Genomic DNA, 71,620 nt, shown 5'->3' with positions numbered 1-71,620 from the left:
TTAAGAGGCATGGCTGCAACCCATTGTATTAATATAGTGATGGGACAAATATTACCAGCATCAGCCATTGACACCTTGCTTCCAGACTGAACAATCCCTCTATCAGTTACTAGTTTTAATACACAACAAAGCTTAATATGAACAAACAAAACCACTCAGAACATGAGTGCTGATACAATCCCAGGTGTCTGCGTCGGATACAACCATGTTTTTGATTACACTGTTCTCAGGCCAGTCCCACTGTCTGTCTCTCAACATCCTAGAAAGCAGTGTCACAAGCAGTGGCCCACATCAACAGCTTCCTCAGCTCAAGTGCTGACTGAATAGCACAATTTTCTGACTGAAAATGGGAAAACATTTCTGGTCCCCAGCTGGTTAATGGAGAAGAGAAGCTTGCCTTGCCACTGCCTGCGTGGTGGCTGCTAAAAAAGGTAAAAGGACTTTCAGCTGAATACCAGGCCAGCTCTGTGTTCATTGTAACTATCTTCTAAAAACAACACTGATGAAAAGGTCAGCTAAAAAAGCTAAATTCCCAACCAAGGTAATTCAGGAACTCTGAGGATAAGAACAAAGCACATTAACACCTTTTTGTGTTAGCAAAGGTCTGTGTTGTGTGCCATTTCCTAACAGCAGCAGTGCCACACTGTTTGGCGGGGAAGGGGGGGGGGACGACTGATATCTCCTCAGGAGGGTATCTAACCAACATTTTTAGAAACAATTTGCATGGTGGGTCTCATGTGGCACCGAGTGCTGGCACTTCAAAGCACTGAGTGCTTCAGCTTTTGCCAGAGCTGACTCACAGGTCAGTCGCTTCTGTCACACACAGAGGCAAGTGGCTTTAATCACTTTAATCACTCTGGCTGTCATTTGGAGGCAGAGAGCTGGCCAAGCTCTACACGCTGCGAGGCTGCACAGCCCGCAAGTGTTATCTGGACACAGACAGGTTTCTGTTCACGGACAGACTGCATGACCGAGACAGGAAGCCCGGACCAGTGCACAGCCAGACTGCGCATCTGAGGAGAAACCTTGCCCAGCCCATCCCACAGCCAAACCCTGCCCAGCCCAGCCCACAGCCAAACCTTGCCCAGCCCAGCCCACAGCCAGGCCGTCTAAAGAAAGAGCTGGCTCGGGGCAATCCAGCTGTGAAGAGGGCAGACAAAGCATGATGGTACACTAGCCCACTCTCTGGCTAAAATACATCTTCTCCAGAGACACAGCCTGAAGCCTATCACATGTAAAACACAGTGAAATAAAGACTGATCCATGAGCTGGCCAACTCCTGCAGGAAGGAGTAAACTGGCTCCATCTTTGGTGAGATATTAACTGTCTATTTACTGTTTTTTTAATGCAATAAAGCACATGAGTTGAAAATGAGAAGTACTGGCTGGCAATACTTTCTTGGCCTTGTTATGCAAGGGTGCTGAGAGCCCCTAGACATATTGCACCACAGCAGAGAGAATCCTTCTCCTTTCTCTGAAATCCAGTTGAGCAAGTGAGAGAGCCTGAAGATTGACTTGAGATAATTCATCCTTTCAGAGTAAGCTGAAAGACTTAAAGACCTTATCCCTCACCCTACAGGTTCACTCCACACAGCCCATCCAAGAAATAGGGCCCCAAAACAAGCCCTCTTTTTTCACTGCAATGTTCAAGACAGTCTAAACATCGCTGTGCACTGTCCACTGCAGAGACCACTCAGATTAATAAATTCTATTCTCTGCAGAGGAAAGCCAATGCTATTTGCTTCCATAAATCCTGCCAAGCACTGAATTCCCACCAGACTCATCAGCCCAAATCCACTGGGGTCAGGTAGCAGCAGCCCTTTGCACTTGGGGACAGGGAAGGCTGCAGCTGTGCCACAAGGCTGTAAAAGGGCAGGGGGAGGCAAGGAAAACTTGGCAGACCTTGTTTGGATGTTTTTTTTCTCTTGGCACCTGAGATACCGCCATGTGTTCCCAGTGGTGGCAGGGGGACTGAGGAACGATCTCCCACTCTCTCTACCAGGTTCACTTTGACTCTCCTGCCACAGGGGCTGTCTGGCTCCAGTAACATGCACCCTTCCTATCATGGCCACATTCAGCAAATACATATATCTAAAGCCAGAACACGAATTTTTTGTTTTCTGAGCAAAATAATAACAATAATAAAGAATTGCTAGCCCTGCTTGCCACATCCTATCTTCTTTCCTTTCTATCCTTTTTTTTCCTCCCCCTGTGGCACTTATTGTTTGTTACTTCCACATGCTCTCTGTGGTATCCCTTCTTTCCTGTGCTAATCCCACCAACCACCTCCTGCCTGTTCCCTGTCATGCCCTGCAGTTCCCCAGTAACACCATTCACACACTTATACCCTACCACCACCCCCACTCATCCCTTTGACTGCATCAAATAGATCAAGTAGAGCTCCCAGGCTCTCCAAGGGCAGGACTGAAAATGGAGAGAAACATGCAGTTTGTGTGCATGCACACACATGTTGGTAGGGACAGAAAAGAGCAATTTATAATGTCTCTCTGTTTTAGCCATAAAAAACTCTTAACAAAATGAGTTTGTTACATCTTGTTTTCCTCATCCCCTTTTCTTTCCTAAGATATTTTTTCTAAACCATTTTTGACCCTTTCTTCCATACTCTTCTCACTCATGCAGAGCAGCTCCTGTCTTTTTCCCTCCAACATGTTCCACTCCTGCCCCTCGCCTGAACAAGTTGTATAATCCTGCATACACAAAGACAACCTTTAGCACAGTCTCTTCTCTCATAACTCACTCCTTTTCTCCCTCTGGTTTTCTCCTCAGCACTCTGCCCTGAAACATCCCTTGTCCTGTACTACACACAAGGCCGCCTGTATGGCTTTATTTGCTGGAGCGGTTGTCACTCCCAAGCTCAACCACCTACCTGAGCTGAATGTCTGCACATCAGGGGTTCAGAGTACCCCTTTTTCTTTTTCTTTTTATTTTTTTTTCCAGGAGAAGGCAGCAGCAGAAGGCTCTGTGTGTCCGGGATCCAGAGGAGAGGTAGGAATCTCTGTCCGTGCTCTGCAGGCAAGAGGAATGATGGAGGAAAAATTATATTGTTCTGCCTGTATAGGACAGCAGATAAATGGTAGGAGAGGGATGTGTGGTGTGTTTTCCTTCCTGAATTCAGCCCAACTGAATGATCCATCCAGCCTTCTACAAGCTGTGGGTGCTGTAAGGGCAGATTGTAGTTGCACAGTAAGTTAATTTGGGTTTCTCAGTGGTATATTGCAGGACATACTTGGTAGGATTGAAGTGGAAAAATGAAAATTCACCATCTTTCAGGCCAAGTTGAATCAAGTTTCAGTGTTACCCCAGTTAAAAACATCTCGTTATACAAATCTTTGTAAGGATACTGAGCAAAAAGTGGTGGCTACAATAAGGTATAGCTCAGTGTTTATTTGGGTAAGTAATGCAATTAAGTGGCCTTCAGTAGAATGGTGTTCAACTAGGAAAACCAAGTCTTGCAGAAGAGAGGGCTCTGACATACAGAGCCTGCAGTGTGCAAGAGATAAGACCTGAGCAAATCATCCTATAGTCTTTGCTGTCTAAACCAGTTTGAGATAGTCCCCGCTTGCTGTAATTAAATGACAAAGTTTCTCTTATGGAAAGCTGGGCCACAAACACCTGCGGTGACACAGAACCAGCCCTTGAGACTGATTTGGCAGTGGGCAGGGACAGCGGGGCTGATGGTGCCACAACCACCCTTTGACCACAGAATTGTTCAGGTTGGAAAAGACCTTTAAGAACAAGCCCGACCACTACCCCAGCACCGCCGCGTGCACCGTTAAACCACGTCCTCAAGTGCCATATCCACGTGGGTTTTTATGAACACTTCCAGGATCTGACGGACTTCCACAGGCAGACAAGGCAGGGGCGACGCCAGGGGACGGCTGCTGCGGGGCACCATGCCATGGGCTATCCCGGGTCACCCGGACCCCGCAGGACGGACCGGCTCCGAGCGGTGGGTGCCGGAGGGTGGGTGGGCAGCGCTTTTGTGCGGGGCTGGCTTCTGGATCCAGCCGCCGGAAGCGCCGGGAGCCGCCGAGAAGGGCCGGGAACCGCCGCCGGGAGCCGCCGGAGCCGCGTCCCGCCAGCGCCCCCCGCAGCCCGACGGGATCCCTGTCCCGATGGACCGGGGGAGCCTCTCCTGCCGCCCCACCGACATGTGGTTGATTGCCAGGGAATTCTGCGGGCCCAGGGCAGCGCTGCGAGGTTCGACGGGACCAACACTTCGGTCACAACAACCCCACGGAGCGCTGCGGGCTGGGGACAGAGCGGCTGGAAAGCAGCCCGGTGGAACAGACCTGGGGGTGCTGGTCCACAGCAGCTGGACACGAGCCAGCGTGTGCCCAGGGGGCCAAGAAGGCCAATGGCATCCTGGCCTGTATCAGGAACACTGTGACCAGCTGGATCAGCTCCCCCTGTACTCGGCACTGGTGAGGCCGCACCTCGAGCGCTGTGTCCAGTTCTGGGCCCCTCACTCCAGGAAAGACACTGAGGTGCTGGAGTGTGTCCAGAGAAGGGCAGTGGAGCTGGGGAAGTGTCTGGAGCACAAGTTCTATAAGAAGTAGCTGAGGGAGCTGGGGAGAATCAGCCTGAAGCAAAGGAGGCTCGGGGATGACCTTATCACTCTCTCCAACTCCCTGAAAGGAGGCTGTGGCCGGGGGGTGTCGGGCTCGTCTCCCAGCAATAAGACGAGAGGACACAGCCTTAAGCTGTGCCAGGGGCGGTTTAGGTTGGACATTAGGAGTAATTTCCTCATGGAAAGGGTGATCAGACATTGGAAGGGGCTGCCCAGGGAGGCGGTGGAGTCACGCTCCCTCGAGGTGTTTACGGACGGACTGGCCGTGGCGCTCAGTGCCATGGTCTGGCTGAGACGGTGGTGTTGGGTCACAGGTCGGACTCGGTGATCTCAGAGGTCTTTTCCCACCTATTCATCCTGTGACCTTGCGATTCTAAACATATTCTCACTGACTGCCGGGTGACTCCCGGTGACTCCGCCCCGCCTCCCTCCCTCACGGGCCGCCGGACGCCGTGTAAGCGCCCTCAGGGTTGTTTACAACATCTGCGCTCATGGACCCGCCCCCTGGGCTTCTCATTGGCCGAAGAGCGCGGACCTCGCGAGTCCATTGGCTGATGGCGGGCGGGCCAACCCCTCACTCCCGGAATTGCCTCTCATTGGTGAAGGCGGGCGGGCAGCGCCGTTCCCATTGGCGGGGAGAGGAGAGGCCCCGCCCCCGCGGCGCGCGGCCGGGGCTGTGCGGGACGCGGCCGCGCGGCCCGTCGAGTCGGTGGCTTGGGACGCTGCGGGGAGCGATGTCCGAGTGCGCGGCTGAGAGGGGGAGGATGGCGGGGCTGCTGCTCCTCTGCGCGGCCTCGGCGCTGCTGCTGGAGGCCGTGGGGGCCATCCCGCCGCCCGAGGAAGGGGCGCGCATGGCTCGCTTCGTCCTTGCACAGCTGCGACTGGGGCGCGCTGGCCACGCTGTCGGCGCAGGAGGGGCTGCGCGGCCACCCCTTCGCCAACATCTTCTCCATCAGCGACGGGCCTCCCGGGCCCTTCGGCGGCAGCGGCGTCCCCTACCTGTACCTGACGGACATGGAGATCTCCGTGCAGGACCTGGAGGTGAGCGGGGCGAGGGGTGTGAACAGCGTGGGCAGTGGCCACCCACGGGGCACCCAGAGGAGCGCCCGGGCTACTGAGGCAGTGTCGACTTTTGCTTGGTTGCCTGCGCTTTTTCATCTCACTGGCAAGCGCTGGTTGGAGTTTCTTTTATTTTTTAAGTTCACATTAGCCTTGCGAAGGCAGCGCGGCAGCACTTGGGTTGACAGAATCCCAGAATCTTAGAGTTGGAAGGGACCTCTGGAGATCATCCTGATGCCTAGGCAGGGTCACCTGGAGCAGGTGACACAGGAACACATCCAGGCTGGTTTGGAATGTCTCCAGAGAGGGAGACTCCACACCTTCCTAGGCAGCTGTTCTAGTGCTCTGCCACTCTCAGCGTAAAGTTGTTCCTTGTGTTCAGGTGAAACTTCTTGTGGTTTGGTTTGTGGCTGTTCCATGGATGCCGTCTCATTTATTATTATCCCTTGAGCAATTATTGTCCCTTGAACAGCTGAGCATGAGCAGTGCTGTCCGTGTTGACACTCAAAAGGCCTCCTGAGAAGTTCCAGCTCATCATGGCCTTGAGAAATGGCAGAAGCAACACCAAACAGAGGAAGTGGCTGGAACTTCCAGAACCAGCGAGCAGAGAAATAAGGCGCCACAGAACATCACCAAAAAAAAAACCAAACATCAAAAGGACTGGAAATTGGCAGAGGGCTCCTACACAGGCTGCTGAAGGAATAGTGATTAAATCTCTGGAGCTTACCGTAAAGGGAAGCACACAAGGAAAGGCAACACTGGCATGCTGTGGCTCTGAGTGTGTGTAATTGGCCTTGTCCCAGATCTCTTGCCTGCCTGTGGCCAAGGGAGTTGACTAAAAACTTAGGGACATAGCAATCGTGTGCCTCCTTTACGAGAAAACTTTTTTGTTCCAGTAGCTGCTGCAGTGTTAGTAAAAGAAACACAAACCACAAAATAATCGAAAATTTCCTATTGACTTTGTTTTATCATAAACCGTTTTTGTTTGTTCCCTGCCAGATTTTACTTTGTTACATTAAAATGCTTTAATTATGTATCTGAGTGCTGTAGAAATTTATCCTGTATAGCATCTCCCCCTCCACCCCAGCTACAGCCTTTTGTTTTCAGACTAACATAAAAACGGCGGTGTGAACTGCTATTGGACGTTTCCCTTCAGAAGGCTCCTCAACAGATCCTTATTTTGCTGTTACAGGGCAGGAACACTTGACGTGTGATAGTCACGTGCAAGGGAGAAGGCGCTGAATAATCATGAGTCAGCTTTTTCTGTAGTTAAGCAACTTCCTATCTGTCAGGTGGTGGCTCCTGTTTCACGAGTTTGCTGGCACTCTGCGTAGTGTTTGAGTGCCTTTTGGGGGTTTCTTTTGGACATGAGCTCTTCTAGTGAAATTTCTCAAAGCAAGTGAACTTTCCTGGCTGGGAGATAATGAACCTTGGATGTGACACTCTGCATTAGGGAGTCCTGTTTTGCACCAATACTTTTCAAGCCACTCTTAGGTTTTAAGAGTGTGTCTAAAATTCACTTTAAATTTCAAAAGAGCTGACTGGCTTAGAGCAGCTTGTTTTGAAGGGAGGAGTTGTTTGATTTTGGTTTAACTAATATTATTAACAGCTGTGAAATTCAGTTGGTTACCTTCTCAGTTACTCTTTGTCCTTCCACCAGAATTAATGAAATTCACTGTATGTCCTTTTTTTCTGTACTGTATGTAGTTATAAGAATATGTCATTATTTGAAGGTGAAATAGCTGGACTGTATATTGAGTTCAGAGTTCTGAGGAGTTCTGTTTTGTGACATTTGCATTTTATGCTAAAAAGCTTCAGCACACTTCAAAACTGGGCATTCTTTCAGATTCAGAGCTCATCTAAGTAGGCTTTCAGATACAGTCAGGAAAAGGTGATGACAGCTTTATTCTTTTTGGCAGTAATACCGAGCTGAAGAAACTACCAAGAGCTGAATAAAGTACCAAGAGCTGAAAATGTGGCAGGGATGACATTTTTCTTGCAAAAAGTATGTAAACCTCTTATCTTATTTCTTGCATTTCAGGTCAATTCAAATGCCTCCCTAACTGTGTCTTTGGCACAGACTCCTTACTGCAGGAGGCACAGATATGATCCCCAGAATCCCCTCTGTGCCCACATAATCTTCGTTGGGAGCATTGTGAAGGTAAGCAGCTGAAAGCTGACACTGGACAAGGTTGTGTGCATCAGGCAGTGTTGTTTAGTGGGAGGAGAAGAGAAAGATTAGAAATTCTGTGCAAAAACATGTGAAGAGATGTTATGTGCTGTGATATCCCAAGGCTGGTTCGTAGTTTGAGGAAAATGAAGTTTGCACTGATATTTGCAGGAGCTTTGTTGGCATGTTTTTAACAAGGAATTTGAGGGGACAACACTAGGAAGTCTCCCTCCTTCCCCTAGACGTGTTCTGAAACTAAGAAGTCTAAGACAACTCACTTGGAAAAGCCTTCATGCTTCATTCACACCTCTCATGCTCAGCTGAATTCTTTGGTCCATGCGTTGTGACAAACATAGTTCTGAAACTTTGTTGAAGTAAATATTGACCTGAGCAATGAGGTTACAATATTAAAGTTACAATATTAGAGCAATAAAGTTACAACAATAAAGTAACAGTATTAGAGACAAAGAAAGTGCAGTGTATATCTGGTGGCATTGCTGCCAGGGCAGTATTCTTCCATGTACCAGTACTTTGGTATCTTATGGAAGGAATTTAGAACTGCATGTGTTATTCATTGAAGATTTTAATCCTGTCATTGAGGACAATGATTGAGGATGAGAAACAGTCATCATTGGATGACTTAGATCTTAGATAATAGTCTAAATGTTAGTGTTTTCACACCTCTGTGTTTGCACATTGCACTCAGCAATCTTTCAGTTGCTTTCCTGAGTTTCTCATTGACAATAGAGTTGGGTTATTTTAGTTAATTCTTCTCATACCATACTCGGAGCTCCAACTTGTTAATTTAACTCTTTAAATGTTTGCATGTTGCACACTGTATGTTAAGTGCTGTCACACTTTTCAGCTTCCCTTCTCTGTAGGTTCTGCTGTACCATCCTATTTGTGTGTGTGTGTGTTTGCAAAGGACTGAACACAGTTGAGATCTGTGTCAGTTTGAATGAGCATGTGCAGAGGAGATAAAATTACACATAAAACATCACTTTGTAATAACTCAGCAAGAATCCATACTCCTCTGTTTTGTGTTTTGTTGCAAGACTTATTCTTATGTTGATGAAGTACTTTCTTGCTCATGCTATTTTTAAAAGCACCCTTTTGATTTAATGTTAAAATCAACTGCCTTGGAACTTTTGTCTGTCTCACATACACCACACTGAAGATGAGTGGACTCTGCCACAGTCCCCTGTGACAGGGCATGGCAGAACTGAAAAGAGCACACTGCAGTCAGCAGTGTGTTTTTTAAACTAAAATCTGTCTTTACGTGACTACCTTACTGTAATACTTTGCTATTTTTTTTTGTTTAGGTGAATGATTCAGAAGCAGTCTTGGCAAAAAAAGCATTATTCAGTCGCCACCCTGAGATGGAAAGTTGGCCTAAGGATCATGATTGGTTCTTTGCCAAATTCAACATCACCAATATCTGGGTCCTCGACTACTTTGGTGGATTGAAAATTGTGACACCAGAAGAATATTACAGTGTCAAACCTTAGTAAGTCCTGGAGTTTTTCATGCCTAACCCTCGCTGTATTTGAAACCTGTACAACTTCTCCTGATTGTTAACAGTATGTACTATATATACTACCTGTCTCTGGTTTTTATATGCATTTATGTCTTTTCTCTAAGTGGTCTACTGGATGCAGTGTCTGAAGTCATAAGGTATGTTTGAATAGGGGATCCAACTGTGTGACAGTATCAAATATAGTATCTATAGAACTGTACATGATTAACTGCACCTCAACTTAAGTAGTTTCTTGGGAGGAGGGACTCCTGTAGTGGGCACAGTCACTGTCCTCTGAATTAATTGCAAGACAGATGATGTTTTGGTGTAATAATTAAAAGCAGCGGGACTATTCAGCATTTATGAAGCTGTATTAATGGGATGCAGCAATATTGCTAATATATCTCAGAACAAAATTGCTGTTGAATCTATCGTTATGATATTAAAGTATAGAGAAATTGTGTTCTTTTGTCTACATAAAAGTCTTGAAAACTTTCAAATGTATTTTAGCTCAGTCAGCAATTATGCAATCGTTTCACTCTTATTCTTACTCCTTGTAGGTGGGAGAAGATCCGTGTGATGCTGATGTGGAAATGAATTTACTTCGACTGTTTCATGAAAGATTTATTTTTCCTGTGTATTGTAGAGCTGAATTAATAACACAGTAAATCAAAGACCTCACATTGTTAATGAGCATGTATTACCCTTATAAGGCAGATTTAACTTCTCACTAACTCGAATCATGTCGTGCTCAAAAACCTTTGTGCATGAGCCAAAACTAAATTTTATTCATTGGATGTGATTTTGGTAAGGTGGCTGACAGTCTGCATTCAGAAGTGTTGTGTTTACTGGAATCCAAAGGATTAGTCCAGTTCTAAAGCTTTCAACGCCTTAGTTGAATAACATGTTTGTGAGCACTCTCCAATTCTGTTTTATTTTTAATAACCAGTTTAGTTTAGAATTTTATGGCAAAGACCCACAGGATGGCTCAGCTGACTCAGCTCAGTGGAATGGAAAGCACTGCTTGTGTTACAAGGGTAAATGATGTGCTGAGTTCCCAAATCCTGTTAAGAATTTCCTTTGCACACTGATACACTTGCTCGTTTGAGTCGTTTTTTTATTTTGCTACCTATGCTGAATGTGCTGTAGGATACAGTTGTATTTATGCAAACTGCACATGTACCTCAGGATAAGTTCTTGGTACCTCTTCAGTGGTTACATGCCCTGACCCTTTAATAGAAGCAGGTTGATAATACCTCAAGTATCTGACTTGAGTATAAGAAGAGTAGTGGCTTGTAAATTCAGTGACACTCTTGTAAAGGATAAATGTTTTCTGATTAGGATTCTGAAATCTTCAGCTTTAGCAAGGTGTCAGTTTTTATTTCCCTCAAAAGTAGAACTGAGAAGATTTTTGGGTTTGGAAGCCTTACACATCACTTCTGGGTTAGTAACCCAGAAGTGAAAAATAGGCAATACAGTATGACACACATGATTCATGATTTGTAGAGAATGAAAATTAATGAAAGGTGTGCATAGTTATTTCTGTGTTAAAATAACTTGCACACAACCACAAAAAACCCCCAAATTAACACCTTTTTACATTCTTTCTCATCTGCTGTGTGCTAAGTTCACAAACACTAAAAACTATTCATGAACAACTAAGTTGGTTTTACAATGAGCAAATATTACCTAGTTGACCTAGAATGTGAGAATTTAGACTCCTTAAAGGCAGATTCTTATATAGAACAGTGGGATTTCTCATATAAAATCCCTACATCTTAATGTTGTTGTTATATCACTCCTTTTCTCAAATACTGGAATGATTTGTGAAAATATTTGTTAGGTGACTTATTAAGTTTTCCTTCTCCAGAAGGGGAGGGAAGGTACTTTTTACTGTTCTTCTATTTTAAAACTAATTTAGGATAAAAAAAACTTACAATATGGAAACAATTTATGTTGAACAGGTAACACTGATATTTAATATGAAATTGAAAAGTATTTTTATATAAGGCATGACAGTTGTGGAAACTCATATGAATCTTTGTCATGGACTTAATCTTTACTGTGAGAACACCTGAATGCATTACATGTCACCCTGTAACTTCTCATGTGTGAGACTGATGATGCTGAGCTTTTGTTAAAATTAAAATATTTTTTGACAAGCGGTGTCAAGTGTTATTTATTGCACGTTTGAGAACTCTTCTCTCCCTCCTACTCTCTTTCACACAGGCACTCTCTCTTCAACATTTGTGTTTTATTGTTTCTCTGGAGTCTTTCATGCTTGCAAGGATAAGAGGGGAAAACATCCCTATTTACACGTGGCTTTCCACTCCGTGGATGAAACACTCTTTGTGTTTCACTTTCTTTCCTGCATCCAGTACTGTGAAATGGAACATAATAACAGTGGAGTTTGTGAAGGTGAATATAAGGAAGCCGTATTTGATTATGCTTTTCAGCCAGAGCTTCTGCATTTTGACATGAAATCTGTGTCATTAGCAGGCAGGTTTTCAGCCATCCCCAGGAAAGCAGGGCTCCATCACATCTTAACAATTAATTGGAAAGACAAATGCCATAATTCTCGACATTCCTTCTTCCTCCAGCAGCTTTCATTGCTGAGCATGACATCCTATGGCCTGGGATGTTCCTCTGGTCAGTTGGGGTCAGCTGTTCCAGGCGTGTCCCTTCCCAACTGTTCCTGCACCCCCAGACTCCTCGCTGGTAGGGCAGGACATAATTCATAACAAACATTTGTGTGTTATCAGGGCTGTTTAAAGCACAAATTCAAAACATAGCCATAAACAAGCTGCTGTGAAAAAAAACCCCCAAAACTCTCAATTCCAGCCAAAAGCAGTACACCACCTTCAAAAGTACCACTTCCATAAGGCTTGCTCTGTGTCTGGTTGTTTTGTTGCACTAGTACCAATTCCCAAGTCCTTTCTGATTGTGAGTGGAAGGACTTTATTCAGTAACAATCTTAGGCTGGTTTTGTTATATTGGATTTTTTTGGAACAATTTTAGATCATCCAAATCTCTTCACATTTGAAATTTGAAAGGACCTCAACCAGATGGGGTTTTTTTTGGATAGTGGTGAACAACAGAATGGTTAAGATAGATCAAAATCTCAAATCCAGGTCTGTACATCTGAGAAGCACTACCTGAAATTGTGTCTGTGCATCTCATTGAACATTTTTTGTATGTTTTTGTATGTAGAAGTGGAATGTAAAGGAGATGAGGGTATCAATCTCCCCTAGTGATAGGTATGTAAATGTTAATATCACTGACTCAAGAAAGTCACCAACTTGTCCTGTTTTTTCCTTGCCTCTTCTCCCTGTGTGCACCTTTGTTCTATTTGGCTCATTCAGGAACTTGCTTGTGAGCATGTTTCCTTTTTTCCTCATATCCAGAAGCAATATTGTGGCTTAGAAGAGGCCGAGGATAAGAAATTGATACAACTGCAAGCAACGGATCAGTGTTTCAACCTCTGACTGTGTCCTCTGCCATGGCATGGTGGAACTGTCTGGGCATATTCTCGACAGCAATGAAATCAGCCACCATATCCAGGGAGAGAAGTACCTGCCTTCATAGATAGGAATCTGAGTCACGGGATAATTTAGGCACCTCACTAATTCACAGGATGTCTGTTAGCTGGGAATCTAATAAGGGTAATCACAGCCTGTCTCTCTAATGATACAGTCATGTTCTTCCTTCTACTTCCTACTGCATGTTCTTCCATCTTTGTGTTTCTTCTTGGCATTCAATTCTTGATTTTCAATTTCTCTTTTACATTTTAATGCAAGAGTTGTGCCCAGGAGGTTCTCGCAACGCGCTACATCATTACAAACTAGAACTTAAATATATCAGGCATTTGTTTAATCCTTTAGTCAGTTCTCTCTGGAATTAATTTCTTAGCTATTTAGTGATCTTCACAATAAAATAGAGGTAGCTCAGAGTATTAGATTAATTTGTTTTCAAAAGGCTTTTCCTGAGTAAAACTATTGAATCTAGATTAAAAATCCAGTAAACTGGTATATTATTGTTGAACACAAGAGGGTGCCATAGACTCACGTTCGACTTGAATGTTAAATGTTTAATACTTAAAAGTGGTTATTGAATTCATCATAACTCAAAGATGCTGGAAAAGCAAACGACGGGGGTATAATACGAGCAAATTCTTTTTCTACAGTGCTTTACATTATGAATGCTTCCCTCCATAAACACAGCAGCCTGCTAGCTGGGAAAAAAAAAAAAAAAGGAAGCATTCATCATTTTTTTGTGTTTTGTAATCATTTTGTGCTGTGGAGAGCCAGAAGTAATATCCATGAAAATGATTTAAAGGGTTTTAAATTAAGAAACTCCAGTAAAGGAAATGGAGACAGGTATAGAATGCCTCGGAACATCAGCTGGGAGCTGCCACCTCCAGACTCTGCAGTGTTTATTTCTGCCAGTATAAGAATCCAAAGAGAGAGTGTTCATTAGTGTGGCAGTGCTTTGGCTTAGGCTTATTGTTAGCTGGATTAAACCACTTGACTCTGGTTTGTAATTTCCAGCAGTTAATTAATCTTGCATTCTTTCAGTGCCCCTGGTCCCTCTCCAGTGACTTGGGCTGCCTGTGCAGGTGTTTGGGTGGTGAGGTAGAGCTGGGAAAGGCCTGGAGCTTCCCCTCTTTGCCTGGGGCCTGTGCCAGAGCTCCCAGTGTGGGGTTTTGTATCTCGGTGTTAAGGCCCCTGCCCTGCCATCCCTTCCAGCTCCTCTGCTCCGGTAGAGCAGTTGGTCCTTGGTGCTCCCCAATAGTTGTATTTTGCCTGCTGGGAAGCTCAGTCCATGAGCCTCTCAAGCAAGACTCGTGGAGTTGCTCCCAGGGCTTTTTGACTCAAGAACGTTTGTGTATAGAGGCTTCCTCTGGGTTTCTGAGTTGAATTACTGTGTTAGAAGATTAGACTGTGAGACTGTTTGTTCTGGGTATAGTGGTTAATGTTCTTCATAGCCTGGTTTTCTATGGAAATAAAGCTCAGGTAACATGTTGTCTGGGTACTTGTTTTTGTCAGATTTGTTTTTACTCAGTTGGATTCAGATCTGAAATCAGAAGTCTGACCTTGAAGCCACCCAGTCCCTATCTATGTCACAACAACTAGGAGCTCAAGAGAGGAAACAAAACCCAGTTCATGTCTATTAAAGTTACAAAAGTAATGAGTTTTAAAAATTGGAGTTTCGTTAGTTGTGCTGATCGTAGGGCTGGAGCCTTCTGGTTGAGTGCAACCAGGTATTCATTTAATATCTGAAGGGGTGAGATTTTGTATTATTTAGTGGATGGTAGGTTTTAATCAAAGAACCTGATAGTTGTAATGATTGCTCTGAGTTATTTTTTCCCTCTAGCTCTTAATATCCTATAGAAAAGCCTTAACAATTCCCCACTACTATTTGCTTCTGATTCCTGCAGCTGTTAGCATTTCTTTGGCACAGAATTTCTGCAGTTTAAACAAAACAGATGCCATGTTCGTGGCGGTGGGTCCAACAGCTGACGTGGGTCTTGTTGAGAGAGGAAAGTCTCTCCCTCAGCCTCAATAATTTGTCGTTGTGTGTGTACCCACTGAGGTCTAGAATTGCTTCTATTTTTGCTGCTGCCACTGACTCAGATTGTAAACTTTGCACCCTCAGTTTCCCCCCCCCCCATTTATAAAAATGTAAATAGATGACAATTAGCAAGATTCATGTAATAATACTTGTAAATCGTCTGGGGAATGTTTTTATGCCAGTGGAACTTATTTAACATCACCCAGTGCTAAAAAGTAACTGTTTCTAGATTGAAAGGTAGCAATTGTTTAGAGATAAGAAACAGAGAAATAGTTGCAGTATATGATTATAAGAACAATGTGTACTTCTTTCCTGTCATCATTTAGCCAAAAGCAGTCGCCTAATCAAGCATCAATTGGATTTTTGATTTGTTTTAAAAGCTTAAATGAATTTCAGATAATTTAATTAAGTTTTCCCCCAGATGAGCATTTGAAAAATGCAGAAGTATGTGTTAGGGATGAAGAGAGGAAGAAAATAAAGGAAATTAAGATACTTGTCACATGCATTAAAATCTGACTTCACAATATTTTTATGTTCATAAAATGCATAACCTTACTGATAAATTACATTCTGTACAGCCATGCAAGAAAATAATGGAGCTGCTCTATAATTAAAAAGAGTGTTTCCAAAATGTGTTTAGTGGTAAATTCCCAGGATTTTTCTGCATATATTTTAATGTAATTGAGGAATTTCACCTGCAATTAACAGGTGAAAATGCTGATGATGCAAGAGAGCTCAGTTTGACTAGCCTAAAGGAAAAGAAACCTTGTTCTTCCTTCTTAAGATATGACACAAGCAATGCTCTCTTGAGTGCATTAAAAAAAATAATAAACCAGAACAGATCATAAAGGCTTCATTGAGGAGGAAAGAATAGGACAATACAGATTCAGTGGTCTCAAAACTGAGCATGCAAAGAGCGTGTATTTTAACTTTCTACTAACAACTCCTTTAGAGGTTTCCAAAACCCTTGTTGCACTGAAAATTTTAAGACCATAGGAGGAACAGGAAATGGTTAGTCACAAAAATCCTCAAAATAATAAATAGAAACTTGTTCTTGCACTACACCAGGGCCTGTTGATAATATCTCATAGGAAACGTGCTCATGGCTATGTTTGTCTTTATGGTACTGCACAGGTGTTCCTTTTTATGTTTGGGGATTTTTTTCCCTCTTGTTGCATGTGTCAGGGTTTCTATTTGTTCAATGCAGCTGCAAGGAGTGGTGACAGTCAAGTGGATTTTCCTCAGAAAAGTAGTATTTTCACACACAGAGGGGAGCAGTCGTAGCAAGACCAACTTCTCTTGCCTCCCTGTTGGGAGCTGCCAAAGCAAGACCTGTAGTTAGACCTGTCTTCTTTCCAGCTCTCCATTTGCAATGCTGGCAAAAGTGCAGGGCAGGGACTAATCCTCTTGGAATGCAGCAATTATCACTAAATAAGTATTAATTGCTGCATTCCAAAGGGATTAGCACAGTTGAACCCAATTATGGCAAATCGAAGCTAGAGTGTAAGGCACTACAGTGCATTGAAATGCAGTGAAGCAATGTAGGACTGTCAGTCTGCAGCGTTTTGTCAATAAAAATTGTGGGCTTACACACTACAAACAGCAGACCATTTCAGTGTATTAGTCTCCTGCATGAATGGCATGTCTGGCTGGAGGCTACAGCTTGCCCACCAGCGAAAATTGTCGCTTATTTAACACCCATTATCTTCACGTGAACATCTCCAGAAATGTTTTTAATACTTGTTGGGTTGGTTATGGTGCTGCCCGGTGTCACTCCCTGCTGGATCAGGGGCAGGACTGTGCGGTCTGTCTGGATGCTCCTGTCTCTAAAGTTGGCCAGCTCCTCCATCAGGTGAGGTAGGAATTAATTTTGCCTGCAAGTGCTACCTGTATCAAATAGGCTTAGGAGAGCTTCTGATAACCTAGCTGTGCTCAATCCCAGCAGTCTGCAGCGATGATTACAGGCATATCTCTGTGGTAGCAACACACGAGCCAGAGGGCAGTGTGTAGTTATTTTTTTAATCCTCAGCTTGACTGTGGTGTGGGTTTGTTTTTTAGTTTTCATTTATTTCCTGTTAAAACTGCAAACACTGCTGCTTTTTTTTTCTTTTTGTAGCACTGTCAAAGCATAACCAGTAAGCGTGAAAAGGGAATGTTTCTAGGGATGAATCAGCCCCTTGCATTAGAGCTGCTCCAGGATTTCTTGTGTCCAGAGGAAGAATGGCATATGGATGCACAGAAGCTGTTGAACGTATACCTTAACTATTTTATGAAAGATGTTATCCTTGCAGATAATGAGCTGCACCTTAACTGGCATTAAACACACTGACTTGTACTTGGGGACCACTTCAGTTCCCTCACCCATTCTGTTTCAGGAACCACAGATCAAATATTTGCAGTCTTCCCAGTGCAGGTAATTCTCGGAAATGCACTTTCCTCCACCTGTATGTTTAGATAAAAAGTCAAGTTTAGCTGAGGGCTTTTTTTTTTTTTTTTTTAACACAGCAGGGAGGGTTTTATGTTTCCACTGTGGCCTTGACTGTATTGAGAAAAATAGCTTCTGGTTCAGCTGAACTAGGGTTGGCATTCATTTCTAGTCCTGGGTTAACGAAGTTCTTACGGTCTGAGTGAAGTGAGTAAACTGAAATGTCAGTATGGTTTAAACTGTTGGTAAAAATGCTTGTGTAAGATTGTCCAGTGCACAGTGTGGCAGGAGATGCCGAAGGTTTTATGTGCTGTGTAGTTCCTAGAGATGCAAAGAATAGACAGGCTGAAAAGAAGGCGACACTGAGCAAACAATTCCTCACTGTGTAATTGCAAGCTGTGTGAACACAGAAGAGCTTTCTCCAGGAGACCACTTCCCCTTTTTCTTTTCCTGTACTGCTCGACTGCATATGATTTGCATCTCCCATGCCATGCTTGTGGTGTGAACAACTCATAATACAAGAATGAGTGCTCTTTTGTATACTTTCATTGTATTTAAATTATAATGATAAGCTTGTCTTTATTCAAAAGCTGAGGGATGGGGAGGTGAGAATTTCTAGAACTGTCATGCAAAGCCTTTTTCTGACTCTACCCACACTTCCAACTGAAGTCCATATACTCCATTCCTCTGACCTTTCCCTACCTAGACATCAAACTACACTGGCCCAACTGCTGTTCTCCCAGTGTGCCTGCTGTTGCCATTAATCTCCCTTTCTTATACAGCTCTTCATTTCTTTTCCTTACCTTTGGCCTCAACTCTTTATTCAAAGTGATAATTTGCTGGCTTTCTGCCGGAGGGAGAAGCTATGATCAATAACAGGAGGAGACAGGGGTCAGCAGAATAGTGATGAGCAGTGCCATCTGCTCCTCTGAAAATACCGTTACCCAAAAATATCAATAACTAGGATGGTATTATTTTGGCTTTTGGATAAGCCGACTGTGAGATTTAGGCAGCCTGCAGTGAGAGCAGGGGTCTTTTCCTGCTCACTAATTCCTTGTTTCAGCCAATCTTCTGTTGCACAGAGGAGTGGACAGAAAGGGCTTTATCCAGCTTGTGTTGGAATATAGAACATGTACCTGAGCACAACCATTTCTGGCACTAATGACACCTTTTTCAGGTTCAGTGCACGGCAGCTCTCATGGGCTGTGCTTTGCTTTCTGCCGGCTGGTGACTCAGAGCCCATCTCCAGCCTTTCCTTGTAGCTTTTGGGGTGGAAGAACCACAAAGAAAACCCTCCCCAAGGCTGGGGAGAGAGCAGAGGCTCAGCAGTACTGTCTAGGTATCACAGAATGGCATGCTGCACTAGGTTTTGGGTGCTGGAGTAATACTAGTGTCTAGTAACTTCTGTGTTGACTAGCACAATATTTACTACATAAAAGGAAAGGATGGTTTTGTCAAAGCCTTTGTTACTACAGACAGCAAGGTGACGAATTTCCTCCAAGAACTTCAATTTACTTTTCTTTCAAAAGATTGTAGATACTTACTTCATGTGTACACAATAACTCTCATGCTGCCATACTCTTGGGAAATTGTTAGCACCAGCCCTGTTCCTGTACCTGCTGGAGATGCACATTCCTCTTTCTTTTCTAAGAATTAGAAATGGGGGGGGGAAAAATATTCAATTACACACTGGTGCTTCCTCTCAGCCTAAGCCCTGACCCTGAAGTGTATTAGTAGTGCTACTGTTATAAACACTAAACACTTGGTGTTCTGTTGAGCTAGATGTGTTTTAATGGGAGTGAGGCTGAGCCTTAAGGTTCATCTAATTAACATTTTCAAGATTTTCTAATTCATGGTTGTTTAAAATGAGCTTTTAGTTATTGTTGTTAATAAAAGTGGAAATTTTTATTTGTCCACATTTGAAAAGAGATTTCTTACAAACTGGGAGGTGGCATCACTGTGTCAAGTTTTGTGATTTTCATGTAAATACCCTACATGCTTTGCTGAGAAATGACTTGTCTGATACCTCCTCCTCAGGAAGTTTTAGAAAAAAACTCCAGATTTCACTTTTCTTAGTTTCATTTTGTTACGCTGGGCTTTTTCCCTGCTCTATTGCTCTAAATGGATCCCAGTCAGCTGCCCCATGTAGGCAGGCACAGGAGAGCCAAGGGGGGCAGGGGTTTAGGGCAATGTGGGAATCACTGCAGCCATCGTGCTGGATGGACAAAATGGAGCTGTGGGAAGCCAGGCCTCTCCCACGTGGCTGCTGGGCAGACCTGCTTGGTTTTGTCACTCCAAGGACTGCAACATGGGGCTGAAAACCCTTATCTCTCAGACTGCAGTCACCTCCAGACCTGCTCCTGGGATGTGCTGGTGTGCCTCGGGATCTGTGGCTGGAGGACAGCTCCAAGCAGCAGGCAGGTTGTATCCCATGGCCCACTCAGCAGGTAGGTCAGGCATAGCTACAGGCTGCCAGGCTTTCTGTTCCAAACGGAGTGAGGAAGAGATGCACACTGTGCTCTCCCACAGGGATGACCCAGGCTCTGCTCCCTACGGACTCGGGGGACAAAATGTCTCTCGAGCTCTGCAGGCACTGACACCCCTTCAAAATACAAGAGTGCCACGTGTTCACATTAAAAAGCATCTGCATTTCAAAGATAGGTACCTCTGCAGAGAGCCAGGCAGGGCCAGCTGAGCTGGTATTTTATGTCCTGTGGGTGCTCTCTGCAAGGACAGGTAAAGCCCAGCTCTCCCTGGTGCTGTCCACCCCACAGCCCTCAGAGTGCAGCCGCTTCCAGTTGCTCGTGGCAAAGCTGTATTTCCACTAGATTTAGAAATGAGCTTTACATCCGTACCAGTTTAGCCAGTTATTGTTCGAGAGCAACTTATAGCTTCCAATTTTAAACTACTATTTATGCCATGTGTTGCACAGTGGGAATAGTTAAGTAGGTCCCTTTTGAAGTCAGGCCAAACTGGATAGCAGGTACAGAGACCAGCAGCTGCCGACTTGGGGATGACCCAGGAAGCACTAGACAAAGTGGAAAAAAAACCCCCCGCCGAAAACTATCTCACGAAGAGCAAAAGGGTGAATAAAAATACAAAAGGAAACCCCAAACATCAACACTGAGAACGCAAACCCCAGCCCTGAGAGGCTGTGAAGGCAGAGGAAGCCGGCAGGTGGACTCCAAAAGCCCTCACAGGAGGTGAGCTGCTTCCTGTGGCGGTGGCACACGAACAGAGCCCGTGCAGGAGCCACTTCTCCTCCGTGCCTGTGGCCTTCTGCTCCCACAGCACCGTCTGGGCGAGCAAGATGAAGTGGAGGAGGATCACCATCCTTGCCACCCTCCAGGCACAGCTCCCAGCCACAGGTAAGGAAGGCTTTGGTTTCATGAGGGGCTATCTCAAAGCTCTTTTGAGGAGAGGGCACGACGTTCCTGCGGTGGGTTCCCCACCATTTTGGTAGCAGGAGGGTGTCTGCACGAGCACCGCAGCCACGTCTGTCCTCCTCCTCGTGGCTGGAATCATGGCCTGCTGGGACCAAGGCAGCAGGATCGGCTGTGTGGAACTTCCCTGGGGTAGAGAGACGCTATTGAGGGCTGGGATGAGATGCTGTTCTCCTGCTGGAGCAACTGCCACAGCTGAACAGCAACTCCTGATTAAATAAGGCCCTCAGCTGGGCAGCTTTCCTTGCAATTTAAAAGGGGAAATTTGAGACACTAATGAAAAACTAGTTGTTTGGAGTAATCTGCACAGGAGAGGCTTTTAATTTGAGTGAGGCAAGATGAGAGCCGTGCTGGTGGCTCGTTTGCAGCCCACGGCACACCCGGCAGGCGGGAAACGGGGGCACAGGTGGTGAGAGAAAGGGTAGGGACCTTCCTTCCACGCCCCTGCCTTCATGCTTGCCTCCACTAGGCACAGCACAAAATTTAAGCCACTCTTACCTCCGTGTGTTTACTTGTGTGCTGCATACACTGGCCCCACTCGGGCACAAAGTGAAGCAGCTTCAGTGGGCACAAATCTTTGGAAATCGTGTCAAGTTTGGGAAGGAGAAATTTATTTCTTAGTAAGTAGCACAGTAGATCAAAAGAGCAACAAAATTTACATCTGGAGAAGGCCTCAGCCGAGGTCTGAATGTGGAGAATTCAGGCCACGTTTGAGCTTGCATTAAAGCAAAATCCACCGGAAGAGTTTCACCCATGACAGACACCCCAACTGCATGTAACAAACACAGCATCCTTCAACTGGAGAGCTTTGGTGACTGCCACAGACTTTATTTCAGAGTTTTCTGGACACGACAGGAGGGCTTTGCAGCTGCTTGCTAACGCCGTTGGACCAGTTCTGGTTCATTTGTGGAGGTTCTGTTTCAGGAGAGTTTTAAGTGGAGTTTTATGCTTTGTGGCAGACCCTGCCTTCTGATCACCCTCTGTTCAACCTCTGGGGCCTCTGTCCCTCCCTGACACCCAAGTATGATCCTGTACTTACAGCATACTTCTGGTACTTCTATTCTGTACACTGCTCTGTATCCACAGATACACGTAAGGGCTATGAAGGTATGGAAATTACTTCAGGTCAAAATGCACCTGCAAAAACATCTTTTTTGCATCACCTCCTTTTAATCTGTCACAGAGTACCAGTAGTTCAGGCCCCTCTTTGTACATTTTCAGCAGAAAACATTGACTGAAAAATATATAATGCAGTTTGCAGGTGGGTAAAACCCATAGAGGTCTCTGGTGCAAAGCTCTTATTCACAATCACAAGGAATACATGGGACTGAGTTTCAAACTGGATACTGTTGTCGTTGGAGATGTTTGCCTATGGGTTTGAGGGAAACAATTTTTGACTGGATACTGGGAATAGCTTGAAGAATTTAGCCTAAATATTGAAGTATTTAGCCTAAGAAGAAATAGAAGAAGTACAGGTCAAAACATGTGGAATTGTTGCTACATTACTGATGCAAAATAGACAGTAACAAAAATGTAAGATTGCCATGAATGTAGTTCAAAGATGAGACTGAAAAAAAGGGGGTTTCTGCTCAGAGATATGAACAGAAACAAATATTTTCTGCTGCCTGGAGTGTTTTCAAGCTTCCTTAGAACTCACTTCTAGAGTGACTTCTAGAGAAATTAACTTTTTTTTTTTTTTAATAAAACAAGCTGGGAGTGGACAGGCTCAGAAAGCTGGGTATCTCCTTACAGTGAGTTCATTCCACTTCACTGTAATGTGTTTGTGCTTATTCTTCAAATGGTTGGTTGAAAGATGCCACCAAGATTAGCACTGATGAATTGCAAAACCTTTCTTTTTGAACTTTTGAGTACTGGAGTAAATGTCACGCATGAGAAAAAGAAATGTTTAAAAATAAGTAATTCTAAAGATGGACCATGAATTCTGATGCAGATTTTCAATTATTGACACCAGACCACAAATTTCAAAATGCTCGGATTTGACCTTTAAGCAGTAACAGAAGGAAGCCATAGCATATACACATTTAATTTTCCTTATTTCCCCCTTCAAAGGTACAGAGGTGTACATCTGGAAGTTCAGTTGAGGTCCCCTTATAACCCCTCTGTTAAAAACTGCATAAAAATTAACAATTTGAATTTCTGAGCAGATAACTTTGTCAGTCATGTTGTTCACTGAGATACAAGAAGAATATTAAAAGACTTCTACCCAAATATCACAACTAAAATGGCAAAAATCTTCATACTGTTCACAGAGCTTTTAGTCTGAAGTATGACAGGCTTCAATAGCAATAAAACAGTCCTGTGGGCAATATTATAGAATTGCTCCCTGCTTTTTTTAAGGCTGAGACAACACTTTGGTTTGTACAAATACACATCACACATACGTAAATGAATATATGTGCAAGAGTTTAAGAATAGCTCTTCCCTGTTCATCACTTCTTTACAAACCCACTTTTCTCAGAATTCTCTGCTAACCAGAACTGAGCATTGTCCTGTTTTTTGCTGACTCCATGGGAACTAATAATGTCAGTCTTTACCAGATATTACTTGCACAGCTTATTTTCTCAGTATTTTTCTGCTCTGCATGACTGTGTGTTCTGCCCATTGGGTGCCATGATGCCAGCAGCCTTTTTTCAGTCAGTTCACAGAAAGGTAACGGGTCTTAGCATTAATTTTTTTCCTTCCCTTTCATCAGATGATTTCGCTGGCCTACAAACTACAAGATTTCCAAACCAGAAGTTGTTTACAAGCTTGTCTGAGAAATCCAAACAAGTAAATTCAGGCTATTTCCGCTACCATCCCCACGTCCTTAGGCACCAGCTGAAGCTCTCCTGGCTGAATTCTTGTTACACCTAGGGGGAGAAAAATATTTAAAGGCTTAATTTTACGTGTTTTATTTCCTTTCTCTCCTGCCTGTTCACAATGATTCATTAATAATTCATGGGGGAAAACGATGAACTGGCACATTGGTGAATGGAACAAAATGCAGGCAATGTAGCCTTTCTTTGTAAAGGGACGTTTCTGAGCTCTTGCAGTGCCATGTTCAATTCTCTGATGCTTGTTACAGAGTAAGTGCTTTCCATCTGAACCCTTCTGAGCAAAATTCCTAATGAGTGAAGTAACAAGCTAATGATTGCATTCTTTTTGGGTTCTTATGTGTGCTAGATGGGAAGGATATACAAAATAGAGAAGGCCGTCTGCAAAATATATTTATATTTCTTCTCTGTGTGTGTGTTCTGCTTAAGTAAGGCTATGTGGATAAAAAAACCAAAGTGGGGTTAGAAAAGAGCTTCACTAGCAGCTTAAAGGGGATAAGAAATTCATTTATAAATGCACATTCACGTGAGAAACATTTTTGACAGCCATTTTCTGTTGTTCACACAGAACTTGAACTGTGACTAGCACGATGGGTAAACCCTGCAGTAAGGAAAAATACATAGCTAGGAAACAAATAATTTATTTTTATGCATCTCCAAACTCTAACCAGTGTCCCTTTAAAAAAGAAAGAATAAATACTTGTTTGCACAATTGCAGGCAACCACCCCTCCCCTTCCCCAATTCACCACATATATGAATGTGTATATTGTGTGTGGAACTGTAAGATGCATCAGCTATTCTGGCAAGAAAATAGAACACATTTTTAAAGTGGCATGAATAGAAGATATAACTTGTTAAAATACTACTTAAAATATATATCCTATTAAAGGTGTCTGCTTTTTCCATGTGCATGTGTACTTGTAACTGTATTGCTGATTTTCACTGTTCTGCTGACACGACTTTAGCCAACAGCTAAATTAAAGTTTCACTGCTGTTTCTTTTTAGTGCTAATAAATACATGCTATTCCAGATTTTGTGAGAAGCTGAAATTTTGCAGATTTTTCTAATTTGTGCTCCTGTATAAGGTAATACTTTGAGACTCAGTTTGAATATTGTTTTCTTAATTAAATTCATCTCTGGTCCTTTAAAGAATACATAGTATTTTTAGCTTTTAAAGTATGACAGTCCGAATCAGATATTTTTTTTTTCAGGAAAGCAATGAATGCATTTATTTCTACTTTGTCCTACTCAATTGGTTTATAACTTCATATTAGAGATAAAATGTGCAGGCAAATGAAAAGCTTAGTTTGCAGTTCTTCGATCTACTCACTCAAACGCACAGATCTCGGGAGGCAGTGGAAATGCCTGTGTTTATCCACAATGGATATATCCACTTTGGTGAAAGTTAGACTTACCAATATGCAGTTGTTCAGTCCTTTGGCAGTTGAGCTATTAAAAATAGAAGTAAGGCTCTCCTGAGCCTCAGAGATCACCAGCACGGTGTTGTACAAGTTCTGTCTCAGTGGTAGAAGCCATCTCGATTCTTGAACCATGTAAATTGGAAATATTTCATTCCCTACAGATTTTCTAGGAATAAACAAACCACCAAGCAAACTTTGGAAGCCCTTCATGTATTTTTTTCTCAGTTCTTTGTTAGAAGCCTGTTAAGTCTTATAAGAAGAAGAACAGCAAGTTTGGAGCTTTCCCATCTTTATATACTTTCAGTATATGAGAGTATGTTAAACACTGTGCTTCTGGCCAGCAGTTTGTGGAGCCTGATGGAATTCTCATACTAACTGGCCTATTTCTTTCATGAGATGTATCTGTAGTGAAAATTTCATCTATATCCCGACTCTTTCTGAGTAGCAGAATGTTCCTTTTACTTTGTTTTGTGTTTTTAAGTGAAGGAGAAGCCATAATGATAACACAACTCTTTGAAAGCTCAGATAATACAGAGGTGAAATATATTCCAAATTAGAATTTGATGGAAGCTGACAAGGGAAAAGAGTTGGAAACTTTTCCACAAATGATAGGGTAAATTGTAGTAGGATGCAGCAAGTAAGTCTAGAGGGTGGCTAGTTATCAACACTTGTGGGTTTTTGTTTGGTGTTTTTTTAGGAAATCTCACCATATAGGATTTACTTAAAATTTGAGCTGTTGTCTTAGGTGAAAATCTTAACTTTCGCCAAAAGTAAACTTTTCTAGTTTCCTAGTAAACTTTTCTAGCTTGTAAAGAAAACCTTTAAAATGCAAGCCTGCATGGCTCCAGAAACAGAAAGAGAGAAAACCTGCTATATAACCTGTCACTTAAAATTTATGGGTTTTTTTTTAAAGGCAATTGCTATTTTGGGGGGTGATAGGCCAGCCTGACTCAAAATGCTGCAATGCTCGTGGTCGGCAAGCACTGCAAATAGTTTCCTCATCAAAAAGAAAGGCACGTCAAGCATTTCGAACCCGAGAACACTTAAAGAGGGTTTTTTAAGACCCCCAAAACCTTTACAATAAAAATGAATTAGCGAATTTTGCTACTTAACTCAGAGTAATGGTCTGAAGTGCTTTTCTAATGAGATAAGATGCTATATCCAGGAAGTTAATGAGGCAATACTAATTTGGGTGGTGGTTTTTTTTTTTCAAGTAAGCATACACTGGCCATTGAATAAAGACCTATGCAGAAAACAACCCAAACCTTTTCCTGTTTGTTCATGCAAATTTTATAATCAGTGTGTTCCAGCCAAGAGCCACGGGTGTTTTGCATTCCTTTCCCTTAGAATGTTGCTCTCGTCTGCATGACGGCGAAACCTGGAACAAGCAGAGCCAAATATTTACAAAAACGCTTCCCAAACATTCAGGGCACCGGTGTGCACTGTAAATCCATTTGAATTCCCCGAGGTGTGTATCTCCTCACAAAGCCAACTGAGGCTTGGGAAGGACAGAACAGAAACACCTCCAGCTGGTGACCGTGAGATGGGTGCAAACAATCCCTTGCATGCGCATGGATCCCGCGAGCGGAGCGCGGTTCTTTGGGCGGGCACGTGGATGTAAGAGCAGGGCCCAAACTGACCAGGCACTTTGCTTGCAAAGCATTTATATTGAATCAGATCATGTAGAAATTCAGCTCAAGCTAAAATTTAACTAAAACTTAATTAATCCAGTAATTTACTCAGATGAATTTGAAGCAAGAGTTTGATATAGTTTGACAGTGTCACTTCTTATATACTGTCAGCAAATGTCATTTCAGCCAAAGAGATCAACTTCCTAACGTTAGTTCCTAGTCATCAAATGTTTGTTTTGCCATTCAGAAATAGCTGAATGGTTAGAATGACTCCTTTAAAAATTATACATAAACTGGATTCCCCACTTGGGACCTTGCAGCTCCCTATTAATACAGCAGAATTTTAAACCTTTGCAAACTAAAATTGAGACTCCTATAATATTATACATTGCAGTATGTTATTACCATAACATTGGCTCATTTGTTTGGTCACATATCAGCAAGCTTCAGTCAGAGAACCCAATATCAAGTCTTTGGGAGGAGTAATTTCTGTGTTTTTCCGCCGCGTGTTGTTGCAATGTACGTTGTTTACCATCCAGCCGTGTGAAAGAAACTTCAGGAAAGAAGTCTTACCAGAAGGATGTGGAGTCCTCTCCCTCTCTCTCTGTCTCTGTTTCTCTCCCCACTGAGGTAAATTTGCACAGTATCACCACTTTGGGCTTTTATGGAAGGAAGGTAATTTCGGCAGCACTTGGTGCAAGCGTGCAGGTGCATTTCTGGAGATTGCAGAAATAGAATAACAGCTTGCAAGTTGGGTTAATAATCACACTCTAAAGGAAGGAAGGTGGAATACAGAGGGAGAGAAATACTGTATCGTTGGTGACTTGTATAAAAGCCTACCTAAACTAAAAGCAGCTTCCAAGAAGCAAGTAACCCATTCTGCGAATTACTCTGAGAATAGTTGCTCTGTTCATAAAATGTCTTGTAGCAACTTAGTGCCATTTGATAAGTTTTGAAAGAATGTTATTTAAATTCTACAGATTTCTTTCTAAAAACTTGCTGTTAATTTTCCGAGTTCGTTTTTTATTTTATGATCTATTATCTAGAGCTATGATACCTCACTCAGTGTCCACAGGTGAAATCATTCCTAAAGCCTTAACCATTATAGACTAAAATCTCTTAAGGGAATTTTCAGAAGAAGTTTATGGGAGCAGTGCTGTGTGAAGTATTGTCAGTGTGCCTTTTTGCTGTTTGATTTTTTTTTATTATGACTTTTTATGTTCATGTTCCCCAGGAAACGCAAAAATACTTGCTATTGATATTGGTTCAGCACTTACTAGTCTATGGGCATTTGAAGAGTTACAAATGCAACACAACCAGAGTAATCTATGTGATAATTAACTGACTTTGGAGGTTTATATTAGGGATGGATTTGACCTCATTCTTGTTTGTTACCTGCCATTTTTTCCCCTTTTTTACCTGTAACATACTCTTCATTAGGCAGGGGCTTCTGGTTCTTTCAGTCTCTTTCTGGACATGTAAATTCTCTGCCTAAGTTTTTCTGGGAGGTTTTGCTGATGAATGAAGTAGAAGAGTGAAATATTTGCAGGCAGGAAGCTTAAAGAGAATTAGTGAAAGTAGAGTGGGAAGACCCCATCATTTTCAACAACTTTCAGAGAAGGAAAAGGAATTACTGTATCCCATCACTAGTTGCCTAATGTTTAACCTCTTAAAACTATTGATCTTTTTAAATGTAAAACTGAGCATTCGCGTATTATGAGCATAAATATACTAGTGGACCAGAGAAGATAAACAAGGTTAATCCATCTGGATTTCAAGCAGAAGTTCAAACACCATTACAGTTACTTTAAAAAAACCGAGCAACGAACGCATGCCAGAAAGGCTTTCTGGGATTTAGCCTCTCAGAATAAGCATCTAAACAGGAAAGAAAAAAATATCTCTAAATCTCTTTCAGTGAAATGAATTTTAATTATGTTTTCAGTAGGACCCGTTCTCACTCTTACTGGAGTAGGGAGGCGATGGGAGCTTTGCCCACACACACCCCATGCCCTGTGTGAGCAGAATTGTGCAGGGAATGCTGATTCCTGCTCCATCTGGGTCAGGGTACACACGGGTGGCCGTGCTCTGCTGACGAGCTGTAAAATGCCCTCGTTTGAAAGCCCAAACCCCCCGCATGGGGTGATTGCTTTTCCATCCCCAATTTTGGCAGATGACCTCTACTTTCTGCAGCAAGCTCAATGCAGTCTGCTGAGAGTATATATTTCTTTGCCCCTAGCAAATTAGGAATAATTTTATTGAATATAGCACAACGTTGTCCATTTTCTTTATATAGAAGTTTTGCAAGAGATCCTAGAGTAATTTTTTTTTTTAAGGTGACTACTTCCCAGATAACTAACAATGCTGTCTTGATGTGATCTAAAGGTCTGATGAAGGCTGTTTGTATCTTTAAAATTATGATTCACTCCCAAAGTTTGGAAAGAACTACAGATCTTCAAGAGTTTTGCTTTTTCTTTCCAAAATGGTTTGCCTAAAATATAATGAAATATTCAAAGCTATGCAAACCAGGGTCATTACTTGACTTTTTTCATGAGTCATCACTTGACTTTTTTCCATCTCCAAAATGTGATTCATTTTGATCACATCTCCAAGTGTTTCTCCTTGACTAAAATGCTGAAAAAAACAAAATTCTCTCACAAAATTACTTCTCTCTAGAAGAAGTGGCTTTAATTTACCTTGCTTTGAATTGCCTTTTAAATTTCAGATGTCACCAGTATTAACGTGAACTAGGCAGAATCACAATTTTCCATCCCCTGTCTATTCATGCAGCTAAAATAATCTCTTTTTTTCTAATAACTCAGGTGTTATTTTATTACTTGACTCAAACCCCAGCAGCACTATAATGCAATTGTTGCTCCTGTTAGCTACATCTCTTCTGACAGAAAAGCAACAGTGCTAATTTTCAGGCTTGAGACAGTTTTTTTTCTTCTTCTTTTTATAACTCTCTTAAAGAAGTTACAGATATGAGCCTTCAGCCCTATCTTATTGTAACATCTTTTCCAGGGTGTTTTTATCTGATTTTATCTTTTTCAGCTGCAAAGAAGTAGCTAACAGGTTTGCCCCCTTTCTCTCTCACTCCTCTTTTTACATCTAACAAATGTCTATTTGTTAGACGTGATGGCTTTAGCAGAACGAGTATCAGGTTTAAAATAGAGCTTAAAGGCAAGCAAAGTTCTGCAAAGCTTTGGAAATATTTTAATTCTTCTCCCCCCTCCCTTGCTTTCCTCTGGGAAATACTCCAAAAAATACTCTAAGTATTTCTGTGAGACACCAAACAGTCTGTGAGCAATTTGGGAAGAAGGAAACCTCAATTTAGCTCCTTATTCTGTCTGATTTGGAGCAGGAGCTTGAATGGGACTTACATGTGCTAAGCCATGGGAGAGACACTTGCTGATTTTGGTGAGAAATTCCAATAGAGTCTAGGAAGATTCCCTAGCAAATGGGTCATCAGAATTTGTACTGGGAAATGTTCCTGATGAACTTGACAAACCTATGCAAAAAAAAAATAAAAATAAAAATAAATAAATCTCAACTTCAGCTGTAGTATTTTAGAGTCATTCTAATCCTTTGCAGTCGATTAATTGAGTGTGTGTATCTAAGAGTTTCCCCATCCACCCTTGCAAAAACTGTTGTGCTCCCTTTAGCAGCAACTGTATTTCAGCATGACCAGAATCCCTAAGCAGGTTCTTGTGTCTGAGGCTCTCTGCAAAATGGGGCACAGAGGTGGTGCTGTTCTCCTATACATGGATATACAAAAATAACATTCGTGTGAGTACTGATAAAATATGCTTATATATGGATGATTTCTGCCACTTCTGAAACCCCATGTAATTATACAGGTCTGGAAGATTTAAAAGGTGATCCTGGGCTACTAAATCTTAAAGATATGCAGGGATCTGAGGGAGTCAGCAACATGAAATGCTATCAGCACAAGCAATCTGAGAAAGCCCAGCACATGTGCTGACCTTTCCTGAACAGAAGGATTATCTGGAGCCAGAAAGGAGGGCTTCGGGTGCCTAGAAAGATTTGGCAAGTAGCATCACCTCTAAATGTGCTGTAACTCTAATGTGGGGATGGTAATTAGTTTCTGTGGAACTTTCCCCTTCTAATTAGGTCACGTCAGTGTTTTAGTTAAGTGCCGTTTATTTAAACATAGCCAATTGAAAACTAATTTAGCTATCTTGCTTAGGCAGCTGCCCAGTGGTGTCAGCAGGAGTTTTACTTCAGACGAACTGCTCGAGCATTTACCAAGCTGCTCAGCCAGATTTTTGCAGCTCTCACGAAGATCTCTGATGAAGGAAAGGCGCCGTTATCAGATGGTTGAAAACCAATTTAGTGATGGTTTTGTGAGCCGCTGCCACTCCCATAAAGGCTCCAGCATATACAAACATTTTGGATAGGAGAGAGTTTCTCATTCTGTGCCTCCGGGTTCAGTGGGGTCTTCACCTCTTTTGAAGCTTCAGGGTCATATTGTAATAAAAACACGGCAATGCTCAGCTTTATCCATAGTTAGAAGGCATCTTATACCCAAGGAAATGGGTGTCTATAAGCAGTTATATTATCTAGCTTTTATTTGTCAAATTGCTTGTATAGACAATTTTACAAAGTAGTCTTAATGAGATCTGCAGTTAAATAAAGTGTAATTCCTACAGAAGTTTTGTTTTGAGGTTTTCATCTTTCTTTAACTCCCCATTATCTTGTTTTGTTGTAGTTCTGATTATTTTTAAAGTATCTTCCGGTGCTTTTTAATCTATCTGATTAGGAAGATTGCTATTAAGATACTAAGAAAAATCAATATGAGTCGAATGTAACATTTTTAAATTGGGCAGTTTGAACTTTGGGGTCTTTTCTGAAGGATTTGTAGATAATTCTGACAATTCCAATCATCTTCAGTGCTCTGCACAGTCTTTCTCCCCTTAGTGAAACAGTGCTGGTTTTTAGATAAAGGAAGAAAATGGAAAAATGGGGTTGCAGGTTTTGTGCTTTTACTTGTGGCTGATTTGCTGTGCAATCTTTAGAAATCCACTGGAATGTTCCTAGGCTTTCCAATAAGCCAGTGTCCAAGCTTAATCAAGATGGGTCACTCTCTTGGCTTTTTTGGTTAACTGTACATTACTTATCAGGTTGTTGATACACAAATAACACTTAGTGTTAATACATGGACTAATCCTATTTCAGTATTAATCAACACACAGGTTTATTTGCCTCTTTCATGATGGTGTTTGAACACTGTGGTCTATCGAGTATCCTTTAGATCCTCCAATGCAATATATTTTATAGATAGGAAATTAAATAGGAAATTTATACATAGGAAATTAAAACGGTGTCTGCTCTAATTTGCTGCTCCATTCACACATACAGTGACTCTTGGTGCTCACAGGACAGCCTTTCCTTGCCTTGGGGAAATGGCCAACTTTTCCCTTCCCGCTCTTCAAAAAACCTTTATCATTCAAGATCCAATTGAACTGATGAGAGAAACAAAAAAGGTCAGTTATGGACATGCTGTTAGTCTTCCTGGAGCTGGGAGAGTCAAAACTAGTGTCCTGTGCAGACTGTGTGTTATTTCATGCACAAAAAGCATCTTGAGTTGTTTAGAAAATGTGCTCAAGAGGTGAAGAACATTCACTGCACTCCACACACTGTCACTGTTCGTGCCAGCACGGCTCTGAACGTGATGGTGCTTCACCTGATTGGCCTCCAAGCGTTATTGTTCAGACACAGCCATCCTGGGATCCCAAAAATATTTGAACAGTGATCCCAGCTACCTTTTACTCCTGCAGGAACAGATACGCTGAGACCCGATGATTGCAATGCCTAAATATCTCGCTTAGACTAATTAAAACACGATATTTTTAATGGAAGTGGCTGCTGGTATTTTCAGCAGGTGTTGAAGTTCAGCTCTCACTGTCGGTCTGCCTGTCACTGCTTTTCTCACGGGCAGCTCCTGAGCAATAACTATTAACCAGGCACCAGGCAAGGGCCGCCCCCGGGGATGGGCTGCAGCTGATTTGCACGGTGTCAGTGGCCTCTGTTGCCTCGGGCACCGAGTAGAGCACCTTGGTCCTGAACTCCCCGGTCTTTGCCTGCTGAGAAGTGAATTTGCTTAAGGGGAGCTACAGTTGTGCAGAGAGAGCTCTCGTTCCCTGTGTTTTGGCTTATGCAGGGTAATACCTGTAACGGGGCTTGGAAAACGCTCCCTATTTTCTGTGTCATACATGTGAATCAGAGGGGCGTGATCTTGTTTGAAAGCTACTTCAGATTTATTTGTTTCCCCCCAAAGCCTTTCAGTCTTGGGGATCTTAAACTGAGAAGGAAAAGTGTGAAGTATTTGGCAATAGAGCCCTTAACTCAAGTGGCACTTTGAATGGAGTTTACATATAATTATTCAAAACACTGTCTCTCCAACATCTGTATGTAGGGTGTAAAAGAGCACCCACTTGAGTATTCATGCAAGGGACTGTCTTAAATGCACTGGGGGAGAGAAGATGAAAATAAGAACACTTGTTATTAAAAAAAAAGCTGTGAACTGTTTTCTGAATTACTTCAGGAGGATCAAAAGAAGGATTCGCACCATCTGAATAGTTTTGGCATGGGTTATTGTTCGGGCAAAGGGGACAGAAACCAAATTCTTATTTGAGAGCAGTCTGAGTTTATGGGAATGGACTTTTTCAGGTGGTTGGTTGTAGGAGCAAAAGTTTGCCAGGGAGAGCTTCCTCAGTCTTTGGTTCTAATTTACCCCTTCGGGAGGTGCACAGCCAGAATAGCAGTGTTTGATCAACCCCATTACAGACGTATCTGTGCTGCATCAGTTAATGGCTGGATACAAACACAGCTGCTCCTGGCACTGCACAAATGGATGTGTGGAGAGCAGGATAAAAACGCCTGGAGGTGTTTGTACACGTGTATTATGAGCAGATCTGTGCAACAAGCAGATCTGTGCAAAACCATGAAGTTCACATGTGCCGTTTGGTATATCAGCATGAAAATGTGTTTTGCCTCCATTGCTGAAGGCGTTTTTAAGTGTAGATTTCATAAAGATTGGAGATGGTCTTTAATGTTTGTTTGCCACAGTCCACATACATACTAAAGTTGCAAAATCTATTGATCATCTTTCACCTTTTACCAGATAAACAGCGGTTTTCTGTGAGTAAGTGAAGTTCTTGTTTTAGATACACGTAACCCAAGGTGGAGAGAATAATATTTTCTCAGCAGGTGCCAGGAATAATGGAATATTTCTTTTTTTCAAGCTTGACATTACTATTTCAAAGGTAGTAAGGGCTATTGCTGATGGGACCTCCTCTGTTTCTGTCCTACTTCTTCCCTTACTGAGTCCTACCTGGATTTTGTCTTTTATAAGCAAACGGTGTGGGTATATCTTTCTAGTTATTTGCTTCCCCACCAGTGGCACATCTGAGATTTATCATCATTTCTGTAATAGTAAATGGTTTGAAAATACAAGTAGGAATTGGGAAATCCAGAAACGTGAATTTATAAATATGTTTTTGGGTTTCATTCTGTTTATCTTTTTCTGACCATATTAGGCGTATATCCCTGAATACTCTACTCACACATATGTTTCCAATATAAAAAAAAAGGTGTTGTCTGTGTGTGCCTGTCAACTTTTAGAATTACATTATTGGAAGTTAAGGACTAGCATGTTTCCTGTCTTTAAAATATTGAATTTGTTGAATAACAAGAGCCTGTTAAGAGTAACACCTCTAATATTATTTGAGAGAAGTGTAATTTCCCTGCTGTAAGAAAGCTTTGGTTAAAACTGCTGCTACTTCAAGAGAATTTTAAACTGAGTGGAGAAAGGAATAGTACAGATCCTTTTAATGGAATTGTGAGACACAAGTGGTTTTTTTCCCCCCTGTGTACACCTTTCATATACAGGCTCTCTGAACCATCAGTGATGTGGGAAGAGCAATGGCAGTTGCAACTTAGTTTAAAGAAAGGGCTTTTCAGCAGCATTCTTGCTTGGATTCATCAAACAACAATAATAGACATGAATACGTTTAATTTCTGAATTTTTGTTGACAACATTTCTAGCCAGCTTTCAAATATGAACATAATGCAGTTCTGTGACACGTGGGTTCTAAAATTTACATCAAGCCCCAGTTCTCTGATTCATAACAAGTCTGAAGTCTCTGGCATGGCAATAACTGCCTCTGCAGTTACCATTGAATTCAGTCAGCTTGCCTGTTGAATTCAAAATTTAAAAAAAAAAAAAAAGTTTTATTTACATACTACTTCAATAAAATGTCTGAATTCACGACAGAAGGTATCCAGACAGTTGATCAGAGCCACGGCAGTTCTGTCAACTCCTGAAAGGTCTCTTAGAGGAGAGAGAAGTCAAGACAGGGAACCACTCAACCAGCACCATAATGTGACTGTGTAAGAGTGAGACACACTGGACTGCAGGGAGGAGGCAGGTCTAAGTCTTTGTGCCATTTGATAAGGGGAGAGTAGGGGTGATGCTCTGCTGTAAGGAAATACACCTTTGGTGTGTCTTTTTTGATCAGAGGAGCCTGTTCATGTTGCTTATCCCAAGGTGTAGGTCACTGCCACAGCCATGGTCCCTCTTCTCCAAGTGAGCCACTGCTGGTGGTACAGAATCATGGAAGGACAGAGGCCCTAGTGTGTGAGATGTTGCCTTCATACCCAGCATCATATATCAAAAACTAGGTGTGTGACTGCTGAAATCAGCCTGGTTGGCCATGCCAGCTCTCTGGCCATTATTAGCACCTCAGCAGGTACCAGTGTTGCAGTATGAATGGAAAATCTAGAAGCACCACTGCAGATGGACTGTTTTGTGAAAGCACACAGAAGGAAGTTGTGGTGCAAATTAGTCAAGTTATGCTGTAAAATTAGCTCTTTGATAGTTGACATTACAGTGAGACCAACACATTTTGGTCTTGCAATGCAGACAAGGCTGTGATTCGTGTCTTTACCTTGTCCCTGAATTATGTGATAGACTTTGGTGCTGGCTGGGCTGTAATGTGATTTGGGAATGTGGCTTGACACCACCTACACCTCAGAATAACAGTGTTCCTGGCACAGTTCAGCAATTTTTATCTCATAAGTACTTATCCTCCCCCAGTGAAGACTTTTTAGAATTTTTTTAATGAATCAGCACTTACTACTAACTAATCTCATTGCTTCCATTAATCTAATGATTTTTTAGAAATTGGAAGTACTTAACCACGAGTAGATCTTTACACTACTCTCCTGAAGTAGTATGTTCTTGTAATTTTTATTCTAGTGGGGTAAATCAAAGCACAGAATGGTTAATTGCCTTTCAGAAGGTCTCTGTCAAAGTCAGCAATAGAACTCCCAATTGCTTTACCCATTAGCTAAAATACGTTTCCATGTCTGAACTCATGAGGTACTAATAGAACAGAAGACTGGACTAGAGAGGGCGAGAAACTATGCAAAAGTATATTTCAGGACCCACATTTATGAGCTTTCAGCTAAAGCAAGGGGAAGCCATTTCATGTTGCTATTTGTGAATAAAAACTCCTATATAAATAGAAACTCATAGTAAGATAAGGAAAGTATCTCCACATAAACTGTTGCAGCAAGAATGAAAGACTGGAAGATAAATGTGGTGCTGAAGCATGTGGTAGATGAGTTGTAAGATACTCTACACACCTCTGCAACCACGAAATTAAAAGAAATTTAAAAATCATCAGCCAAAAGAAAACCTGATTGACAGCTAGTAAGTGCCATGTCCAGCATGTGAAGTCCCAGACATAACATTATGGCACAGGATATGGTTAAAATCCATCTGGGGACTCATAACAGGATCCTGGGAATGCTGAAAGGTTACTAAACTGCAGAGTCCAAAAGGATACATGTAAAGAGGATAAGGAGTGAATATGTCAGGTAGCATTTAGGTTAAGAGAGAAAGGGCATCAGAAAGGGAAGTCCCAAGTGATATTAGACACAGGGTTTGAGACTGGTTGTTAAAATGATAACACCCTTCTGTGATACCACCCTTGTTACTGGGAATGCTAAAGATGTGCTGGAAACCACGGGACTAAGGCAGGAGTATTCCCCTTAAGCAACCATCTGTTGGATGGAAATGGTGAAGTTGCCTTTACCTTGAAAGAGCTGGGCATCAACAGCTCACATTAGAAGGGGGTCAAGATGAATATAACCACTAAAAAACCTGCCATGACTGTGGTGTTCTGTAGCAAACTGACAGAAGGCTGTTCTGGCCAGAAGGGAAATCTTGCTTTGAGTCTTGATTTTCTCTTGAAAAGGCAATACTGCAGCTGCTGTCTTGAATTAAAGGCTTCAGAGGAGAAAGTGTATCAGTCCACCTTCTTGATTTGTTTCTTATTTGTGGCAACACTTTAATAGAGAAGTGCATTCTCTTTTAATGTCAAGCAAAAAACATATGAAAAGCAGTCATAAGGATTCCTATGAGACTGGATAATGCGGATGCATCAACCCAGATGTCTTAGGATTACTGCTGGGTAGCAAACCCTCAGCTGGGCTGCTACTGGTCTTAGCAAAGCAGCACGGTGATGAATGTTTGACTGCCTCAAAATAATGGCATCAGTAACTGGAAAGGTATTTAAATTTAAAACAGCAGGGGTTTTCCAAGGTGTTGAAAAGGAATGGGGACAGTGGGTGGCAGAGGAGCCACTATAAATTTTCTCCAGGTACAGAGGCTGAAAATGTTTTGAATTCCTCCCCTTTAGACTTGCCACGACAAGTTAATGGCAAGAACCAGAGGGGCTTTCAGGAAAGCTGTGTGTGGGTGTAGAAAATGAAAATATGGTATGGCCACACTCTTCAAATTCATACCATGAATAAGTTCAATGATGTCTCGGGGTCTGAGGTTGTGATATTAATTTTCCTCTTATACAGGAAAACCACGATGCCTCTCACATTGCTGGTTGTCACATGATGCTGTCACACACCTTTCCCGCTTGTGGTGGTTTTGGGTCCAGGACTGTCACTGATCTGCCACGTGAACCTCAAGTGGCCATTGCCTCTTTCTGGGCCTGTGCCCCTTACCAGCCTTAGTTATTACTTGTTTACTTGGATTCTGGTTGTGTTGCACCTCATACAGTGCAGGAATTAATGCACTAATTGAAAATAGGATTAAACAGAAACACGAGTCTCTACAGGACTGAGGTGCGTGCAGCCTTTGGAGGACAACTGCTGTATTTGAGCAGGTACACGTGTAACACCATAAACAGGATCATCTAAAACCGTGATGATTGATGGCCAGGCCCTCAAGACTATAAAATGATTTACAATAGCAATCAAGCCTTGCTGTTATCATTTTATGGGCACTGAACACTCATCAGTGAGCAAAACACAACCCTTATAGTAAAGCAGGTTGCTATTGGGAGTTTCATGCGAAGGTCAACTGGACAGCTGCGCACCTATGTTGAAAGCCTCTGAGTAATTTAAAGCCAGAGAACTCAATATGTTTGTGGGTTTGGTTTGGGGTTTTTGTTTAAAATCTTCTGTCTGTCTCCAGAGACAGCGGCATCTTCTTGCAAAAGCATCTCACAAGCTATGTCTCCTCCACAGCTGACTTGTTTAGGGCCAGAGAGGAGCTTTGACACCGAGTCTGACTCCTTTTGTTTTCAATGTTTCTTTGTGCGCTGTCTCCAAAACGCAGAAGTTTCAGGCTGCTTTCCCCTCAACTCAGCAGAAAATGTTAGCCCTGCTGATCTCTGTGACAGAGCAACGGGTGACAAACTGCCTTGTCATTTCAATCAAAGCCACCCACACTTGTCATTAGATTTATCCAGGGTTAAACTGTTCATTACGCACCAGCCCGGGCTGCCAGGGGTGGCTGTTTTTCTTAATCTCTTGTCATAACTGTTGTAGGTTGGAGGAGGGAGTGGAAGCACCTGCTGGCTCAAGTGACAGCTTTATTCTGAGAGCTGCAGACTCAGCTGAAAGGAAAAACAAATGGGGACACGAATTCCTGGGGCTGCAGCTCAGAGGGATAATGCGTTTTGTGGAATTAAGAGTTTGTTTAAATGAAGTTATACAGCAGTTCTCATCTCCTCCTACTTCCCAACTACCCTAATTTTGGACACGGTTTTCTATTTTCCTCTTGTACCCTTCTCTCACATGAAACTGCTTTTTAGTGTTGTTATGGGGTTTTTGGGGCTTTTTTTTGTTAAGAGTCTTTGATGTTTTAATTGGATATATTCAACAAAATTTGTTAACAGTTCTTATGCCAGTTTTTTGTTAAAAACTGCAAATACATAAGAAGAGATGATGTGGACTCACAGCTAGTGTAATCTATTTCACATTTTAACAGCACAAATCCAAATACATTTAATTTTTATTTTTATTTCTGTTGTGTTATGTCTCAGTGTGCTAAGTGTCTCCGGATTATAAACTTATTTTTCTTCACTTTGTCCCTGTAGTGTTAGGCTGATCCTGCTCAGTGCCTTATCTCTTGGAAGTGAGAATCTTGTTTTGAGTCTGACACTGACTTGTTTTGCCTACCACTTACTACAGCTGAGTGGGACTAAACAGTATTTTTATATTTTTAATTAAGTACCATGCTATTTGTGGTAAAAAGCTCACCTGTACTTCTGGGGGACAGCTACTCCCTGAGTAGCTAAGGGAGAGAAGAATAATTAGGTATGTATTTATTTTTATCCCAACCACTGGAAAGAAAACGTCCGTACTTGAGTTATTTTGAATAAATTAGGTAGATTTTTTTTTATGATAACATCAGGTGCATTAAACCTTTGGTTTAACTTTCATACTATGTTCAAGTACTAGGCATAGTTCACTTTTTTATAACTTAAACTACTTAAATTCTGGCAATACTGTCAACTGTTCTTTGCTACTAAACAACTTTGAATGACTCAAATATCCTAAGCAATTTTAATGATCCAAGCTTTACACCAATGTAACCTATTACAGCATGTTTTCTTATTTCCTCCTGGTTTAGTTAACCCTATATAGATAAAAGAAGCATTTAAAAATATATAATTATATATTATGTTGTCTTTATTTTACATCTCTTTTATATTCTCTTTAATATATAATTGGTATATAAAATATGCTGCATGCTAAAAATAAGTGTATTCTAGTATTGCTGAGCCTTTCCAAGAGAATATATGGCATGTGTCTCAAAGCTGGGCTCTGGGACAAGTCTTTATGATTATTGCCATTAAAATAAGGACTTCTTTTCACACAGAAAAGCAACATTAGGCATCTGACTCTCAACAAAAGGGCTTTTATCACAAAGTTTGTCTCTGTGTGTAGAAATGCAGCAAGTAGGCTGGGATAGTTTTCAGGAACTTCCTAAAATCTTTCTGTCAGATGCCTGGTTTGTTCAAGTCCTGGTGTGGAGTGACAGATAGAGGCAGGGAGGTTTTAGGGCTGCTCATTCCAGATGAGCTGTCACACACCCGTGGGTACCTCAGCATCCTTGTGTCTGTGGCACGTCAGATGCAGCAAACACTTCAGGGCAGACCAGGCTGTGGAATGCTGCTGCTGCAACAAAATGTGCCAAAAGTAATCACTGTGGGCCCTCTCTTTTGCCAAGGTAGAGCTTGTGTGAGGACTGTTAGGGAAGAAGCAAAGGACACAGTAACTCCAAAGGGTTTACAATTTGTTTGTCAAGGAAATGGGAGCAGAAGCCTCACACATGAGGGCAGGTGGGATAGTTCCAAGATGCAGTGGGTGTCATCAGATACCCATTAAACTGTTTACAGGGTAGCAGCAGGTGAACCCTTTGGCCTGATACTGTGAGAGACACGGACCTGGACCTTCCACCAGGATGAATAAGAGCACTGAGACCTCAATGGCTGCGCAGAATGAGGCCTTATGCTGTTATGTGGGATTATGTGGTTACTGATGTCCTGTTTGGAATTTGAATGTAATTTATTGCTGGATGATTTAAAACTGGAAAGCTTCTCTGTAAGATGTATGTGGAGGGTAAGATTAAAAGAAGGGGAGGAGAGAATGAGGCAAATATTCTGTAGAGGTTAAACTGCTTGCAGAGACAGCCAAGGTGGGAATAAAAGGGAAAGCAGCAGAAGGTAAGCAGCAAAGCACAGGGTTAAGGAGAGAATTGTAGATATGATGGCCCAGTGACTTACCTTTGTGTCATCGCCTTCATGTCAGAAATGATCCTGGGAAGCCAAGCTGTGGTTCAGAGGCAAAATGTGATTCAAACACTGCTTTGATTGTGACCTCTAAGGTGAAGGTAGAAATGACCTTCCTAAAGTTTTGCTCACACAGATGAGGAAGACCACAGAATCCCAGAGAGAGGACTGGATTCATCTCACGAGGATTGTGGTGGTTGAATCTCCACAGCATGAAGCTGGGATAGCAGTACCTCCCTTGCAGGGAAGTACATAGGTTTGGATAAACATATATTTTGCCCCTCTGAACTCTCCATACCAGAGTTTGTTTTCCTACCTTTTAAAACTTTGTGCACTCAGATATTTCAGTTACTTATGAACTGTTTGTATGTCAATAATCCTCATTATCCTTCACTGACTGCTAAAATTGGGATTGAACCATTGTAGGGTCAGTTCTGCTCATGGTAGAAGAATGGTGAATGTGCTGCCAACACTTCAGGAACAGAAGAAGCAGGACCAATTATAAATCTGTTCACCTTGTGCCTTGGTGGGCTGGGTTTCAGGGTAAATTCTGTGGGAAAGACACAAGAGAGGAATATGGAAAGATAAAATGCAAAGCAGCTTTACCAAAGATTATGAGGATAACTGAACTGATTACTCTGTAAAGCATTATTAATTTTCTCCACATAGGAATGGGTGGTGGATTCATCTGGGTTGTTTTCCATGGTGCTACATGGAACAGAGAGGAGGGAGGAATTGTGCCTATTGGAGTGCAGGTCTTGTGAAGAACCCAGTGGCTCACAAGAAAGTGTCAGCAGGATGTGCAGATGAAAATTTGGGTCTGAAGAGATGATTGGTGAGGATCTGCAAGAACCAAAATGGATATTACTATTTAATATTATAGCTAATAGCAGTGGCAGAAAAAGTGGGAGTGTGTGAATGAAATTTACTGATGACACAAGCTAGGAAGGTGCCTTCAGCACAAGCGGATTGCAACATCAGACAGAATTTTGTGGACTGGTTACAGTACAGACAGGATAGACATTCTGTGGGAATGTATAATGAATTTCTACCCACACTAGTTGGGCACATAGAGAAGGAGAAGGATTACTGTGTTGACTTTTTGTGGTACCAAAACAAGAAGTGAGAAAAGCCTTGTGAAAAGCAGTTCCGGGATATATTGAAAGCTGTATGTGCCATAAACCAGAACAAAATTTATGTCACTGGGTAAACATTGGTAAGAACAAGTTTTGTATTTTGTTTTGATCACCCAAGTACAAAAAGAAATAATTCAAGTGGAACAGGTGTGGGCAGGAGCTACGGGAAGGATTAGGGAAATGGACCTGTGAGCCTTGGCTTGCCTGGCCCCCAGCAGAACGTTGCTGCCCTTTCTGCAACAGGTGCTTTTGTAAAGGCAGAAGAGAAAGGTTAAAGCCTCTGAGAGCCTGGAGGACCAAGGCCATGCAGCAGATGAAGGTCAAGGGTGGTGATGGACAGCTGGTACCAGCTCTAATGGTGTTTAAATCCACTGACTGCATTGTGAACTGACATAATTTTTAAATCTTATTTGAATTGAATGCGAGTGTTGCAGTGCTTTGTATCCTTAGCTACCTTTTACTCAGTAACAAGATTAGATTGGTGTAATTCAGATATATCAGGAATCTCATGCTCGCTGCTTGAATGTGCTGCCTCCTGCCTTGGTAAACAAGAGGAGATGGCTGTTTGCTTTTTAAAACAAAAACAGGAAAGTGTGCTCTGTTGTTTTCCCCCTTTTAAATCTATCGCCAGTTTAATCTGGATTTCTGAGGCCCCACTCAGTGTTTCCACTAGTGATTTTTACCAGATATATCAAGCATTCATTTACCTTCAATGTGTTTTAATGCATATCAAAAGAAACTCATTAATAGCATCAAATATGAGATACTTAAGTGTCTTTAACACACGAACATTGGATCCTGTTCCTTGAGTGCACTGCGAAATTCGGAGGGAGCAGGGTAAGAACTTTAGCCTAAACCAGTATGTGTGATTTTTTTTCTGTATTTCTTTTCAGTGCTAAAAGCATAATAAATTGTGAGGAAAACATGGCTCTTGGAAGGAAGGTGATAGGTGAGAGATGGCAGCTTGGCTTTGTGTCAAGGTGCCCGAGATGGACAGTTCCGTAACAAACAGAACCAGGCAAATGCGCTTTGCAGGACTCAGTTTAGTTATGCAGAAAGAGAGGCAGGGATTAATGTCAATATGTCATATTTTCCTCAAGTATCCAGGGCTTTTGTTTTTGTTTACTTTTGAGTTCGATTTAATTATTTATATAACCCTGACTTTTTTTTTTTTTTTTTTTTTTTTAAGCATATAAGGTTGGCAGTTCAGTGGCTCTGCTGCTTCCACCACATCCTATCTAAGTTTGCTTGGACCTTGTCCACAGCCATACGCTTCCTTGCCTCCACAGTTTTTGTCTGCCCTTCTGCAGCAGGCACATGTCAAAAAACATGCCTGCCCTGGCTGTGTATGTAGCCTTAGGAGCTGCTGAATGTTTATTAATGGTCACCTGTGCTGTTCTTGTCCTCATTGCACCCCGTGGTATTTGGTCTGAAACTTGCTGATGTGCTGCAGAGATTTTCTGTGGTGGGAAGGGCAGGACCCAGGTGGAAGAAGGTCTTGGTACAAGGGCTGTTCTGTGAACTCCCCTGAGTGTTGAAGCGCTGCCAGGTTGTGACTCTGGGGCACTGGAACTTACGTGGCTCCACTGAAAACAAGCCCCAGAAAACCCCAAGTAGAGCCAGAAAGAAGGTGACTTCTGTGAACTCGCGTGAGCCCCGCGGGGTCCCTGCCTTTTGTCGTAAACAGCCCCAGGGAGCTGAGCTGGGGCCTTGCCAGGCAGCCCTGAGCCACAGAAAACTCAGCTCTGACTTTGCAGTGAACCAGCTGGGTTGAAGTCTGCAGTCTGGTGGTCTCTCCCACTCACCCTTTTGAGTACAGGCTGAGGACAGGGGTCTGGGAAATAGAGAAGAAGGGGGGATATATCCCAGAGAAGATCCTGGTGGACTAATCCAGAGAAATTTTTAAAAAATTGGGTTTTTTGACATTCATCTGTTGTATTTTCTCCATCTGAAACTGCCTAGGCTAAATTTAAAATTCAGGATGCGACAAAGTTTCACGTATAACTGTAGCAAATTAAATTGATCAATGCTGATCTTTTAGTACCAACATAGCCAAGAGATGCTATTGACTCATACCAGAACTTAGATCCCAAAATAGAGAGACTTAAAAATTCTTTTCTGGAGTTAACTGGAAATCTTTCATCTGTTTCCTTTTTTTTTTTCCCCAAGAGTTTTCTTATAACAACCAAAAGGTTCTTTGATTCAGAAAAGGCATATTGCTTGATATTTTAAAAAGAGACTTCATGAGAATTAAAAGTGAAATACAACATGAAAGTGTACATGGGTTTACTTCTCCTTCTGATACTTCAGAAAACTAAACCAAAGATTATGATACAAAAAATATTTAAGTTTTAGTTTTTCAGAAAGAAAATGCCTCTAAATTGTAATCTCCTCCAAACAGATGCTCTGAGCTGTTGTGCTCTATGAACTTTTAAGTAAAGACAGAGCTTTCCCTTTCCTTTAACAACCTGATGGATGCAAGTCAACAGCATGAAGATCTTGTTTCTTTAAAATAAAAACAACAGGAGCGTTAGCAATGAAAACATAGCTTTTATTTATAGCACATTGATAAATGTGACTTAAACTTTCTAGCATGCAAACTCAGCTAACAGTCTGGAGCACCTGAAGATACAAATTTCCATCCCTAGAGTGGCTTAGAGCACACATACCGATGTCTTCAAACTGCAGTGGGACAAAATAATTCAGCTTTTTACCTTTTTTGAGTGAGTTATCAGGTTCATCTCAAGATTGAGAAGGAGGTTCAAGCATACAATTAACTTACAGCTTAAATTAAAGCTTTAGTTTGCTGCTTTGAGGAGGATGCAATCTGGGCCCTGGGCAGTTGCTTCTCTTTTAGCAGAAATGAACACATCAAGTATGAAATTTAACCTGTTCTTATTTTTGCAAAGAAAAATGTGCTTGTGGTAACATGGTATAAATGCCACGTGCAACATAACGTGCTCACAGTTGAAGACTTTATGATCAGAAGAAAGTGGAGAAATAATGTGTAATTTTTTTCTAAATAACATTATTTAAAAGTCCTTTTTCTCTACTCTCATTAACAAGTCAGTCCTTTTTATCACAAACATTAACAGGCCATACTAAATGTAGTTTATGTACTCTATCACCTTGTTTTCTGATGCCCTGTAACTACCTTTTGGTATCTGGGGCTCTGCTGTCTGCTATCTTCTGGCTGTCCTAGTGCAGTAGTTTGAAGGAGAGATGCAACATGCTCTGCCACAGAGCCTTTGCTTTTGGCTTATTGATTAATTTCTTGGCTTCTGGGCTGTGGTGGCTGGGCTTTGACAAGTGCCCAGAATTTAGGAATATTATAAATAAACTCCCGGGGAAGGAAGCAAACAGCTGATTTTATATCTCTTGTCTCCACACCGTTAAAGACACAACTCTCTGTAAAGCACCACACAAACTCTCTCATAACCTAAGACACCTCCTGCTGAGTTCATTTACTAACCTGAGTTTTTTAGCCTCTGAAGAACACATTCCTGATCTGTCATCAATTTCTCACCTGCCTCAAAGGTGATAATTTTTCTTCAAACCCTGACTGCTGGGGTTCATGTGATTGCCCATATCTCTAGGGGCTTTTCTTCAGAAAAATACATGTACCCTTTTTTCAACTGCTTGATGACAGGAAAATATGAAAGAGCAGATGGCAAAGATTCTGAGCAGAAAGAAAAAACAGGAGATGCTGCTCTCTCTGTCATGATCCTGGGGTGGGAATGAATGTAGTCTGCAGCATTTTTGATCGCCCATGAAAACAGATGTCCCAGACAACAGATTGTTGAAATAGATACAGTGAATTAGACAGAGCTGGCAGGTGAAGTGTATGTTGTTTTAAGTGTTAACATTGTTCCTGATGTAGCTGAGTTGGCACTTCATGAGTGCTGGCAAAGCCTAGACTGTGTGTAAGAAAATATCACACTCTCACCCAGAAAATGACCTATTTTGGCCAGGGAGAACAGCCCTGTCTCCATTTGTAAGCTGCACCCTCACTGTGTGCCTTGGTCATTAGCTGTTCCCTGACCACACTGACATGTTCAGGGATGCTTCCAGAGCTGGAAGCAGGGCTTGCTCGGTGTCAGGGATGTTTACCACTAGCAAGATCAGAATAGAAAATGCTGAACAGATGACATACTTTAATTTTCCACTGTTTTGTCTGTATTGTTTAGGTCTCTTCTTTTAAATACAGGAGTCAAATTATAAATGACTCTGCAGTTCCTCTCCACTCAAGTGGAAAATATGTTATTGTCTGTTTTTATGAATCCATTTAAAGCTGCTTACTCTTCAGTAGCTGCCTTCTGACTCTTTGTCCTGCTGTTATCCAGCTTTTTATTGCCCTTCTCCAAGCTCCTTCCACTCCCTTCCTCTCAGACACTGATGGGAAAGGAGGGAAGGGTGACAGAGTGGCAAAGTCAGACTGTTTGGATGATGAAAGTGGCTTCATGCTTGGGACAGGCACACATTTCCAGCCCAGCACGGATGAGAAGGGACCCTGAAGAAGGAAACCCCCGGGGTGGAAGCCCCCAGTGCTGAGACCCCTTTCAAAGGTGGTGCAGTGCCCGGCATCCTCTTACTCGTGAGAGGGGAGGCAGGGAGACTGTCCTGCAGCCAGGCAAAGCAGGGCAGGTGGCTGCTTTCATGGCTGAACCTCTCCTCCTTTCATGCTTTTTTCCCCCTGAGTGGAATTCTCTGGTGTTTCACGGGTGATCTTCTTGGCTGAGCATCCTCCCTGCTCTGCTCCGTAACCCACCAAGGCAGTGAGAAGAAATGGCTTGGGAGAGGGAATGTGGATATATCTCTATATAGACATATACATGGATACACCACCACTCCCCCATATATATTGATATATATGTATATATATGCACATACAGCCCTGGTATGTGGTATTGCATGCATGTTTGTGTGGAAGGGAAAGACAGAGAGAATGTTGCACCCAAGTGAGAGAAAATGGCAACGGGTGAACCAAAAAAGTTTGAGGTGCTCATTTCAACCGAGTAGTAACACTGATTCAGCCAAGTCCTGCAGCTCTGGAAAGTGGCATCCTAGCAGAACCCTATTATATCCCTGTATTGCTTTCAGTGTATTTGTCACTGGCTTATCAATAGTCACTTCAGGAGCAGAATGCTCTGAGGCAACATCTATGCAAAGTAACGGGAAAAAGGCAAACCCAGCGTTGTTGAATTGAAGATGTTTATCAAAAGTTCAGTACAGATTTTTATTTTGATTTTTCCAACTCCACCAACAGTTTGGAATGAAGTGGTGTAGTCTTCTTGAACAAGAAGAAAACCTTCAAATACAAATATTTTGATGCCTTTGTGTTTCGGACTGCAGCTAATACCAGAAGTTCTAAAATACTGCAGCTGTGTGAGCGGTGCTGTATTGTGTGTTTACCTAGAAGTTGTATTTCTTATGAGAAAGATATAGCCTAACTTCATATGACTTGAATTTAAACTTCTGGATGTTTATTCTGCCTTCCGTGTTTTGTTGCTTGCTCATGGGAGACAGTACAGTATATTCCAGAGAACACAAACAGGGCTTTTTTGCCCTTTGACATAGTAATTTGACTTATTTTTCCCTAAATCTATGAAGTCAATTATTCAGATTGAAACTTTCCAGTTGCTCATTATGAAGGAGTGGGAGTTGGCAAAAAATATTCAGAAAATTCATGCTGCTATTTGTGGCGCCTCTTACAAAAGAGAAGGAGAGAGAATTTGTGTATTATTGGTTACTCTGCATGAATGTGAGTTTGTTTTTTCCCTCTGGCAATTTTGATTCCAGAGTCAAAGCTGCCTTCTGGAAAAAGATCTGTATTTTGACTTATACAAAAAAATAGAAGAAAATAATAGAAACAACCTTGCTACCTTCCCTTTCTGCCTTAGCCTCTCTGGCAGTGTTTGCACTCACAATGCCCTGGCAGTGTAGCTCTGAGTCTGGCTCTACAACACAAGATCGTTTAGAGTTGTTTTTTTTCCCTCCAAGCTCCCAGGATGTGCTGAGAGCCAAATTTTTCACCTCCAGCAGCAGAGGTCCACAACATTCTATGCCGAGGCATTTGGTTCTCCCCGCTGAGCTCTCCAGGAATATCCCATTCCGTGGATGAATGTGACAACTCCTGCAAAGACAGCCACGTCTTGAAAGCAAACAAACAACCCCTTGCCACCAACATCTGGCTTAAAAAGAAGTGCTGGTGTGTAAGAAAGTGTCATACACGTATTGCCCTGAGGGTGTCAAAAGGGCTCTCTTTGGAGCCGGAAACATCAAAGGACCAGCAGTCCCTGCTCATGCTGTGTAGTGGGGTTGGCGCTGTGCCTGCCTGGCTGGCTGAAAACCTGTGCAGTCTTTCTCCAGGGTCTGGCACGGAGCACTGGGACGCTGATCTCAGGTGTTACTGCTGCTTCTTGCGCCCGTGGGGTCGCCTGTCTGATTGTTCACTGTGTCTCTCAGGGCACTGCTTGCTTGCTCAGTCTCCTTCGGGTCCCAAGTTTGGGAAAAAGGATGCCTCTGACCCAGATTTAAGATGTCGCCCTGTTTTAGTCAAGCACTTCTTTGTTTTTTGTGAGTTTTTTTATTCCCTCCTGTAAAAAAAAAAAAAAAAAGAGAGAGGTTGAAGAGCCCTGAAATTATTAAGCTGTCTCCTACACTTACTTCATTTTGAGGTAAGAACTTCTATCTCAGTCAGAGCAGCTTTTAGCTGCTTTGAGCAAGTGCTTTCTCAGGCACACCTGGTATTGCCTCTCTGAGCAGAGGAGAGCTTCAGATGTGTGTTTGCTGGGGCGGGTGTGTAGGGGGAGCAGATTTGTATCTGTCGAGGGGAAGCGAAATGTCTCGCTTTGAGGCTACAAAGGGGCTGGGGTGTGTGTGAGGGAGGGACCAGGAACCTTGTTTTGTTGCTGCAGCTCAGGAGTGGAAGGACTCGGTGGGCATGGATGGTGTGGTTGCTGTCAGACCAGCAAGCACGGCCCCCCCACTATTCCCTCAGAGCATGGGAACAGATCTGTGTAAAAAGTGTGTTCAAGCCATTTCATAACCAGGTCTTGGAAACACTGCAATGTCTCCTGGAAATTGGTTGCTTTGAACAAGGAGAAAAAGGTTGAAGAAAAGGAATAGAAAAAAATAAACTTGGCCTTAGTGATATCAATCTGATCCAAGAGACAAGGAGGACGGAGATTTCTGGCAGAAGAAGACAACCTGTGTTGTGGCAATGGGGTACAGGTTGTGCAGTGCTGGAGGGGAGCAAATGCAGGGAGCACGTCCCTCCTCCTGTGTCCTGCCCTTTGGCAGGAGAAACTAAACCAGAAAAATCACAGGTGATCTGCCAGGCAAGCGGCTCCCGAGGAGCTCCCAAAATGGCCTGGCTGGCCTGAGACTGGTTTCATGCAGCATGCAGGGAAAGCTGCTCCCTGTGGGAAACGAGGGGGGGATTTTCTGAGGCTTCACCGGGATGCAGCAGCCGGGTGTCGGAGCAGGAAAACACATTTGGTTTTCAGAGGGTATGGCATCTGATTTGTATGGTCCACACTGAAACACAGATCTGGTCCCTCCTGATCAAAGCACAGTATATCTAGAATACAAAAGACAAGCATAAATCATGTAATATCTATAGTGTCGTACAATGTTTACAGAGAGAAGCATGTAGTTAACAAAACCTGACAAGAGGACAATTAGTGGTCAGGATGGAAAGCTGTAACATAGAATTGAGCCAGTCATGTAGGTGAAAGGAATGTGGTTTTTCTGTCTGCAAAGGATAATAAAGTAGTAATTCTCTACTTAACTATGGTTATAAAGCTATTATTGAAACCAGCCTGGAGAGTGTCTAGTGTGCAATGCCCAGGGGAGCAGCAAGCATAAAAGTGTCCTTGGCTGATGTCAGGACTCCATGTTTTCTGTTCCTCTCTGGACTATCCTGACCAGCACTGAGAACGGCATTAAACTGCAAGTTCAATCACTTTTTTGTGCTTAGAAGTCCTATTTTGTCTAACTTTTTAAAGCACAGAATAATTTTTAAAATAGGACAAGCACTGAACAGTCTGTAGGTAACTATAGAAAATAATTCGATGACATCACTTGGTTTTCTATGATTTTTCACCATTAAGATTGTCTGCATAAAATGCACCTTCTTGGCCTTCTGACAAAAACTCGGGAAGTTTGTGCATCAGTTGTGTGAGTAGGATCATTCTGATTTCAACATATGGTTATCACCTCAGTGCTATAGGTTTTGATTCCCATGTGACCTAATAACGTTATAAAGTATATTTTAAAATAAAGGCAGGCATGGTTTTTCAGAAGCTGCTAGGGTTCTGCTCTTTTGACTTAATTAATGGCTGCATTTGGCACTTGAGGAACTTGAGAAAAACAGCTGTGAGAGTAATGCCAAATTCTCTGTAACATTGCAAGCCGCATGTGGAACTGACTTCTTTCACTTTTACACTTCTGCCCAATAATAAAAATAAAATACCATTCCTGACTGAAAACAATTATATTGAGTTTGCTTTATCAGTTGTAAAGTGAGTAATTATTGAACAAAATGACTATAAATTATTTCCATGAAAATGCTGATGCCATCAGACACCATCGAGCCAGAATAAGCACAAAACATTTCTGTGGAAATTAGTAGAGTCAGTCAGGGTTTCAGGAAGTCAGGAGTTCACATGTTGACCCGCATGTCTTAATAACTTTATTTAGAGCTTTGGTCATTGATTTCAACACTGATGCATAACTTCCTGGATGATAAAATTTAAGCTGTCCATATGCCAGTAGGACTTGGTCTTTCTGAGCCTGCAAAAGGAGAATATGTTCCTGATTAGAAGCGAGTCTGTATGCAAAGAGAGAAATGTACTCCCTTCACTAGTATTGCAGTAATCTGCTAAAATAGATTCAAATGGTAGAGTTTATTTTGGTTTTAAGATATAATTTACTGACGCTTCATAAAAAAATGAAAGTACAACTGACTTAAAAACGTGATTTTTTAAAAATCTTAATGATACAGTTGTACCTTGAATTACAAATTGGTTGTGCATAAATTCTACATTGGGTTATTGTGCAGATAGCATAATCAGCTGCATAATTTAATCTCTTAAAAGCTGCAGAAACACTGATCTCTGAGCAGCCTGTCTAGAGGGTATTTCTATGTTGTAGTCAGGTGAGAATTTTAAGTGAAGCAGACTGTTCAGTGTGATACTTTATTTAGTTTTACCCAGGTTATAAATAGCACCATAAAACTGTCATCCAATTTCTCCTTCTGAGGAGTACATAATAGTTTTGCATAGATTTGCTAAGCATTATAATACTGCTGGAAATGTGGTAGGGAAAAGAAAAGAAATACTGCTTCCTTGTTGGTGAACTGTGTCTTAAAACCATGGGGTTTGGATCATCAGTTGTTAGCATGGTAATAAAATAACTGAACAGACACTTTCTCTGTCCCTGCTGGTCAGACTTTTTCTCTTTTGGGACTTTAACTATTCTGATCATAAACTCATGAGACTGAGATATGTAAGTGGAGGAGGACAGGGCTTTTAGCAGGGAAATTTGGTTTGTGAGGGCTTAGGCAATAATTTGGCAAAATAAAATTATCTAAGGTCTACGCAGTTTTATTATTTCTCTGTTTAAATTTTATTCTTTTTTTTTCCAGCATATGAAATTAAATTTATCTTTTTAATTTAAAAAATGTTTGCTCTATAGCTCTACCTACATCTCTGTGTATGTATTTAATTAGATAAAAACCCACTATGTGACAGCCTTCTAGAAATTTCAGGTGACTGCATGGAATCTGTTAGGTAATTAATTTTTTTGTCATGTCCAAGCAGAACATTGACTGACAGGACAAACATACTGTGAATTTTCATCCGTCGTGTTTTGTGAATCAGTTTTACATTCTCAGCAGTATCTAGTAGAGCAGGTTACAAAGCCAAAATTCTCTTGCTTAATGCACATGGTCTTTTCCCTTAGACCTTTGTGTTTTGTGCATGTCCTGTGCCCTTCTTCAGAGAAAATGTTTGGAGAGTTAAGTAGATATATTTGGTCCTGTGCAATGAGCTGAACCATCTGGTCCTTCCCGACTTTTTTGCCCTGTAGTAAATCATTCTAATGTAGCTCTTGCAATGGACTTGGAGTAAACCATTGCTAATTTTCGTTGATAAAATAAAAATGCAACTTTGGGATGTATTTCTAGAAAAATAATGCTGTTTAAATTGAAGGGTTGGGAGGCAACTGATTTTTTTGCTGACCCGTGGTGTGTAGGCACCTGAAAATGAATTGCAGGAGAACAAACTGACAAGTTACTCTAAAAGCAGGGTTAGAATACAATGAATCTAAAGAGTAATGAAAAGTTTTATTTTCCAGAAAAAAATACTGTAGCATCATACTCACCAAACTTCAGTTTGTCACAGTATTAGAAAAACACATTTGCATCTACCTTTTAATTATTGACTATCACTCCCTGTTTCTTGTGCGTCCTTGAAGGCGGATGTGTGTCTGGGGCTAAACCTATTCTTACTAAAGGGACTGTGCTCTCTTCTCTTGAAATCAATGGTGTGGAGAATGAATTCACCCCACTACTAAATCTGGTCTTTAGTAGGAAGAGAACCAGGACATTTATTTACACTCACTTGTGTTTATTCCTCTGTTTGGATGCGATAAACCTCAATATAACCCTCTTGAGTGCTGTCAGTTTGAATAGCTCTACTTTTTTTGCCTGTAAAAAACGGGGCAACTTCTCCCAACAGCTTTCAAGGAGGTAGATTGAAATAATTAATGCACATCTGATGGCTAATTTTATGGGATGACACTTTGCTTAATGGGATTAATTCCAGGCTTGCATATACATGAAACTCCTGGAGGCACAAATGAGGCACCCTGAAGTAATATTTGTCCCTAGTACCTTCCCTCCTCCCCTTTATCATATTAGGAATACACACAAAGTCCAGATGTGAATGAATTATGGATTAATCAAAGCTAATCTCAGAAAAGTATTTGTGTTGAGGGAGGACAGTGTTTTGCTCTATACAAGCCCATGGGCAGCCCAGCTTTTGTGTTACGTGTTTTTAGGGAGTACAAAACACAATAAATGGTTCTGTGGCGAGAAGAAATTGTAACAGATAGAAGAAAGATTTTTCATAGAGAGTACACAGCAAGAATAAATGAAATGCTAAGGATCCTTTTCACATTTAGGAGAAAATTTATTTTCTGTGGGCATTTGATCACTCGGCAATTTTTCACACAATCCAACAGTTCTGTGACTGCGCTTTCCAACACTGTGCTTTGAATAAAGCTTACCTAAGCTCCCACTGCTATGAAAAATGGAACTCATATAAATTTCCTTTGCATTCTAACTCCATCTCAGCCACACATAGAAAGAAAACAAACACAGTTTCCACGCAGCCTTTTTATCTCCCTGCACATCTCAGAGGCTTCCCGATACGGCTTTTTGTGGGGAGAGAGGGGGTGTTTAAAGTAAACATAATTTCAGAATTTTCATCCATTTTAGAAGCAGCATTAAATACCTTAAAAGGAACATGTTTTATGAGATTGACAAGCAATTCGATGAGTGCAGGGATGGTGCAGTGCATGATGCTACACTTACAAAGTTAGTCTGAGTGAGAAAAATCAGAGACAACATAATACACCATCTTAAGTGGCTGCTTCAGGTAGGTGCTCTAAAACTTGAAGATATGAACAGAATTGTTCTCTAAACTATATCTGGTAAGTGGCTGGGAGCTACTTGTCTACATTAAGATGTGAAGAATAAATACAAGGAATTCTGAATCCTCTGAAATAGCTATGACATTCCTCCAGGGAAACAAAACTAAACTAAATCCAGTCATAAGCAACAAAGTGGGACTTCTGTGTGCACAGTTTCTGGAGAATAATTTAATGAAAAATGCAGAAGAAAAAACAACAGGATAAAATTAGTGCTGTGGATGAAATTAGTTTAAATCATTTGTGATAGCCCATGAGTTTCCAAGTTTCCAGTAGTATTGTATACTACATATACTGTGTATATATTGATCACTGGAATTAACTTGTTAAATTTTAATATTAGTTGCATGCAGTGTAAATATGAGTAAATCAGAATTGTTTCGTCTCAGTTGCAAACACTGACATAGGATGGTTTGAACTCATATTGCAAATATACAGGAAATTTTCTTCCTGTTGAGAGATTGGGGTCTTTTTTCTTGTTTGGTTTTTTTTTTTTTGTTTGGTTTTTTTTTTTCCCACAAGTCTGACTCCATGGAGAAACAATTAAGAAGGTACTAGCTTCTAGAATCTGAGGTTTTGAGAGCACTTTGATACTTTTGACAGTTAACAGGTGAAATAAAGGTATTGCATAAAGTCATCAATGATAAGGAAATTCTTTCCTCCTATTTCCCCCACCCCACACAGGAATGTATTGCTTTTTAACAACCTTTAATTTAGTCAAAATCTATATATACACCCTTCCTATTTGCCATTTCCTACCTATGTATGAGAAGGTATGTTTCAGAATATAGCTTTTTTGTCCCCCTGCCTTATCCTGTAATGTCATCTGAGATGGTTTTCTAAAACTGAGTGTAAACCCTCCGGTGGCTTGTAATAAAATGCAGTGATGGAGGTGTGCCAGACACAGTTTTATCACTTGACAGAGGAGCACAGGCCTCAGTAGTGAGGTGTTAATGGGGACAAATAAAGCCATGTCCCTGTGCCCCACTTGCAGGTCCATGATCGAAGCCTGTTCTCTTTAGCGGTGTTTTACTCTGCTGTAAAATTTTAGCTGTGTAACTGCTACATGCTGTGAAAATGTGAACGCTCCCAAACCAGAGGAAGAACATTTTGGAGGTGGAAGAAGCAATTCTTTCTTTTCCCAAGTGGAAATCATGAGTTAGAGTTAAACTCGTGGAGTTAGAGTTTGTTCTGAGACCCTTCGCCGAAGGACTCCGTCGAGGACCCAGAGAAGGTTTGTTGTGATATTCCCATTTTGTGATAGGTCGCCCATCGGGGCCTGTGAAATGCTCCGTGTTCAGAGTGGAATATTCCCCCAAATTCTTACCATTGTGGCCAAGCTTTGGTGAGCAACGCTGCAAACAGAATATGCAGGGAATCAATACCAAACCAAACCCTTAACCAACCTTTCTCTTCCCTCAGTACGTAACTGCTGTTGCACAGGGTTTTTTTTTTTGTCTGTGCATCTTCTACCAGAGGCACGACATGACATGCACAGCTCTCCACTAAGTGGGTCAGCAGCAGGGTTCTGCTCCTAAACCTCTGCCTCCCTGATGTGTGTAGCTACTACAAGGTTTAGAGCCCCAGCCGTTGGGGTCGGTATAACCTCCTTCCTGCTTCATAACCTGAGGCTGCCACTGCCTCTGTAGATGATTTAACTATTTCTCTACTCGACACCCAGCTTCACTAATAATTTCTTCACCCTCAGAAGCCCTCTTGCAAGTGGGTGTCTGTGCAGGGACTGCAACAGAAACACCTTGAGGCTTTGCAGGTCTTAGGACAGGCAGCTCCCACTTGTCCTGCTGGATGAACTGATGTAAATCTTGCAGCCTTTCCATAGCTTTTCATGTGTCTGTCTTCCTTAAGATTCAGTCAAGATATTTATCTGCTGAAAAACATTAGATGAGGAATAGGTTGCAATCCTCGGATGACACTGGTTTCGAAAAATGTTCCTATAAGGCTTAACCTAAAAAAGAGGATGGCTTTCAGCATTGGGGTTTGGTGCCCTTTCTGACTCTGGCTCTTTTGGCACCAGTTAGATTTGGTGCTATCAGCAAGTTTAGGTGGGAATTGATCCTGGAGAAAGGAAAGGAAAGCTGGTTCCATTCCAGGAGGGTTAGCTGTCATGAGTGTACAGTCATGGCTTTCACCATCCATCAGGGATAGTTCCTGTAATTGTCCCAGCTTTGGTCCATGTTGGCTGCAAGGGAAGGAATTGCTCATGGGCTGACTTTTCCCTGTAAATAGCCTTGTAGCTGCAATTCTCCCTCCAGCACTCCAGCACCTCCACCCTTAGCTTGCATTGTTGTGATGGATATTTTACCTTTCTCCTCTGCCTGCAGTGAATCAAGGGAGTGGCAATTCAGCTCAATCTGAGACAAAACAGCCCTGTTAAGGCTCTTGTTGGGTTTGTGCATCTCTACACTTAGTTTGACAAGAGCTGTGAAATCAAAGTAGTCCCTCCCTTCACTGACACTGAGACAAGAAGAAAACACACTGATACGTCTGGCAGACTCGGAATATTTTGTGCAGGGATATTTCTACTACTTTACTACCCATTAGAAAGCCAATTAGAAAGCCATTTCCCCCCAATAATGATAGACAGCATAAGCTTAATGACTTTTGGAAGTCTGAAACTGGGATGAAAGGGTGTGGGGTTGCCTTATAAATCTCCTGGTCGGGAATTGTTCTTCACTTTATCAGTGTATTTGATTACTGGGGCCATTGGCAGTGAGGTAGCTGCAAGCTGTTTAGCATAACCCTATTTTCCACTGCTTTCTGTAAAAGTCTGACTTAAAAGTGCTAATAGAAAGTGCTTAGACAAACGTCTGCCACTGCCTGTGAAGTGCTCACTGAACAGAGAAACACATCTGATTGTGATCAACAGCATCTCATGTCCGACTTAGTGTCTCTTCAGCCTTGCAGCGTGTAGTCTCTCTGGGATTCCCAGTGAGATCTGTGGGCTGAATTGTTCTAAGTAGTCCTCCATCACATGCATTGGGTTGTAGAAGCTAAACATGAAAAGGCCACCCGGTAGTAAATCAGTCTGGGGTGAGTTACTGCTGTGAGACACACTTGGCAGGGGAAGGGAAGGGCTAAGTTGACCTAGAAACAACCATTTGAATAATAACTCTTGCCTTTTTGTACACTTAACACCAGACTGGATTAGACAACAGAAAATTTACAGCAGGGAACACCTTTTGTATTAACTAGATTAAACTTTTGCTATCCCTGATGAAGATGGGTTTGTAAAAGCACATGTGTCTGATCTAACACCCCTCCAAAAGCTGACAGAGCTGCACAGGTGGCATCTGTCACCCAAGTTTGGTGATATCCAGGTCCTGCAGTCGCCCTGCACATGGTTTGCTGTCTCTAGGAGGCAACAGCAGGTTTGCTTCAGGAAAGCCCTCTGCACCAAGTTCTTGCTAAACTGAGAAGTGAAAGCAGTTGCTTATTCTGAGAATGACTGACTGTTTTGATGAAGGAAGGAGTCCCCTTCCAGAGATGAGCAAGGCACTCCCCTCCTTTCTGTTTCTGAGGAGGCTCTGGAAGGATTTGGAGGGTAAAAAATTGCCTTATTTAATTATATACTCAAAGTTAATCTTCTTCATCTTCAGGTTCAAAAGGTAGATCATTTATTGTTGTTTTCTGCACACATTGATTCCTCTTCCCACAAATCAAACAGCTGTTGGAGATATACCTGTCTTGTTCCTGTTACAGTACCCCAGACTTTATTTATTGGAGTCTTTATTCCATGATGTGCTAGAAAACCATAGAATCATAGAATAGTTTCGGTTGGAAGGGACCGTAAAGATCACCTAGTTCTAACCACCCTGCCACAGGCAGGGACACCAATATTTGGTCCTTTGTGGCATTATAATATTTTCCTTTTTTTAAATCTGTTTCTTCCCAAATAAACCAGAAGGAAACTTGGATTATTTAAATTTTGTAGTAGCACCTCCCCAAAAGGGATCCTAGTAGGAGTATGAAGGGCTCACAAGAATCCTAAAGCATCTTAACTTGACTTTCCATAGCGCTAACATTCATTGGTGTAAAAAAGTGGAAGCTAATGACCCAGAACATAAAAAAATGTCATCATTCAGGCTGCCTGACATCTGGTATTGTAACCTGATTCCCAATCATATCAGCAGCTTCCTCCTTGGATTTAAATCTGAGGACAACAAACGCTAATTCTGAATTTCATGGGCACGAGCTCTGCTTTGGGCCACGTTGTGTTTCATAAATATGTGATGGGGTATTGATGACGAATACAAGAGTTTTCCTCAGCACTAAAGGAACTGGTGGCGAGGGGAAAAAAACCCCAAAACCTCTCCAGCAGTGTAAATAGTTTTTAGCTTTTTTTTGAAAAAGCAAGTGGCTGGACATTTTTTCAGGCAGCAAGTTCAATGCCATTTTGCTGTGGTGGAGTTGTTGTATCTTCCTGCTGCATTTCCTTGGGTGTCTTGGTTTTGCAGATATGGTAGTGGAGAAGTTTTAAGCTCAAAGTCTTATTTGACCCTGTAATCTTAATATAATTTAATGATCAGCAGAACTATCTTTTGTCCCTGCATGAAGTGAGGAGCCTCCTGACTCCACACACTGGGTTTGATGCAAGGGACACCTTTCCATTCACTTATTTCTCATGACTATCACGGACATCAGAGCTGTTAATACACCATGCCTGGTGTAATCCAGGTTTTTTCTTCCCTCAGTTGTTTTTGCTCAGATTTTTCCATCAGTGTGCCCAAACAATGGTGGAGGAGCCTCTTCCTTCCGCGAGTGAAGGAGGATTTGGCCTCTGCTTCTCCAGTCTTGGAGTGTCCCAGTTTTGTTTGTTATTTATATCTACAAGTAAAAAACCATAGAAATATATAAATAAACCCCAGGATAGCTACATTCCTTATGAACAGGATTATCTTCCAAATTTTAGATGTCTAACTTTCAGACATTTGGGCTGGGCTGTCTGATGGTGGCATCAGAGAAATGCTGCCTGCTTTGCCCTGGCATGTAGCTGTGGGAGCTCTTGGTTGTTGGGAGAAGGCACTGCAGGATCTGCCTTTGAATGAAACCACAGCTGCATCAATAAATTTCTTGTGCTGGGATTGGTTTTCACGGGCTTTACTGAGAAACTCAGTTTTGGGGAAGATAAAACGCTTCATTTATAGCCATGTTACTGAATTTTGGTAACCCCTAAAAGTAAAACTCTTAAATGAATCACTTAATGAGGGCCATGGGAGAGAGAAAATTTTATGGTGGACAGATTTAATCTGGATTTACAAGTAGCTCAGCTTTTACGGTCTGTATTTCTTAAACTATTACCAGGAACCATGGTCTAACTCAATCCAGATGCGCACTAAAAACGTCAGAAGAGGAAAATCCTATTAAAAAGGAATGTGCTGGCATGTTTCAAGGGTCCAGGCCATGTTTCAGTGATTCACTTCGGGGTGAACCCCACGCACTGAGCCAGCAGTGAGGGGCAGCTTTGGTGTGCAGCCTCCCTGCCTGCACGTGGAGGAGCAGCGTGGATGTGCCTGGATGGGGGTGTTGGGACTCCCCAGCTCTGTCCCGGTCTGGAGCAGGGGGCTGCCGGCAGTGCAGGCAGGCAGCAGGTGGGCAGGTGGCTGGAGACAAACCCAGGGCCACGTGCAGGAAGGCTGTTGCTGGGCCTGAGCTGGGGGGCTGAAGCTGCTCTCTGAAACCACAGCGCCGGGCGAGCTGCCACCGAGGGCTCTCGAGGCGAGCGCCCGCAGCACGGCCTCCCTCCCCGGCCCCAGGGCTTCCTCTCCTTCGGCTCATAGGGCTGCTGCTGGGGTCTTGCTGGAGGGTTTTTTCTTACCTTCTTGTCAGCAGCACTCGGTCTGAATGACCTTTTCTTTTCTCCCCACCCCGCTGTACTTTAAAAAGTAGAAGGCCGCAGAGAGTTGTTGCAGAGGTGCTGGCAGAGCTGCTTTAGAGGTGTGAGTATGGAGCAGGATGAGGGAGATGCCAGCCTGGGGTCCAGATATGTGAGTGCAGGGACCTAAAGTGGCAGCAGAGAGTGCCTGGGCACAGGGGAGAGCAGGGTTACATTGCTGGGTGGGAGCAGAGAAGAGGAGGGGAGCAGAAGTCCAAGCTTTGGAAGGAGGAAATGTTGGGAAGAAACTTCTCAGCAGCAGAAGCACAGCTCGTGAAGGAATTCCAGATGTACTGGCAGGCAATTGGGATTGAGAAGGGCTGGCAACCTGGTCATGAAATGCAGCTCCACTTATTGACTCCATCTCCTTTCCTGCCATCTCATCTGCCACGGCTCTGCATATCCCTACGCAGGCTGTGTCAGCTCTCTGTACAAAGCTTTCCAGAGCTTCTCCTGCACAGACTCCTAAAAAAAAAAAAAAAAAAGTAATTACCAAATGCTGTAAGTTTAAGTTGCATAAGTTTATTTCTGTTTGTCCTTAACATCCACATGGTCTCCCAGGTCTCCCAGTAAATGTCATCCCTGCCATGTAACAGGCACTATAACTGTGCAGCTCCTTGCAGAGGAGCACGTGGCGAGCAAGAGTAAATGCAACCTTTCTAATCATTTTTCCTTCCCCCTTGACCAAGTGACCTCATCTTTGAGCCCTTGTGTGTTTGTTCACCTGGGAATCAACTTGTGCCTCTGCTGCTTTCAGATATCAGGAGACAGAGATGCTGTTTGACTGAGATACTTTTAAGCAGTAATTTGTCATCATTTCCCATGCAAGGTTCCCATTCCTTTCCAGCCTGTGACCTGACACAAGCCCTGCTCTGTGCCTATATTTAGACATCTTGCTTTAAAACCCTTCTGCATTTCACCGGACTGCTGAAATTTGGACTGGTAAAACACTGATATGTTACTATTGGAAAGATGCTGTGCAACTTCCAGTAGGCACTGGGTAATCTGTGAGGTTAAAAAAGTGAAATGTTTATGATTTGTGCTTTGCTCTGTGTGAGGCATCTGAGTGTGACTGCTCCCTCCAGCCTGGCAGGTTTGGCTCTGCCCAGCTCCAATCCCTTGCAGTGCTGCAGCCTTGGCCTCAGCCCCTCAAGCCACGGCTTAGGGCTGATGAGAGACAGAACATACATTTTGGTGGTGCCTAAGAGACCTGTTTGTGCATGTTGTGCAAATACTGGATAAGCAGTAACCTCTCCTCTAGCTATTTAAAAACCCAAACTGGTCCTGTTTACATGAATGGATGTTCACTGCTTTAACTGCTACTTGTTCACTATGCTTCCTATCTCTCTTAGACCTTTGTTTCAACAGGCTTTGTATCTTCTGTCTTTTTCTCTCTCACTTTCTACTCCAGAAACCTGTTTCAAAGTTTATTGTTTAGAAAGTGCTCTGTACTTTTCTTTCTTCTTTTTTTTTTCTTTTTCTTTTAAAGAATGCAGAAGTTAAACATATTAAGGAAAGAAATGACACGAACTAACAGATAGGGCGAGGGGAAGTAGCTTCAAGTTGTGCCAGGGAAGATTCAGGTTGGATATTAGGAAAAATTTCTTCACTGAAAGGGTGGTTAAGCATTGGAACAGGTTCCCAAGGGAGGAGGAACCATCCCTGGAAGTGTTCTGGACACATCCAGCTCAAGGCCAGGGAACACTGGGCAGACTGCTGCACTATGGAAAAGCAGCTGAATTACTGCTAGAAACAAATTGCCTCTGGGTGCTGCAGAGCTGTATTCCCTAATGCTGAATTTTACCTACCAAGTCAAATGCAATTCAGACTGATTTTATGTCGAACCAACTCTGGTGTAAAATATTGCCCTGTGAAGAAAAACTCTGGGAAGTTCACCTCAGCTTGTTTGTTGGTTTAACATACAATGTTGGGCAAATAACTTAATCTCTCTGTCTTTATTTGTCCCATGTATGTGAAATTCTATAATCCTGAAGAAATTGTTTACAAAGTGCTACGAACTATATTTTTTAAATAATAGAAAAAGAGGTGGGGAGAAGAGAAACCATCTAGGAATTTAATCCTATTTCCATGGATTTGTTTAAAAAAAATGAATGTGAACTCCTAGTTAATACAAGCAAACTTGAGCAGTGCAACAGGCCACCACCACTAACTATATCTCTGCTAAGGAGACTTTCCTCGTGGTGGTGTGTGTGTGTGACACCTGAATGTCACCTGTAAATTCCCTCTAAAGGAGCCATCAGGGTGACCCGAAGGGCTGGGGAGAAATCCCAGCCTGTGGAATGGAGCACTGGAGTAACTCAGCACTGGGTAGTTCAACTACCCTCCATCACCTGTGGTTAATAAGAATTGCCACGCTTTGTTCACCTTAGGAAGGAGATGAATCACACCTGTTCTTTTCAATTTATCTTCATCAAAGGGCTTCACAGGCTATTGATCATTTTTGTCTTTCTCTTTTTAACTCCCTTGAATTTTTTGCAAAAAGCACGACTCAGATTAATTACTAAGTAATTTTATTTTTTTTTTTAATAACAGCTTTTCCTTTTGGGGACGGACCCTGAGCTGCATATTGGATCTATAGTTAGTTAGGCTTTGATTTTTTTAACTATACTTTGTGAATTTGCTACGTGTTTACAAACTGATACAGGGGCAGTTTCATCAGTTTTAGCTGCTAAAACCCAACAGTGTTACTGTTTTGACATATAAATATATGCAACATGGACGAGTAAATGAACATCAAGATCTCAATTAGGGTAGTAGGAGATCTAAATAAAGCAGAGTAGTGATTTCAGCCTGAGTCTCCCACTGAATACAATAGTGTCAATCTCTCTTTACATTTAACACAAACCTTTTTTCCTAAGAAGCTCTTCCCTAAAACTTTTTTCCAAACAGATGTGTTTTCTCACACACACTCAAGAGTTAGTTGATAAAGGAATCCCCAAGCAGTAATGAATCCCTGCAGGAGATTCTTTTCAGAAATACAAAAGAAACCAGAAAATAGATGCTCTGTGTGAGGCTTTCTTGCAGTAACTGCAGTGTTAGCAATCCTTGGTCTAACTCACCCTGTTTAGAGAGAGGGTTGGACTTCCCGTGGTCCTTTTCTACCTGATTAATCCCGGGATTCTTATATTCTGAATTCCATCTCCTTTGCAAAGGGACATTTGCCCTCATATTGGTTACTTTTTCAAGTAGAGCTATGCAGCACTACCACATTTATGCCTTCAAGCACCCAGTGGTACCAACGGCCTTGTTTGTTGATGTATCTGATGTTTTTGTACAGATGCTACATCGGTTCTTGGACTGACAGATCCCAGACTCTGCTACTTACTGGATGGATTCCTCTTCCTCTACGCAGTCGTCATGACAGCGCTGTTTGTGAAAGCCAAGGTCAGTCTGACCAAACACAGATGGCTCTGCTGGTGCAAACTAGTTGGGCTGGTCTGGAAAGTGGGAGTGGAGAGCAAGCAAGTCTCTTAGAATGAGACATTTTTATTATTTTATTTTCTCTCTCCCTTTTTTTTTTTGTTTTGGTTTTTTGTTTGTTTGTTTTGATTTGGTTTTTGTTTGTTTGTTTGTTTGTTTGTTTTTAACTTGAGCAACCTGGGGAAAGCTCTTTCCAAAGGTTCATGAACGGAGAGGAAGAGTATATGAGAGTGTTTTGATGCTACAGTTATAGATGCCATCAGAGGTTCTGGATATTGTTCTTGGAAATGCCTGATCAAGTGCGATGTGGATATTTTCTGCTGCTTTGTCACTGAAAAGGGATATACAGAAAGTTCAGGATAGATGACAAGCTTGTGAAGGATGTATTAAAATGTCTCAATAATTCAGACATCTTTGATAGTATGAGCATGATGATGCAGATGATATAACCCAAACAACCACGGGAGAGGAGTTTGTAATTGCCACAAACACGATTCTACGCCCGAATGTAAACACAGCTAGAGAATTACTTTTAATAAAAATTTAACACGTGATAATAACTCAAGAAGGCTAAAGCAACACAGAATGTAGTTGGATGGGTTTTTAAAAAAAGACTAGAACACAGAGTAGCTGCTCTCAGTGACCTAAAACTGCCCCTTTTTACCATAAATAGTGTGAGCAGCTGAACCAGAGTAGCTACAGAAGGGAAATCCTTTACCCACTAGTTAGTCACCACTCATGCCACTGCGGTGGCACCACAGGTGCTGCTCCTGAGGGGAGCACAGCAGAACACCAGGAACTTTGCAGGCAGCACTTTTGCTGGAGGACTTGGGTGCCGGGAGCGCTTATGCTCGGCAGCAACCCCAGATACCCAATTTTCCTTAACACAGGCTGCAGCCATGATTTTATAGCCTGGGGGAGCTACTTTTGATGGCACAGGACCGTGGCAGGAACAGAATGGAGATACAAAATCTGAGGGGGGGAGTGCAGGGAACAAACCCAGGTGTCTTGAGCTGCGAACTGGTGTTATGTGCAAGTAAAATGACTTGACTGCTGAGAGCAACCTGGTGTGGGGATAAAAGTGCCAGTGCAGCAGTGGCTTGTACTGCCTGTAGCCCCATCAGTGCCATAGGGTTGCCCTGTTTCTGATGAGAGTAACTTGTAGGAGAGAGGGAATGAAAGGACTGAAGGGAGCCACTGTCTCTCTGCTCATGGTTTGGTCTCTCTTCCAGCTTAGACAGGCCTCTGAACCACAGCTGAGACCAGGCCAGGATGACACATACAATGTAAGTAACTGCTGGTCTTCGTTTCTAAATCTGTTACCCAGATAGACCTTTTTGGGCACTTATAAAATAGTGAGTTGCCTGTAGGTTAGAAAAACTTTGGATGATCCAGTTAAAGAGTAGGCTATACAAGAAGAAAGATAAAACCTCACAGGGGTAGTTTCTACTGTCACCAATCTGGCCAGATGGTAGATGGTTATTTGGGCTGTATGTTCCTGACTTGAAAGAGGACAGAGCTAAGATCCTGCCTGTCTTTCCTAATTAAATTGCTCACTCATGGCAGCATTAAACTCTAGCTAGTTTTGCTATGTCTAGTTGTCTTTTGATTTTAATTTTTTTTTTCTCAGGCTTTTGGCCATAGCCACATCCTGCTGAGAGTTCTGTTTAACTGTGTAATGTATGAACACCAATGCAATATTTTTCAGTTTAAGTGTAGCCTGTCACCTTTTGAGTAGCACTCTGTCAGCTGTGTTATGCTGACTTGAAATCCCTCCTTTGCCCTGCTCTAAGGTAACCGTTCCCAGCTGAGAATTGTGTTGGCCATAAAATTCCTGCAGCTTCTTGATGAAGATTTAGATGAACTGCTCTGCAAGAAAAACAAAGCTCAGGGATCTTCACTCTCCAGTGGCAGAGAAAGCAGGAAAGTCAGTCCCTCCTCCTCACAATCTCTGATTTTCAACTCATTTTTACTTAAGAAAGGTTCTTGATGCAGCAGCTTGTAGTTTTGTGCTGCACAGACCACTGTTTGTCATTTCCATTGCTTAGTTGTAGATATTTTTGTTGACAGTTGCAATAAGGAGTAAAATTAATTTCTAGCTCAGTTACAGTACTTGTGAACCAAGCTGGGTTCCCTTTCTTTCCTGTGTTAAGTCGAGATCTATTACCTCGTTATCACGTCCACGATAACGAGCTTCTTGCTTTCTTGTTTCAGAAGCTGACTCGTGGGCACCGAGACGACTACGACGTTCTGGGGGCGAAGCGAGGTGCAGACCCTGAGCTGGGCGGGAGACACCAGGTAACCTCCGCCCACACGTGCCCCTTCTTCCCTCTAATCTGGTGCCTTCCATCTCGCGTGTAACCGCGGCTCAGACGCGCAGGCACAAGTGCCTTCCTGGAGAGGGAACGACACGATCCGCGTCGTAACTGGGGAGTTGGCAGCGCGGGGGGAGAGGAGCAAACCTCCCCCTGCCCTTTGGTCTCTGCCCCCCCCCGGCACTTTGCTGAGAGCTTTTGCAGCCAGCCGGGGTAGGAAGTGACACCCAGCCCGGGGCGGATGCGGAGCAGGCGAGGCAGCAGTGGGTGTTCCACCGGAGCTCGCTGCATGTGCTGCTGCCAAACAAGCGCCCACAAAGTGGAGCAGTGGCCCAAACAATCGTTTCTGCTGCAGAGCCCGTCACTTTCAAAGGAAAAGGGAGGGAAAAACCTCCTGCATCAGCGTGTAAGGGCTTGCCCGCAGGTGACAGCGGCAGGGACTGAGCAGAGAAGAACTAAGTTTTACCAATTATTAAAAGGAAATCAGTTTTCCAGAGAACAAGTTGCCCGAAGAGAGCCTTGTGGGGGGAGTACAAGATGAGCTGTGATGGGCAGGGCAAGTCCACAGAGCCGTGGCTGTGCCATGGAGCAAATGCACAGGCACGTACAAAGTGGAGGGGGATGCTGGTGGTGCAGCTTGTGGGCAACATTCTTCTTTTGTTTTACAGCAGAGAAGAAAGAATCCCCAGGAAACTGTCTACAGTGTGAGTAGAGAGCGCTGGAGGGGTGGCTGGAAAAGGGAGTTTCTGTTTCATGGGAAACCTTTTCCCCCTCTACCCAGTTTCAGCTTTGGTTCAAATTTAACAGCTGCTTTCAAAGACTTCTCCTCTTACACAACAAATCCCCCCCAAGCCTTTTTTTTTTTTTTTTGGCTAGAAAATTTCTGCTCTCTTCTCTGTGATAAGAGAAAAACACTGACTGTCTGGGGAGATGTGGAAAAGAATTTGGATCACGACACCTGCTTATCCCTTCATGGTAGCCATTAGTGACTAACGAAGCTTTATCCCATGTCATCAGTGCTGCAGTATTTTATGTGCTTGTTCTCCAGCCTCTGTGACTGCTCTCTGGCAAAGGCCAAGTGCCAGTGCATCTAAGAGTGGCTGCTTAGGAACCTCTTAGGAAGCTCTTTAATTGATTTGACTTTAGCTAGATGTGGTGGTCTGTGCTCCAAAGGGTTGATACATTAATGTTAATGACCATGTCTTAACTCGGGTCTTTCTGGGTGTTCTTGCTGAGAAATGAGCTCGTTTCCAAGGCTGGCCTCCATCATTATTGAGTCAAACACTAATCACAGCTGGTTTGTAAGTGTTTGGGAACTGCTTCCCCAGATGGAGGAAGAAAGGAAGAGATCCTTTTTCTTAATCTTCACCCTGCAGTGTTAAGAATTCCCTTTTCTCTGGGCCTGAGGCTCATGGTCGGGTTTGTCTCCTGAACAAATGCTGCTTAAAGCTTTACTTTGGGGAGCTTTGGTTGTAGTGTCTGGCACTCATTTAGATAAATGACTTGGCTGAGAGCAGAGATATATTCAGGTGTTTGGAGATGAGGTGGTATTGATATGCTACACAGATTTCATCACATACAGCATCTATTTACATGCACATCAGACAAGTTGCACTGCTATCCCTTCTTCTCTGGAACAGACTGAAGTTTTGAAGGCAAAGCAGCCCCAGAAACAGAAGCTTGGAGTGTGGTCACCCAGGGGCTGGCTTGGCTTTTCTAGAAACAAGCTGACTCTTTCCCCCTCTCTGCTTGCAGGCACTGCAGAAGGACAAGATGGGTGAGGCATACAGTGAAATCGGAATGAAGGGAGAGGTGAGTTTTACTTTCCTTTCTGGTGAAATTTTTCCCAGTATGAAAAATCCTTCATTGCTACTCCCTTACGGAGCAGCCCCTTGCATGAGGCAGTGTCCTTGTTGCACAGCATTTACAGGCACAGCTGGGAGCTGTTTCCTGTAGTAACCAGTTCAGTGCAGCAGCAGGACAGACACGTAGCTCTGGTCTTAGAGAAGCCAGAAACCCAGGTGGAGATCAGGCAGCTTTGTCCCACTGGCATTACAAACACCAGGCGCCCTGGATAACGTCAGCAGAAAACATTCCAACTTTTGGACAGAAAACTCTGCTGGCTGCCCTGGCTGAGCGGGCAGAGGGCCTGAGATGGGTGAGGAGTAGCTGAAGGAGTGTCTGTTGTCAAGTGCTGCAATGTCTGTGGCCCAGCAACTCACAGCAGCTGAGCAGGTTCCTCCAGAGCAATTTGGAGCTGGAGGTTCACCGTTCCCCCCCCATGGGCTGCGGAGCCTGGATGGCATTACAGGCACAGGAAACCATGTGTGAGCTCCTCCTTGGGCCTGCCTTCAGATAAGGAATGGGGGACACATTCTCATTCCCCCAGCTCCCCTGCTCCCCTCTCAAACATTTAGGAAGGTACACACCAGTCGTATCTCCAGCTACAGCAAATGGACAAACTGCTCTGTGCACAAACTGCTGGGGGAGGGGAGCTTGTGTTGAAAACAAACCATCTGGGGACACTTGTTTATGGCAACATGAAAAATTGCTCTGACCTACAGAGGTTCTATATTATGTCAAAATGTCATATATATATATATATAACCTTTCATTTCCTCCTGAAACATGAAAAAAGGGGCATTTAAAAGCAAAGTTTAGTGCTGAGAAATGCTGAAGTAACACTGACATTTAATCCCCTCCCCTTTTATGTTCTGATGCCCCTTTGCCATAGTCAAGCTCTGTTCATGAGCTATTGGTCTATAAAGTTGCACTGTGTTTTTATGAATGTTTCTGTTCCTGGAGGGATGAGAACACCAAAACCCCTGTCCCATTCTAGATATATGATCATTTAAGAGGTTGCTGCAATTGTAACTGTAGCAGGCACTACTCCTTGCCACATGTTTTTGATAGTCTAATACTAAATAGTCAGTGTCTACAGGAATGCCTCCAAATCTCTATACATCCAATTAATCAAAGGAATAGCAGCACTGTAACAGTATGACAGGAAAATATGTCAGCAAACCAAAATAATTTCCTTTTACTTCCAATCCTATTATCTCCTTCAGAGCCCTTGCAGCATGTCTGGGCTGGTCCAGACTTAGCAGGTGTTTTCCCTTTTGTGAAGAGCAGGTCCAGGCCAAGCACAGCTGTCAACCCTCAGTACAGGACAGGGGAAGTCAGGGGGTTCTTTATTTTTGCATGATAAGGAAAAACGCCCATTAATCTGTGCTTGTTTTTCTTTCCCAAAGCAGCAGAGGCGGCGAGGCAAAGGCAATGAAGGTGTCTACCAGGTAGGCAACACGTCCAGCAGCTGCTCCCCTCATCTGTCTTCATGGGTTAATTGTAGCCTGTGGTTACATATCCAACTGCACTGTCAGTGGGATGTGATGGAACAGAGCTTTCAAAGCATCTTTCTGAGGGCAGTTACTGAGATTCAGGGCGAAGACCACACTGATGGCACTTTGATAAGTGGCTGCACATTCCAGATACACCTCCTGCCCTGGTAGGAACCATTTCCATGGCCCTACATCTTGGAGAAGCACGTTTTGACTGTGGCAGACGATGCAGAGTTCTGCCTCCAAACTGTTTATTGCTTAAATGGAAACCTTCAGGTTGCCAAGCAGCTGTTGTAACTCAAGGCATCAGTGGTTCAGGGCCCCTCACTATAGCACAGAGCACAGGCTGCTCAGCACCTCCAGTCCCTTGGTGCACTGGGGGGGTTCAGTGTTGCACACACCTGACAAAGGACAAGGAGTCCCTCAGTGAGGCCTTAGCTGGGTCACCATGTATAACTGTTCCAAAATGCATTTTACTTTCTGTAGAAGCCTGTACATTGCCACTGACGCCTCAAAATGACAAAAATACAATGCATATAAAAAAGTTCTTCAGGTTGCAGCACATGCCAGGGAGCTTTCCTGTAACATGGTGATTCTGTAGCTAAAGGCACCTTTCTTCAAGCCCAGCTCTACTGAGATATCACAGGAGCCTGATAAGCAGCACCAACCTCCCAGTGTTCTCAGTACACCACTAAATATTCATAGCAGGGAAGTGAAGGGTAGCTGGAAGTTTTACAAGCAGGCACCAGGTGTCTCACTAGATCCTCTCTGTTGGAAGCCCCAGTTCTCTCTGCTCTGGAAGGCTCCTGGGCTGACCTGCAACTCTGCTACATCTTCTACTGCCTTGCTCTTGGAGCAGCTGTTCCCATGGCTGCCACAGGGATCTGTAACACACAGGTCACAGCTGACTCACCAGAGCAGGCTGGCAGGCAAAGGATTCCTGGAGTGGCAGGAGGGACCATGAGGGGATGCTTCCCGGGGTTCACAGCCATCTGAAGCTCTGCTGCCAACTTACTTACCTAGAGCTGCATCTGACTTCCTTTCCAAATCAAAGAGAAGCCCAGAGAACAAAGTTCATGATTTGATGTCTTCATTTTGTTACCCTACTTCACTCTAGCATCAGTTAGGTCTTAATAATATGCGAATAAAATGCACTCTAAAGATCTTCATAACCAGTTAGGATGAGCTCCTGTAGTCATATGTTCATAAGAGTTATTCAAAATGTACCTTGCCTTTAGGCAAGTGATAGGTAGCTATTGGCACTGTACAAAATCTGTGGAATCACTCATTTTCTCTGCAGGGGAAAAAAAAATTAGAATTATGCTACGGAGCCCCTGCTGCCCTGTGGCTGGCCAGTCAGCACTGAGGCAAATTTTAGGGAGAACTCGTCTCTCACCTGTTTTTCTCTTTTTTAGGGACTCAGTGCAGCCACCAAGGACACTTACGATGCTCTTCAAATGCAGGCTTTGCCCCCCCGCTAAGTGGGAGCCACAGAGGGGATGGGCAAGAAGGAGAGATGCCCACAGGCTCTGGGGGGGAGAGGAGGAGAAGCCTTTTTCATCCCACACAAGCACTGTGTGTTTTCTCCGTGCAATAACCTGCTTTGGTTGGTGCACAGAGGGAGCGTGTCTGGAGTTGTCCAGTCCCTTCTCCCTTTCCTCCTGAATCATGCAACTGCAAGCTTTTGCTATTAAAATGTACATATCTGTAAAGTTGTTTCCAGTAATAGTGGTTATTAGGCTGATTTTCTTTTTTTTTTTTTTTGGTAAGGTTTGTGTTGTGGGACCAGACCACACCTTCTAACAAACACAGCTGTTTTCACAGCTCTTCCTTGCCTTGCAGGGGTATCACGACATGTAACTATTGTTTCATTCATTTAAACAACTTGTAAAGATAGGGCTGTAGTTATTTCCTGTGGTATTTATCTTAAGACTGACACTTTTTGCTTTTAATTTGCCTTTAAAAAACTGCTTCAGTTTTTAAAAAACTGCTCCAAATTACTTTTTTTCCCCTTTAATTGTAAAAAGTCACGTGATGTTAGTGCAGTGCAGGACAGAGGCTGACTGGCAACATTTCAACATGAAGAAATGAGCACCGAGCTCCCAGAAAAGATCAAGCAATGGCACTGCCACTCAGCCAGCACTTGGAGCTAAATATGAGCCAGGTAATCTGCATGAGAGACTTCTCAAAAGGCAGATGATGATGCCCCTGTTACAATGAAAACAAGGAGAATGGACTCCCATATATCACTTCTGGGCAACAGAAACTGTATAAAAGCCAACGTAAATCCAGTTTCCAAACCAGTCTATCATCAGGTTACCTCTAAAAGATACAGGTGTGATTCCAAAGAGGTTCTAGGTCAATAATGCAATGTGCTTTTGATGAATTAATAAAGGCAGTGGCAGCCCTGTGTGTGCAGGGAACAGCTGTGAGAAGGGCCTGAGCTCGTGACCTGCCACGTTCAGCCCGGCTGAACCGACCTGCACCCAGCAGCATCGTCTCCCAGGGAGGCTGAAGAGGACAATATTCCAACAGGAGCTTCTAAACACATCCTGAGCAGTGGGATGGGGTTTTGGTAAAATGCCCCAAGTCCAGTTATAAGAGGGGCACTCACCTCCTGCTGCTGCAGCCTCAGTTTTGCCTGTGACTTAAAAGGCTGCACAATGACACCTGCAAGAACTCAGCAAGGACAAAAACAGCCCAGCAAAACAAACCCTGTTTTACCTCGGGTCAGGAGCTGACCAGCTCATTCTGTCAGTCTTACAGAAGAAGCAGAGCTAAAGCAAGACTGTGGGAACAAAAGTTCTGCCCGGATGAAGTCATGTCTTCTTTTCAGGGACTGGGTGGGTTAGCAGCAGAAAAACTTGTTGAAGTTGCTGCTATGCAAGCGACAAGGTTGTTTTACATCTTCAGCTGTAAAACTGTACCTGCAGTAGGTGCTTGTAGCTTTTAAAGAATATTTCCAATAAATTAGAGCAAAAAAAAAAAGTAAACTGAG

The 71,620-nt window shown here is 42.7% G+C and overlaps 2 protein-coding genes across 3 annotated transcripts; both read left to right on the top strand.

Annotated features, from left to right (window-relative positions):
- Positions 1-5,312: 5,312 nt before the first annotated feature.
- On the top strand, positions 5,313-9,327 carry CREG1 (cellular repressor of E1A stimulated genes 1). The gene is given in 4 exon segments (XM_018077123.2): positions 5,313-5,456; positions 5,458-5,631; positions 7,691-7,810; positions 9,142-9,327. Coding segments are annotated over 4 exon segments (612 nt in total). The 5' UTR covers positions 5,313-5,324.
- Positions 9,328-20,576: 11,249 nt separating this feature from the next.
- Positions 20,577-70,357, top strand: CD247 (CD247 molecule). 2 transcript variants are annotated; one of them, XM_018077061.1, is made up of 8 exons: positions 20,577-20,699; positions 62,827-62,933; positions 64,202-64,255; positions 65,184-65,267; positions 65,953-65,988; positions 67,040-67,096; positions 68,539-68,577; positions 70,038-70,357. In XM_018077061.1, exons 1-8 carry the CDS (start codon positions 20,642-20,644, stop codon positions 70,101-70,103), a joined length of 501 nt encoding a protein of 166 aa, XP_017932550.1. In that variant the 5' UTR covers positions 20,577-20,641; the 3' UTR covers positions 70,104-70,357. The 2 variants fall into 2 exon arrangements, with proteins under 2 accessions (XP_017932550.1, XP_008925945.2); XM_008927697.2 differs by having other exon boundaries at positions 68,536-68,577.
- Positions 70,358-71,620: the final 1,263 nt, after the last annotated feature.

This window comes from Manacus vitellinus, unplaced genomic scaffold (assembly GCF_001715985.3).
Source record: "Manacus vitellinus isolate BGI_N305 unplaced genomic scaffold, ASM171598v3 scaffold_35_pilon, whole genome shotgun sequence".
In the NCBI taxonomy this organism is placed as follows: Eukaryota; Metazoa; Chordata; class Aves; order Passeriformes; family Pipridae; genus Manacus; species Manacus vitellinus.
The sequence above is the reverse complement of the archived record's forward strand: the minus strand, read 5'-3'. Positions and strand labels throughout refer to the sequence as shown.

Coding starts and splice junctions, on each gene's coding strand:
- CD247 (XM_008927697.2), top strand. CDS start 20,642: ATGAAGTGGAGGAGGATCACCATCCTTGCCACCCTCCAGGCACAGCTC. Junction 65,989..67,039: donor CCCAGGAAACTGTCTACAGT/GTGAGTAGAGAG, acceptor CTCTGCTTGCAG/GCACTGCAGAAGGACAAGAT. Junction 67,097..68,535: donor AAATCGGAATGAAGGGAGAG/GTGAGTTTTACT, acceptor TCTTTCCCAAAG/CAGCAGAGGCGGCGAGGCAA.